This window comes from Prosopis cineraria, unplaced genomic scaffold (genome assembly GCF_029017545.1).
Source record: "Prosopis cineraria cultivar Desert tree isolate PC_DT_omini unplaced genomic scaffold, ASM2901754v1 PC8, whole genome shotgun sequence".
Taxonomy (NCBI): Eukaryota; Viridiplantae; Streptophyta; class Magnoliopsida; order Fabales; family Fabaceae; genus Prosopis; species Prosopis cineraria.
The window spans coordinates 1288695-1344234 of NW_026555339.1; the positions used below are offsets into that span (position 1 = coordinate 1288695).

At 36.4% G+C, this 55540-nt stretch overlaps 7 protein-coding genes, 1 long non-coding RNA gene and 1 other non-coding gene across 10 annotated transcripts in view; 5 read left to right on the plus strand and 4 right to left on the minus strand.

Moving 5' to 3' along the window:
- LOC129317030 (uncharacterized) overlaps positions 1 to 1207 on the plus strand; it is a 1385-nt gene extending 178 nt beyond the window's left edge. The window contains exons 2-3 of the long non-coding RNA XR_008594902.1: positions 181 to 240; positions 758 to 1207. This is a non-coding gene — a long non-coding RNA (uncharacterized LOC129317030). The remainder of the gene's footprint in view (positions 1 to 180; positions 241 to 757) is intronic.
- A 1884-nt stretch (positions 1208 to 3091) lies between these two features.
- Positions 3092 to 7453, minus strand: LOC129317028 (uncharacterized). The gene is made up of 13 exons (XM_054961338.1): positions 7083 to 7453; positions 6611 to 6782; positions 6333 to 6413; positions 5746 to 5840; positions 5512 to 5624; positions 5287 to 5397; positions 4931 to 5040; positions 4409 to 4718; positions 4233 to 4310; positions 4100 to 4150; positions 3895 to 3984; positions 3703 to 3780; positions 3092 to 3294 (listed from the first exon to the last, which is right to left on the minus strand). Exons 1-13 carry the CDS (start codon positions 7090 to 7092, stop codon positions 3244 to 3246), a joined length of 1350 nt encoding a protein of 449 aa, XP_054817313.1. The 5' UTR covers positions 7093 to 7453; the 3' UTR covers positions 3092 to 3243.
- An 11454-nt stretch (positions 7454 to 18907) lies between these two features.
- On the plus strand, positions 18908 to 20516 carry LOC129317847 (strigolactone esterase RMS3-like). Its single transcript, XM_054962245.1, has 2 exons — positions 18908 to 19453; positions 19559 to 20516. Exons 1-2 carry the CDS (start codon positions 19083 to 19085, stop codon positions 19986 to 19988), a joined length of 801 nt encoding a protein of 266 aa, XP_054818220.1. The 5' UTR covers positions 18908 to 19082; the 3' UTR covers positions 19989 to 20516.
- Positions 20517 to 24018: 3502 nt separating this feature from the next.
- Positions 24019 to 26068, minus strand: LOC129317633 (U-box domain-containing protein 4). Its single transcript, XM_054961970.1, has 2 exons — positions 24864 to 26068; positions 24019 to 24410 (listed from the first exon to the last, which is right to left on the minus strand). The coding sequence occupies exons 1-2, from the start codon at positions 25845 to 25847 to the stop codon at positions 24333 to 24335; spliced, it is 1062 nt and encodes a 353-aa protein (XP_054817945.1). The 5' UTR covers positions 25848 to 26068; the 3' UTR covers positions 24019 to 24332.
- Positions 26069 to 28179: 2111 nt separating this feature from the next.
- On the plus strand, positions 28180 to 28253 carry TRNAT-AGU (transfer RNA threonine (anticodon AGU)). Its single transcript has one exon. It is a non-coding gene; the product is annotated as a tRNA-Thr (tRNA).
- Positions 28254 to 28666: 413 nt separating this feature from the next.
- Positions 28667 to 35535, minus strand: LOC129318325 (uncharacterized). Its single transcript, XM_054963051.1, has 8 exons — positions 35134 to 35535; positions 33759 to 34498; positions 31631 to 33033; positions 30751 to 30947; positions 29975 to 30554; positions 29808 to 29889; positions 29266 to 29313; positions 28667 to 29168 (listed from the first exon to the last, which is right to left on the minus strand). Exons 1-8 carry the CDS (start codon positions 35456 to 35458, stop codon positions 28965 to 28967), a joined length of 3579 nt encoding a protein of 1192 aa, XP_054819026.1. The 5' UTR covers positions 35459 to 35535; the 3' UTR covers positions 28667 to 28964.
- A 5964-nt stretch (positions 35536 to 41499) lies between these two features.
- On the plus strand, positions 41500 to 42482 carry LOC129318496 (zinc finger protein ZAT10-like). The gene has a single exon (XM_054963302.1). It carries the CDS (start codon positions 41628 to 41630, stop codon positions 42309 to 42311), a length of 684 nt encoding a protein of 227 aa, XP_054819277.1. The 5' UTR covers positions 41500 to 41627; the 3' UTR covers positions 42312 to 42482.
- Positions 42483 to 48367: 5885 nt separating this feature from the next.
- LOC129318984 (LOB domain-containing protein 38-like) lies at positions 48368 to 49781 on the plus strand. 2 transcript variants are annotated; one of them, XM_054964012.1, is made up of 3 exons: positions 48368 to 48644; positions 48737 to 48965; positions 49063 to 49781. In XM_054964012.1, exons 2-3 carry the CDS (start codon positions 48782 to 48784, stop codon positions 49518 to 49520), a joined length of 642 nt encoding a protein of 213 aa, XP_054819987.1. In that variant the 5' UTR covers positions 48368 to 48644; positions 48737 to 48781; the 3' UTR covers positions 49521 to 49781. The 2 variants fall into 2 exon arrangements, with proteins under 2 accessions (XP_054819987.1, XP_054819986.1); XM_054964011.1 differs by lacking the exon at positions 48368 to 48644 and having other exon boundaries at positions 48730 to 48965.
- A 2741-nt stretch (positions 49782 to 52522) lies between these two features.
- LOC129318983 (QWRF motif-containing protein 2-like) overlaps positions 52523 to 55540 on the minus strand; it is a 4928-nt gene continuing 1910 nt past the window's right edge. The window contains exons 1-6 of the mRNA XM_054964010.1: positions 55537 to 55540; positions 55145 to 55264; positions 54524 to 54640; positions 54323 to 54412; positions 53021 to 53128; positions 52523 to 52932 (exon numbers count right to left, since the gene is read on the minus strand). The exon at positions 55537 to 55540 is cut by the window's right edge and continues 1910 nt beyond it. Coding sequence (XP_054819985.1) covers positions 52861 to 52932; positions 53021 to 53128; positions 54323 to 54412; positions 54524 to 54640; positions 55145 to 55264; positions 55537 to 55540 — 511 coding nt within the window. The 3' untranslated portion in view covers positions 52523 to 52860. The remainder of the gene's footprint in view (positions 52933 to 53020; positions 53129 to 54322; positions 54413 to 54523; positions 54641 to 55144; positions 55265 to 55536) is intronic.

Below are 55540 nucleotides of genomic sequence, written 5' to 3' on the forward strand. Positions count from 1 at the left end.
TTCTCTTTTGCTTTCTGTCTTTCTTTTTTGGTGTCCAGAGAGGAATTCAACCCTTCCCAGTTAAGAGTTGATACTTTAACAGCATTTTTGAAATTTTACCTTTTTACACAGTTAACTGCTGCTTCGTTACCCACGTATTTTCTTGTTAACACATTTCGAACCCTTCGTTTGTGGATTCAGTGCAGATGGGTTGAGGTTGGACAACTTGTCTGTTGGAGTCAACTGTTAATTGCGTGTAAGGTGAATGTCCTATCATAAATCAGGCGGTCAATTATTTTGGTCATGCATTTTCTAATCAGTTTTCTAGACTATTGTCAGATTTTATCATTGGCATCCTTCATTCCAAGACAATTACGTCGACTAATACATTAGAAGATTAAAAAAAAAAAGCTGCACTCATCTATTGGAGATTAGATTAGATTATTTAAAGGCATTCGACATTTATAGCTTGGATTGTTTTTGATCTTGTAAAAGGCTTGTGCAAAAAATTTTCGGGCCAAATTGAGGAGAAGGATGAAGGAACCTAGCAAACCTGCCTGTTGAAGCCAGGGCTTATCTGGCGTTTCTTCCTCCTTGAAATGGGCCCTTTTCATGAGAGCCAAGAAATTATAGTAGCAGCAATGAACAAGGAAATCATGAGATTACATCTTATTAACGTAGAAATAAGACCAAGTTATGATTTCAGCCGTTTTCTGCACATTGAACAGAATGAGAACATTTCACTTACAGTTTCTTCTCTCTTTTTTTGGTGTTGCAGTATAAATATAGGTCGAGTTATAGTCCCTGAGCTGCCATCTTCCCTTGTTCCAAGGATGAGCAAATGGTCTTCATCGCTCTTGCCTCATCAGTCAAATTTCTTCTTGTCCAGACCAAGATTGTTTTTGTTTGTTTGAAAAGAATTGGTGGTGGAAAGGAAACAACGATCATTTCAGGATTTAGTCTGGTGTTCTTCTGTTTCTTTTTTCTCTCCTGTTACTTCAGCTTCATCTTTGTTTTCTTTGATTGGAATTAACATATATGAAAATTCCATTATTGCGAAGAAAGGCTCCAATCAAATGGCATATCTTCAATTGTTTAACACTATGGATGCCAAACTTCTATATCCTCGTTAATTGAACTTGTAAATGTGATGGAAATGTCATAGGAACAGAATGAAGTAGTAATTCTATAGATATTACTTCCAGCTATACAGTTAATGACCAAGCAACCAATGGCAATAGCGGGAGGAGCATGTGGCTGAATACGTTTAGTTTTTGCTCGTAAAATTTCTATCACGCTCTAGTTTCAGCTCACATTCCCTCGACTGAAAAAAATACTTCTTTGCCTGTCTCAATTGCTCAAGATTCCTCACTGGAGCTAAAGGCTTAAACTCAGAAGCAGCTTGAAATAAATCAGCTACTCGACGTGATAAGCCATCCCTTTTTTAAACCAATCCAAGGTTGAACCATGAAAAATTGTTTGTGGATTCTAACTGCCATTCATTGGAAAGTTTCTTGAAACGGGATGTGTCGCATACGATGTTTCCGCAGTGAAGGGCTTCATTCAGTTCTGCTGCATTACGACAAAGGGCAAGAACGAACTGCCAATAATTCAACGCCGCACCAATTGGGAGCGTACCACCAATTGGGAGTGCAAATGTAAGATGATCCATTATTTCAGCATCCTAGTTCCCACTCTTATCTCCTCGACTGCTAACTTTCTCAAGAGGATCGGTACCAAAGTTTCTTCAGTGTTATTAGGCAAGGGTGTTGTTTACAACCTAGGAGGACGGCTAACTTGAACACCACCGTAGAGTAGAGTGGCAGTTAAATTTTTTTGTGGGACAGCTAACCTTCGTGGCTCCAAGTTCCACGGCTTGACCAGCGCATGCCAGGCTAGTATCTGATAACAGCCTCGTCAAGAAAGCAATTCATAGAATGGAAAGCGATTTTTTACTTTTTGGCCAGAAGAACACCTGCCGAGAATTGATCGTAAAATTTTGTAAATCTACTCACTAACATGCTGGATACCAAATTAAAAACTCCAGAATAGTATAATATGAATACCAAATAATTGAGGAAAAATTATATCTAAATCCTACAAAAGAGAATTTATTACTAAGAGATCTCATAAAATTCACAAAATATTCTCAAGATTCAAATCTTACACCTTTACAATTTAGATAAAAGCATTTACAACTTATAAAGAAAAATGACAATTTGTAATCAAATTGTAAATACTCATTACGTAATTGTAAATTATATAAATACACAGGATTTAGAACTTTAAAATATTTTGTAAATTTTATAAAATCTTTTAGTAATAAATTCTTTTCTGTGAAACCTTAATGTAATTTTTCCAATAATTAATCATACTCTATTTAAAGACCGTTGTCCGTAAAAGTTCTGCTTCATTGACTCACAATTCACACAAGTGATATTAGAACCTCTAGCAACCCACCGATAGGTGTAGAAATGAATGGAACTTCTCTTTTGTTTCTCTCTACAATTTTGAACTTGGCCTTGTAATTCAAAAGAAAAAAAATCTACACGTTGAGAATTCTCAACTTTGGCTCAAATTTCCTACCCGTTGTCATTGCTTGTTTGGAACAAGTTTGCTTATCAAGTTAACAACGATATATCAATAAATCCCAGCTATAATTAACATATGGCTATTTAGACACTTTCCGGTTGAATGCAACGCCTAAGATTCATAAAGCTCGCAGGCCATTAAAATGGAAAATATTGATAAACCTCACAGCAACTTAAAACCAATCATTTCGGCATGGCACTTTGATTATCAAAAAGCTAACCTTTTTCGTTTCAAGATTTTTTCCCTTGGGAAAAATTCAGCTTCAAGTTTTAAAAATATTCTGATTACAGCAGCTATATTAGTTCGCACAAAACAGATATTTCCCATTCTATCGTTCAGAAAATAGCAGGGTCCACGCTCGAGCCCCGGAGCTTATATCTCCAGAGCTACAGAGGTTATACTTGCAATCACAAGATAATCTTGTGGAAATGGCAAAATAGACTCAAAATAATTCTCTTGGGCGCTACGACCTTGTTTATAAAGCCGCGCAATAACAAGCAAACGAATATCATTGCAAAACTAAAAGCAAATTCAATCAGATTCGTTGTGTCTTGATTTTAAGAAGGGGGAAAAACCCAAGGTAAATATGTAGTAATTTTTGGGGCAATCTACAAGTAACGTCATCAAATCTGATCCAATCCCAGTAAATTATTGACATTACAATCAAAAAGTTCACGCCTCCTCTTCAACTGCATTGGCTGCGTAGTGACCAAAGTTCCTGCCCTGTCATACCAGAATGCCCAAAAGAATTAGAAAAAGAAAACCCTACTAAAGATCAAGACAATGTATATGAAAGTAGCCCCCATTATCGAAGAAGATTGCGTGGATAGCACACGAGGCAATTAAAACCAGTATGTGTCAACAAAACCATGTCCGGAAACAAAAAGTAAACCATGATAACTACTGTCTTGGATCGTCTGATAAATCCCCATAGAGAATTTGAAAAATTGCCTGTGAATTCGAGTAATTAAGTGCAGCATTTATAAGCGGAATGAAGCACAGGAACGATCAAAGACTTTTCCCACTTTATTAGCGGAACAATTTCGAATTCGAGTAATTAAGTGCAGCATTTATCACCAAGTATCACAATAAGGTAAATAGTGGAAGTTCTTTATAGGGAAGGATATTAACCTCAGATAACAACCGCTGCTTGTTAAGTAATTGGGTCCTTGCCTTGTTCAGAACTGAATTCGGAGACTTGAACATTCTCTGCAAGAAAGAAAGATGCATACCAGAGGGTGACAACAAGCAATTTTCAAAGAGTAAGGAAAACTAAAAACATAATAGTTGTGGCTAAGTACAGCCAAATTGCCGAGAACTTGCCTTTTCACCAACAGACATCCGATGTTCATTGTCAACCAGATTTCTTCTCTTTGGTGTGAAGTCAAAAACATCATGAAGGAACTTGTTTTCCTATGTTGCAAGGGGAGAAGAGGAAAAGTATAAGAAAATAATAACTACTTCGTTTAAATATTAAACTTTCCAGAAACCAAAAAAGCTTTCTAAAGAATAGTCATAGAATGACAACCTGCAAGTGCTTAATGAACCCTCCCCCTAAGAAGTGCTTGAAAAAGTTTAACTGCAAAGTTCCAATTATTAGAACACTAATACAGAAGGAAAAACAGAGCGACTTAGGAAATACTGAAGAACACAAGAAAAACCTGTATCATTTGAGACCATGATGATGTCTGCAGTGAATCACTGCCAATCTTTGTTGTAATTTCACGAGAGTAACCATACTAATATAGTATCAAAAAGTAAATCAGCACAAAACCTTAAGTACACAATAACAAATAATATTTTCAGATCATAACAGTAAAAGGCAAAACTAAAGTACCTCAAAAAAATCTGAGATATCTCGAAACAAGTCCCTCTGAGTGTTAAGATCTTTTTTAGCAGAACCTTTTCCACCAGCCTCCACAGCAAGGTTTTTAACTTGATTGATGACCTTCCCCTTTAAGCCATGGATATGCACATAACTTTCTTGCCGTTTGCTCTCTTCTTGAGTAGTCTCACTTGCACTGTTAGGACCAGCAGAAGATTTCTCTATAACTCCAACCTCAAAGATTAAAGCTAAAGCTTCCCCAGCTACAATGCGCACGGACCTGTCTTCCTTGTCTAGAAGACTAGATAAATAAGTTATTGAACTGCATGAATAATAATATAAAAAACCAATTGGTCAGATTCATTAGCAATATGCAACATAAAGAAGCATAGGCTGGCTATCCATGTTCTTTGTCTAGCTAAAATAAAAAATGCAAATAATAAATTAAAAAACAAAACAAAAAAACACACACACACACACACACATGAAGAATGATAACAGAAGCAGGGCGCACAACAGCTAGACTCCGCTTACTTTTGCCAGCTTTTGGAGTTTAGTTTCAGGTTGCCCATAGTGGAGAGTAGAAAGGACCAAGCAGATACGACAGCTGTTATAAACGAAGGTAAGGGTTTGACAGAAACAACCTAAACAAAATGATAGGAGTCAACTTTAAGAAGAAAAGGACAACAACGACTAAAATAAAAAAAGTCTTCTTGTATTCATGTTTCAACACTGTGAAGCATTAAATACAACTGAGAATTAACTAAATTATTATCAGAAACAAATCATACTATTGATCTAATCCTACTCGCAAGGTTTGATAAGAAAAAAATACGAACAAAGCTACAAAACTTAAAATGGTCATAAATATCTTCGAAATTAACACCTACATTGGAACCCAATTTAGGATTAATTAATCGCCACATTATGTCCATTGATTTCTCTGTTTCCTCTTGATCAGTCCCGCCAACAAAAGTGATAATAGCCAAGCATCGCACCAACTGCAAAAATAGATGGAACAAAGAAGATTAAGATTCAAAATGAAAAACTCTGAAGAATCAGTAAGGAAAATTCAAATACATACAGTAGATCCAGCATGATTTTCAAAATCTTACAGAAATCTTTGAGGCATCTGGCCAAGATGTCAGAGATTCATCAAGAGGACGAACAGATTCTTCATATATTTCACGTGCATTATCACCACATCCAACTGTCAACGCCAATAAACCTAAAAAAGAAAAAATAAAAATAGAAGTGAAAAAATTCGCCAAAAAAAGAGGTAAAATAGCTCCACAGAAAAAGGTAAAATATAAAAATATGGAACACATTTAATTTAATAAAAAACTTACCAATGGCCTGAGATGCCAAGGCTATTTCGTTTGCCGATGCCTTTTTGGATCCTTTTTTAATGGCACCGAGACACTGATGCAACAAGGTAGCAAATCTGAAAAACAGAAGCAACTCAAAGCTATAAATCATATATGCCATAAATAAATCGGTAGATATATAATAATATAGCTTAGCGAAGTATGACATTTAACTTATACTTGATTTTAGTACACAGAATGGATATAACTTCTCCAGTTAACACTATCTTGTAAAAAACCAGTCATATTATTACAACCTAAAAGAAGAGGCAGTGAATAGGAAGACACATTGATCGCAAATATGTTTGATTTAAAATTTTGGTTATTTGAGTTAACCTTATCTTTTCTATTTAGCAAAATTAACTATAGCCTAACTCAAACTCAACCAATGGAGGCCAGCTAAAGCTAGCCAGCAACTAGGGGCATCTCCTACAAAATATATCGTTGCATTTCATAAAGCAAGCTTATATCAATCTATCTTCTTTGATGCGACTGTATGTGAATAATAAGATGTCGTAAGAAAGCAGTTGTATAACAGAAACTAAAAATCAAACGACAGAAACGCTTACTTCTTTTCGACAAACTGATGCTGCATATTGCTGTTGAATGCCTCAACGATCAATGACAATGCTTTCTCCCTCGTGGAACCCCTATATCCAATTTTTTTAAAAAAAAAATCACCATCTCGGCCCAAAACAAAAGGGGGAAATGGAATGCTGGCATTAGCCAAGCACCATAAGCATGTCTCAAAAACCAACCATCGGATTCTACAAGTCAATCTAATCTCATCATTTAAAGGTCATACAATTTCCACAGGTAAACATCATAAATGCCAACGGAAAAGCACCTCTTTTCATCTAAAGCATCGAGAGCTTTGTCAAGCAAAGTATCTTGATCAACGTGCACTTCTTCAGTACCCGATACAGACATGCGATCAGACCGAACAGTAGACGACGAACTGACACTACTACTTTCATCATCGCTATCCATCACTGCAGCATTCTTACGTTGAGAATTACCTGAGGAATGACCAGAGCATCATCATTCAATTCACACGTTTAATCAAAGTCCTCAGATCTCAAAATGCATCCAAGAAACTGAACAATTGTAGTGCTAAGACATTAAGAATGCAGCTGAAGAACTTTAAGCAGTACATAATGCTGAAACTAACCCAAGAGCAAATTGTACTCGCAAAAGCTATAATTAACACCATAGATTACTTCAAGAAACAAATAATACGAGAAAGAAGATAATTCTAAGCCCCCAACGACCAGATAAGCAGAAACCCTAGGAAAGGAAAGAAAATTTAGGGGTCCTACGCTTTCCCATGGCGACGGCTCCTTAAGTTGCAAGTTTCTGTCAGACGATATTACAAAACTGAATCCCTATCTGAGAACCAGAAAGCTGCAGAAGTATGAGATCGATGGAGTAAAATCGAATCGAGGAGGGAGAGAGGACAACAACTCTGGGGTCAACTTGAATGGTGAGCAATCCATTAAAATTCTAGGGTGGATTGAAAGAGTTCTCTCTGCGAGAGGAATCGGGATTATATACAAAAGAATCGAAGGCAGAAAAGAGAGGCTTTTAATGAGGCCAAGATTCAGAAGCACATCCGTGACCGTGAGGCGAGAGATTGGGTTTGCAATTACAAGGGTTCTTCGTTATGGGAGGGAAAAGGAATAATTCATTTTGCGTGGTGCGGAATATTCGGAGGGCGTATAAGCTGGCGCGGTATGGTTGCGTGGCACAAAATCAAGCGTTGAGGGGGTGAGGTTTAGCACCGTTGGATTTTGTCGGCGCGTGAATCAAAAATTGGGGGTTCTGACTCGTACACGTGGCTTGGATCCACGGCCGCTTTGGGGTTGGGCAAGGAACACGTGAGCGGCAGGGTGCCTTTGCCGTTTCGATATTCCAGCCTTCCACAGCCTTCTGGGAAGCGTGGCTTTGATTGCAACTTGCAACTTGCAGTTAAACGAGATTACTAGAAGCCTCAAACGGAAGACCTTACGGAATTGAACGTGCCAAAAGAATTACCACGTGTTGATAGAAAACTCGGGGTCCCCGTCCAAGGGTTGCTTCAAATCATTATCTTTGTTTTTTATTAAAAAATAATAATTTTTTAATATTTTAACTTTTAATTTATTTATAATTTAATCTTTTAAATATAGTTTGCTGCAATTCAATCTTTCAATTATGATTCATTTATAACTCAATTTTTAATTTTTAATTCACTTTTAATTTAATCACTCAACTTTCATTAACTCTATTTTTTATATTAGTTTAAATCTCATCAAAGAGTAAGAGGAAGATTATTTTAGAGCAAAATATGAATATTTTTTATTCCTTTCATTTGATGAGGATAATTTTCTAAAAAATTAAAAATTAAGATTAAATTATAAATAAGTCAAAAATTGTGAAGCTGAATCATAGTAAATTATAATTAAGAAATTGAGTACAATAAGTCATAGTTGAGAGATTGAGTTGTAAATGAATTAAAAGTTAAATAGTTAAAAAATTATTTTTTTCTCTTTATTATCTTTATTATTTGTTATTTTATTTTATTGTTATCTTTTGCAATCCTGTCCACAGGTTATAGCAGGGCCACATTAACGCAAAGGTGATTAGAATTTTTGTGATTTCATTCATGTATATGCTGGATGCTGTCATTTGGTGGACTCCAACATCTAAATGATTTTTAAAAGTCCATTTATACAGTCAAGGACGATGCGGGTGAGACTTAGAGTGAAAATGCATGTGCTAAAAAAAATAGTGTCAGACCTATAGTAAAATAACAAAATTTAAAAAATTTAAAAAAATATACTTCCTTCATTTAAAAATATAAAATATTTTTTAAAAAGTTGGTTGTTTAAAAATGTAAAGTATTTTTCATCTTTTGAGGTGTAATTATTGCCTTTTTTAAAGTGCTCATATTGATAATGACTTTATATATATTATAAAATATTTAATAAAGATAAATATAAAAATATAGGATTAGTTGAAAAGTATGTAACTTTATTGGGGTGAGATTCAATTTAAAATACGTTATATTTTAAATGAAGGGAGTATTTTAATTATAAAAAATAAAACAAATCAGTGTATAGAATTAATTTACATTTCTTGAAATATTTTAGAATAAAATAAATTATTATTTATATTTTAAATAGGTGTATAAATAAGCAATTTTAAAATAAAGAATTAAGGTATAAATTTATCATTAAAGTTTTCAAACAAGTACACCCTATGTCATCGAGTGTTTTTAGGCTCAAATTCACCTCAATCTTTTTCAATTTGGTATTTTTTTGCCCTGCCAGTGGCTTTTGATTGCATTAATTGTTAATTTGACTTTGACTTGTTTTGTTGACAGTCGCGTCATGTGTTAAAAAAAAAAAAAAACATGAACATGCCTGCATCAGTTTCCCCTCCCCTTACACATTATATATCCTCATCTCCTTCATCTTATCCTCCCCCGTTTCTTGCACATCTCCTTCATTGCTCTCCTGGGTCCTACGAAATCCAAATCTCAATCTTATCCATTCTTCTTTCACATCTTGAAAAGTCCAAATCTTAAAAGGAACTAAAATTTAAACCCAAGTCTCAAGTTGAGGATGCCTCAAACCTTCTATAAGAGAATGCAAATATGAGACTTCTTCCTTCCTCAATTATGATCTTCTCTTAAGAGTTTTTTATTCTTCTTGTTTCATCATCTAATTAAAAGACCATGCTTCAGGTAGTAATGAGTTAATTCCAAACTAACGTTTGGGGCAAGGTATCACGAGGTAGCGAAGGGATGATGTAACATCCTTAATTTTTTAAACATGATTGTTTGAACTTAATTAAGGTAATTAAGTTGTAAGTGAGACATGTGATCAAAGAGGTTTAACGGGCATGTTTGATTGTATTTCCATCCTTAAAAGCGGATCTAAATGACAATCGGGTCATCCGAATGAGAAAAAAGAAAGAAAATTGAAGGGTAAGATTATGCGCCATACATCGCATCTTTTAGATCACATCGCCACGGCATATGTATGCTGACACGTTTGGGGAGATGCTCTCGGTGCCACACGCTGTAGTGGACAGACACTTTTTTATTACAATATATAACATCTCGAATTTTAATCCCTAACTAACCAAGCTTAATTATGATAATTTAGTAAGTTGATGTAGTGTATGGCTGTGGAGGTTTAATAATTATATTTGTTTATATTTCAGCCCTAATTATGGGTTTGATGTGAAGTCGGGCTATTTGGGTATCAAAAGGAGGAGAAAATAAAGATTGAGTGCTATTATGCCACACGCCACGGTGTACAAACATAACTGGTGTGAGAAGGGAACTTCTCTATGCCACGTACCACGACTCATGTAGCATTTTTCGCGACGCACAATCAATTTATGCAACTTATTGGTCATGAACTAAAGCAAAAATTAGGGAGAAAGAATGAGAAATCAAGAAACAGCGACCTGAGCACTGTTAAGGTTTATCCTTAGGCGACATTGGGAGTATTTTGAGAGTTACAAATACCAAAAGTAAGTATTATACTTCTCAATCTCTCACTCTCTTCCATACTTATAAGGTTTATTGTTAGGATTTGATAGTGAAAGATGATTTTCAGTTCGTGTAAAGTATGGGTTCAAATCTATTAACTCAAGTGGAGTTCATGAAAGTAGATTATAGTATCTAAACCTAAGTATATTAAGTATTGACACTTTTGGTGGGTTGGGTCCTACTATTATATGAGAAATGACATTAATGTGGGTTGTTAAAAAAGTTGTAATGTCATTAATGAGAGTTTAATGGCTCATTAGTGTTACTAAAAACTAAAGAGAGTTAATAAACCCAATAGATAGGCCCAAACTTATACATAACGGGCATCGGGCAATCTAAAAGTGGAAAATAAAAGTTGAATGTGTGTGTCTGGTAATGTTAATGAAGATTAAATTAGTCAATTGTAGATTAAGCTCTTGGATGCCCATTTGACTTGGGAAAACAAGTTTGGAAGCTATAATATTGAGTGGTAAACCTTTGACTTCTTAAAAGTTTGAAGTAATCAAGAGAACCCTATTTTGGGTAGTCGTATATTAATTGAGATATGATGTGAAATATGTATCTAACATGTGAATTGTGACTTGTGAATTTGCATAACATGCTATGAGATCATGTGTTGCATAAATTCTTAATACAAAGAAAAGATATAAAAATGATTGTAAGATTGATTAGTTGATGATAAGTTTTGACAGGATATATGTGTTGAGTTTGAAAGCAGCAACTGTATGTGAAAATTGGTAATATAATGTTGTGTCAAGATGTAGCATCAATAGACCCACGAGACAGTGATGAGCCTGAGTGGGGTAAAAGACCCAGAAGGGTATGGCGAGATTTTACGCTTGAAAGTGAAAATAATGTTAAGAAAGCAATATGGATGCTCACTTGGGTAGCGAATTTATGTGAGCATAATGTGTTAATAATGAATAAATGAGATTTGTAAAAATAAGTAGGTATCGCATATGGCATGATTAGTTAGCGAGAGTTCGCTTAAGGATTAGGAGTGAAGAAAATTCATATGGTATTTCGACTGCCTTTCGGTGCACGGGGGTATGACTTTATTTCACAGTTTGTTGAGGGACCAGAAGCTAACTATCTCTGTCAATTTATCGGGGAGATTAGCTTAGGACATACAACACCTCAGAGATTTGAGATTGGGGGAGCCATAGTCCGAGAGTGAGTACTATGATCTTTAACTGGGTCACACCTCATGATTAGTAAACTTGGGCAGTTTAGTCACACAAATGAAGCCCTGTTCGGTGTAATAGCCCATGGTTTTAATTGGAGGAAATAAGGAGGGCGTAAGATTAGCTAATCATTACCTGTGTAAATTTATGATATGTCACATAATTGTGATGTGGCAAGTCGCGTGGGTGTTAAGTCATGGTCACATTTCTTAGTGTCTTGTGACAATATACTTAGTGTACATGAGATGAAAATGAGTTAAATGTGAAATGATAAGTTATTATTTGTATGCAAGCAAGTTTTAAGAACTTGATTTCATATGCGTGTGCTTAATTACAATTGATATATAACTGTATAAGGTAAGTTTTGCTTAGGTTACTAAATGACTAGACTTACCCCCCTTTCTTAACATTTTACACGCTCTAACTCTAGTGCAGAGAGAGAGAGAAGGCTCAAGAGATTAGGAATTAGTTCATTCTTACTGTATGCCTTTAAATTATATTTATTTTGTATAATAGAATATTGTTACCAATTCTAGGTTACATTTCATTTCTACTTACACTAATTAGTTGTTTTAAGTATTTATATTATATTTCAGGTCTTGAGTGGTTGTGTGTGATAAGTTATATATATAGATAGGGTTAAAATACTGGGGTAAGTGTATGAATGACGTTTTAAATATGTCATGATTGGTTTGATACAATGCAAACCAAATTATCCCCTTTTGTTTTTGGTGAAAAAAGGGTTGAGGAGTGATTTCGAGTTATATTGATATTTAGATGCGTATAACGTATTGTACCAATAGTTTTAGGCCTAACGGATTATATAATTTTGGTAATGATGGAAAAGTCTCCAGAGATTTTAGAAAAATTATGACATTTTAAGGGACTAAATTATCATTTATATATTTTGAAGGGATTTTATTATAATTTTTTCTTATTTGTATGTCTACCTATTTAATAATTTTTATTTATATCGTATTCATTGTTTTATTTTTTAAAAATTCAATAGTTTCAAATATATCAACTAGAATGATAATTTAATGTTATGCTTGACTTGTTTATTGCAGTCGTTCTTATAGCTTGAAAGTCACCTGTAATTATCATCGTAATGTGTTGTCTCACAAATAATTAACTTTAAATTATACACTTATAATTGTAATTAATATAATTTAATAATTAATTGTTGTAATTTATATATTTACGTTGGATATAAAAGTTGGCTGATTTTTTTTTCGATTGCTCAAAGTATCGACCGTCGGTAGCAGTGACTAATTCCTTCACCGTGGGATCTCTCACAAAGGGGCAAACGGTTGGCCATAGAGTGCTCTCCATTCACATGAGTGAGGAATCGAATCCCTCACCACATGCTTAAGGGATAAAATGAAATAGTTATTACGCCACACTCAGATTAAAGTTGACTGATTTGATTGATAGCAGGCTGATTGATTATTTTAGGCCAGGGGGCAAAAGTAGATCCTGGGTTTGACGTGTTCGTACTGGACCGAACCATATCAGAAATGAGAGAACAATTTGTCCAAATAAAAAAAAAAAAGAGGAAGAGTAGCTGAACCCAAAAAACGATGGCCCTGTTACGCTGGGCAGGGTAACAATGGACACGGGGAAGAGCGACCATCCAGTATCATGGCAAAAAAAAAAAACAAAAAAGCGATCGTCCAGTGTCATGGCATAAAAAGGCCCAATTCCTGATTGAGGAAGTCCCAACCCTGGGCTGAGATAATAAAACATTTTATTTGAAAAAAAAACAAATCATGCTCTTAGTTTGGAACAAGATAAATAACATGCACGAATTGTGAAGTCAAGTACAGAGCATGATATAAAAACAAATAGGGTTCATTCAGAACAAAAGAGAAGAAAACAGGGATATGGTGAGAAGAAGCAGAGAGAGCGAAAAAAGAGTGGGGATGTAGTGGAAGGCAGGAACGCGAGGCTTTGGTGATGTTTCATCGCAGGGGAGGTGAAGCCTGGTGACGTGCGTGGTAGATGCAATTACATTGAAGAAAAAACCAAAAAAGTGAAGCGAAGGCGTGGCCAACCACACCTACCCGCCCACGACACCCAACTCCATCCAAAGCCTGTTGCTCTTTCCAACGTGCCCGAGGCGCGCAGCCACCTACCTGCCTACAATCGAGTGGGAGCTCTGTGGGGCATACAATAGGCGTGCCCTCACAAAAGTAATCCTAAGGGAACAGGACCACGGAGTAAAATTTTTTGAAAAAAATGACCAAGGTCCTTCAAGTGCATTAAATCGGTCCTTTTTCCAAATATCTCTCTCCTCTGGCGCGTGCGAGGGGGTTGAATCTGCATACCACTTTCTACACGTTAAAACTCAAAACTGAAAAAGCCAAATGCACTTGCAAGGTTTTCTATAGAGTGGACTTCATCATTATGTCCAATTTCTCTTCCGTTATTTCTCCTCCGTGATATTAATGCCCGACTCAACATCTCTATTGACATACCATTGCCCTCCTTTATTCTCTTTTCTCTTTTCCCTCCAGGATTTCATCTTCTCACTGAACAAATTGCTAGCTATTTCCTGACCCTTCCATCAGTTTCAAGTGAATATTCATGACATGTTACCCCAACCCTAATTATAAAGTAGAAATATAAAATTTTTATCTTATTTATAAGTCATATTATTAAATTTTTATGATATATTTTTTAATACTCTATCAAATGATAAAAAAGAAAATAAGTTATTCATATATATATATATAATAAGAATAAAATTAAAAGCTTATTAATTTTTAAGATAAAAGTTAATAAGATTTAATTTAAAAAAATTAATCTTTTAATCCTCCAACTTTTAAGTCACTTATAACTTAATCCCTCAACTATGACTTACCTATGACTCAATCCCTCAACTTTTGAATCATTCATAAATTAGTCTATTAACTTTTGTTATTTTTTTTTCATGTGAGCTTATATCTCACATCAATGAGCAAGAGGAAGGTATTTTAAAATAATATATGAGTATTTTTTATCTCTCTTATTTGATAAAAAATTTTTTAAAAAAATTTAAAAATAAAGACTGAATTATAAGTGAATTAAAAGTTAAGGATTGAGTCGTTGCGAGTTATAATTGAGGGATTAAGTTATAAGCGAGTTAAAAATTAAAGGATTAAAAAATTATTTTTTTAATTTTTTTATACTGACAACATATGTCATGACTGACATATAAATAGAACGGGAAGAGTATCATTTAACAAGACAGATCCCTTCCAATTCATCTTAAATTTAATACCCGTGCACCGGAAAACTCTGACCCTGCGGATAATGTTTTTTTGTCGTATTGACTTTATGTGCAGAAGATTTAAATTAGAGTTTAACTCCATGAGAATGGGCTGAGATTCAACAGTCAGCGTCGCAGTCAATCGCCTGTTCTCCCCACTTATTGTGGCCATCGGGAACCGCGGCTGGGCCAAGCAGGAAACAGAGGATAATATAAATAATCGAACATGTAGCATTCGAATATCGTGTCAGTCAATTCTGGGGACCAGTTTGGCACGTCATCTATCCTTTCATACGGAGAAAAAATGTTTTCATGCAGTGTCAAGATATATATTAATTTGTTATGCGGCCGTACCAGTAACTTGTCACAATTTCCTGTCAGCATGACAGTAAAAATTGTTAAATAAGCTTCTTGTAGGAGAAATAGGTGTAGCGTACAAAAATTGATTTCATTAGAATGATTGGGTGTAGTTTAATAATTTTAAAAATAAAATATAATTTTACTTCGTCCTATCATGCATGTACTCCTTCTATTTTTATTTATAAAAGATATCACACGATTAAAAAAATTAATTAATTATATTAATTATATTTAAAAATAAATAATTCAGATAAATATATTTTTATTAATTGTGTTAATTAAATTTTTATTAAGTATTTTTTATGATTATGAATAATATAAATTATGAGAGATATTTTTAAAAAATTTATAATAGATTTTTATTAAAAAACGTAATTTTATTTATATACAAAAATTAAAAATAATAGCTTCTCTTGAAAATAAAAATGGAGGGTGTGCCTGTGATTGGAACTCGGACGCTCTGGCTCACTTTCGTAAGCTGAACTTGCTAGAGCCGCGCACTAATAACAACTATATTTTAAGGACATGGGTGATGGTAATTCCCTGATCGTCCTTCAAATTAATTATATTGGTTATGTTTAAAAATAAAGAATGTAGACTAAAATATATTTTAAGAACTTGCTCGAGTCGCGCATTAATAACTCTGCCTCTTCAATTGTTAGCTTTATTTGGAGGGGGAAAAAAATTGAAAGCAAGCAGCCTTCCCCTAACCGTCCGCTCTCAAAAAACTGGTGTATTTCTTTTGAAGTCAGGAAAAGGTTGCAAAGAATTCAAATGCTAAAAACAAGTCAGCACATGCGTGCATTCGAATTTTCGGTCAAATGGATAGATACTAACATTTGATCTAGGCTAAGAATCTCTCCCGTGGGCTTGCTCGGGTATCGACCATTTTTAGAGTCATGAGCAGCCAGTTTTAAATTACTATAATTTGGATGCACTGTCTCGTGAAGTGATACTTTAAAATTTACATAATGTATTGGTGGGCTATCAATAGGCTTGGTGTGGTGCAACCTAATCTTATAGGGATCACCATCAAAGTTATAGAATGGAATTCCCCCTCACCTCTTTCCTTTTAAAGAATAACATATCTTCCTTTAAGATATAAACGTTATCCCTTTTCTCTTGTTTTCTTTTCGCTTGAGTTTATACAAGAATAAAAATAGCTCCTCATTTATTACATTCATACTGGTATATGTGATATATCAATACATCTGCCCAGGCTTAATCATGAGTTTATTTTTCATAAGCATGAAGCACGCGGTTAGGATTTGTCACGCCTAAAAAACATGCAACGGAGATAACAAGGATGGTAAAAATATGTTGCCTAGTGAAGCATTGCGTGGGTGTATAAAATAGAATAGTCCCATGTTACCTACTTGAAAGGAGCACTAATACTTTGTTTGGTATGATGAAAGAGTTTTTAATAAAAATAAAAGTGAAGTTAAAAGTGAAAGTGAGCTTAAAAGTATATATGATAGGTTGATGAAAGTTAGATATAATTTTTAATTAATATAACCATTTATAATGTGAAAGAACTTAAATGTCCTTGCTAGGAAAAACCCTACCCACCATCCTAAATAGCCACAACCATTGATGTTGCTGCCTCAACACAAACAACCACCAGCCATGAACAAGATAATGATAGATGAGAGGAAGAAATTGAACCAAGTGCAAAGACAAAAATTGAAAAGGAAGAAATCAAACCAAAGACAAAAATTGAAGACCCATAGTTAAATGCATCATTCAAAAACAAAATCAAAATCCACCATTCAAAATCAAAATTAGCAAACTAGTCATCATTGTCCAATACCGTCCTCACCGTTTACCGAATTAGTAATTGAAGGGAGATTGTTGAGATCAAAGAATATAGAGGAGGAAGAGATGTCATAAATCAAACCATATGCTCATTGCTAGTGGTTATCAAATGGGAGAATCTAAGATCGAAGAATTTTAAGAGAACTGAAAGACCGTCAAGGAAGAAACGATGCACCGCCACTTATGGTTGGGAGTTTCCATCACCTTTCACTCCTGTTATTGATTTTAGAAAGGTACTCTCCAGTAGTGGTTGGGAGTTGCCACCACCAATCAAGCACCTTCACATCCTCCTTTGCGTTGCCTTCGATGAACATTGTTAACGAGGTTGGGTCCATTGTAAGGGAAAGGAGAGTATGAGGGCAAAGAAGGTAAATGAGAGGGGAAGTAAAGGGGGAAGTTAGTTCCCAAGGTTGTGTGTTCCATCACATTTGATGGAATTAGGTTCCTCAAGGAACACGAATCTTGCATACCAAATAGTCACAAATATGAATTTCACTTTCATCTCTCCAATTCCATCTCACCAAATGAGTCATAAAAGTATAAATGACGAGGAGTAAAAAAATAGGCTAATAAATGAGCTTGAAAGAGAAATAAGCTTGCATGTACGAAACAAGTCAATGTTAGGTAATCTTTATTTAATAGCTGATTCGCCCTTTTATTCGTGAGTTGCAATGACATTGGACACTTTTTATTAGATTTATTTTTGCAAAATTACAAAATTAATCTTGTATCGATGTTCTTACTAGGAAAATCCATATTTTACTATGTTTCAAATCTAAATCCACAGAGTAAGAAAAATAAGGGGATTTTTTACCTTCACTTAACTCAGTTTGGGATTTTATTCGTGGATGCAAACAAAGTCAATAAAAAAAAACCCATTTAAATCGGTGTAATGATAACTTTTTCAAATGTGTCTTTTTCTCGAACAAGAATTTTAAAGCAGGCCATTGCCAAGGGAATTTTGGTAGGAAGGACTGTGAGGCAAAGATATTTGAGGAAAAGGCCCAAGGTCCTTCAAGTGAATCAATATCATAACCTTAATTCACTTAAAAGATCTTATGCCTTTTTTTCTCAAAAGAATGGAGACAGCATGGCAGATTAGTGCAATGCATCTTTATTTTTATTTTTTCAAATATCTAGTTTGTTTGAATGTAGTTCAAGTAGTTGTCATTTTAAAAGGAAGTGATAAATGGTAGATGTAAATTGATTTGTATTTGCACCTTTTCTTATTTTTCATCTTATTATTTTTTTAAAACATGAAATCTTATTTATCTTCTTTAAAAAAATCAAATTTTATTAAATTCACACATTCTTAATTTTAAAGACATACTCTCCACTTATCGCATGCTCAGGTTGATATTGAAAACCATCAAAATCAACACTCTATTGATCATGTGTTTACTTCCCATTTATATTGCTCTGCCCTGCCATCCCTTTTGCTAAGGGGGAAAAAGGCAAGATTACCAGAAAACGAGGGAAATGGATATAGGGAAAGTGAAAAGTAGTTATATATAGAATGGAATATTTGTGTGGCTCTTTTGAAGTGCTTTGATAGGCTTGAAAGGAGAGTTGAGGATGGACACGGGGCCATGGGCCATAACTATCAGGATTGTAAACCCAATAGCACTATTAGAACTAGTTTTCTCGCAGATCAGCGCATGGTGAGCACTTGTCACATGGAATTTAATCCATCTTATAGACATAGGCACGCATTGCCTTTGCCAGTGTCGAAAGTGGAGCCACTCTAAAATCAGAAAACTACAATTCTTGGACCAGTCCCCTCTTTTGACCCCACGATGTTCCCCCTCACATCACCCGTCTACGTTCTCTCTCGGGACCTCAACGGCTCTACCAAATCCAGCCCGATTCTGGGGCAGCTCACACCTTCTATAAAGTAGTTTCTCATTATCAGCTTTTGTTATTTTAATCAAATTTAAAAATATATTAAAAAATAAAATTGTGCTGCGATCTGATAATCTACGACCAAGATGGCAGCTATAAATACCAGCCCGCCACAACGAAGATAACAGAAAGGGAAAAGGGAAATCCAGTAAGCTACGGCAGAGAGCTCAACCCCCTACGCCAGTCTCATCCGAACAACCCAATACCAAGAGAAGTCACCCTCTCAATTTCTCACATATCAACCGAAAGTCCCCGGAAGAAGCACATGGGCCCCTTCATCCTCGACGCGCTCAATGTCCGCGTGGAAGGCTCCGGCGACCAAGTCCTCGTCCTAGCTCACGGCTTCGGCACCGACCAATCCGCCTGGCAGCGTATTCTCCCTTACTTCACTCGCCGTTACACCGTCATTCTTTACGACCTCGTCTGTGCCGGCAGTGTTAATCCCGATTACTTTGATTTCCGCCGATATACTACTCTCGACGCCTACGTCGACGACTTGCTTGACATTCTCGACGCCCTTCGCGTTCAACACTGTGCTTATGTCGGTCACTCTATCTCAGCCATGATCGGAATCTTAGCCGCCATCCGCCGACCTGACCTCTTCACTAAGCTCGTCCTCATCGGCGCTTCTCCCAGGTAAAGTCAATTCTATTCCGGATCAGCGTCCTACCCGCTCGACTATGTTCAATTCTATCACAGAACCTTCTCGAATACGCTTTCGACTTCACGTTTTTCTTTCAGATTTTTGAACGACACAGATTATCACGGAGGATTCGAGCACGGTGAAATTGAACAAGTGTTCTCTGCTATGAAGGCCAACTATGAAGCATGGGTCAACGGATTCGCTCCCCTATCCGTCGGAGCGGACGTTCCGGAGGCGGTCCGAGAATTTACCAGGACTCTGTTCAACATGAGGCCCGATATATCGCTATTCGTGTCTCAAACCGTGTTTAACAGCGATTTGAGAGGAATTCTAGGGTTGGTGAAGGTGCCGTGTTGTATTATGCAGACGACTAAAGACCTTTCGGTGCCGTCATCAGTGGCAACTTATATGAAGGAACAACTGGGTGATCGGAGCACGGTGCGGTGGTTGGAGACGGAGGGACACCTTCCTCATTTGAGCGCTCCCACCTACTTCGCTCGGCAGCTGGAGATAGCCCTTTCGCAGTAGCGCGTGGGCACAGAGGCGCGTGCTTTTAGTCGTTGCTTTTTCATAGCATAGGTACTGGTATGGAAGCTAGAGGTCCAGGAAGAAGTGGTGGCTAAAGGCTCCAAGGCTGGACACCTGGCGAATAATATGTGGGCTTTGCGACGAAGATGTGGAACTTTATCACCCTCGAAGGGATAAGGATTGACACGTGATCATCACATGATAAGTAGCTTCAGTAATTTATCTCCTGCGTTTTCTCGCGGGCTTTCTTCCTTCGCTTTTTCAAAATTAAGATTAGCTTTTAGTGTGTCCTGGCGGTTTGTAGTTGGTAGCATCTCTGATGGAGTTTATCTTAAATGGGGGCAGACAGCTGAAAAGCGGAGGAAATGATTTTATCTGTGTGATGCGACTTTTGTACGGCTATCTCAGTTTATATTTGTCCTGTCTTTTCCCCTGTAATGGATTGTGTTTCCGTTATCTATCACTTGTCAAACGACCCGGCAACATCACTGCACCAGCATTTATATTAAATATTCACTGTTTTTCTGACTTCCCTAGATTTTTTTACCTCGTTAATTTTCTTATCAGACTGTGAATTTATCTTATTTCCCAACGTTCCAATCGTATGTCTCGGTGGCCCCCATCCCAACCTAATGATGGGCCCTGGCCTTATGCAGCTTGTTAGTCCCTAGCTCGGGTCAATCGTATGCTGCGTTCCTCTCTCGGCTTTGGCAAGGAGAGGATATTTGTGTTTGCGCCTCTGGAAATATTTGAGTTTGATATTTAATGGGAAAAAGAGTGTCTTGAATCTGCAGTACCTATGATGAGTTGACCATATATCTTGAGATTCCGAATTAGTTGTTATAGAGATGGTGCGAAGGAGATAATCCGATTGCAGCGTCTACATCGAAATTTGATTTGTGTCTAAGCGATTAGATTCAATTTATGATCGATGTTGATATCATTTTCTTCCTCCAAATCTAGTGTCTACTCATGAAAAAATTCTAGCTGTTGTAACTTTCAAGGGAAAATTTTTTAAATAAATCGGATGCATCTTATTATTTATAATTTATTTAATTAAAATATTTTAAATTATCTAAATAAAAATTTACATGATATTATTGTGATTAATTTTATTTTTATAATAAAATGTATAGTTAATTATTATTTTTTTTCTATCTATTATCATTGATATCAAAATCAATTTACATTTAATATTATCTGAATGCCATATTTATATTAGATAGATTACACATCATGTGGTGTACTCAATCTACCAAAAAATTATTTAGCGTTGATGGATTTTAATTTTTTTTATTTTAGTGAAACATATTAAAAGTGACTTACAAATAAAATTTAGAAAGTATTTTGGCAAAGTTTTCTTTGGCAAATAGTGAAGGATTCACTTGCTAATGCTAATGTTGACAAGTGCAAAGCCACGGAGTAAATTTATTTATTAAGAAGTACTTAGATAGATTAGGTGCACCGTGTTATTTGTGGTCTATCTAATTAAAATACTCTAAATAATCTAAATAAAATATTGTGTGATTTTTTTTGAATTGATTTTATTTTTATAATAGAATACATATTTGATTTATTACCTTTCTTTTTTTACTATCATTACTATCATTGTCAATTGATATTTAATACCATATAAATGTTATATTTTTATTGGATATATTATAAATGATATGGTGCACTCAATTTATCTAATTATTTCTCTTAATCCTATCTAAAAATTTTAATAACTTTCCTACTTTGCCCTTGTTAAATTTATATATGTCAATAACATTTGTATTTCAAATCACAATATAAAGCACTTTTTAAAAACCCAAAACATAAAGTATTGTGGAGTTTTTATATATTTTATCAATTATATTCTTATTTTATTATATTCTACAAAAGTAATTAATGAGAATGTCTTAAATAAATCAAATATTATATTTATTTCACTAAATGATATGGTTGAAAACGTACGAAAATTCTTTAAAAATTAGGATTTTAACAGACCTTTTTTTTAAAAAATGTAAATTAGTTTAAAATGACTTATGTTATGGTTCAAAAATAATATTTTCATTCACCAACATTCAATGAAGAGTATGAGAAAAAACTTGCGCTAAAAATTTAATAATGTAACTTGTAAATATGATAAAAAAATTATTTGTTTTATAAATAAGGTTCAAAGAATATTTCATAATTCTTCACATAAAAAATATTTTTTGATACCGTCACGACACAGTACCATGGGGAGGAGAAGCAGGCCAATGCTATGCCATGTCTTCAAAACTAGTTTTTCCACTCAGATAACCATTCTTAAATCTTAAATCACTCTTTCGTCCTGCCTTTCACAAATAAAATGTGAAATAAGATGCTTAGCTGGACGAAAACGAATCGACCCTACTGGAATAAGCCAGGTTAACTTTAATCCCACCAATTAATGTGATCCGTCTCCTCAACATGCATGAACTAATCGGGGATTAATGAAATGACCAAAAGTAAAGCCTTTTTTGGGTGGGTATTGGATGCCTGTCCGACTTGTGATTTGGTCATAATATACGTAATCTTCCTCGATTAACCTGCACTTGCGCCTTAGTTTCGGCCAGCCCTCATATCACACTGGGCTTATCCACCGCTCGGCTTCAAACGCTGCCTCTAGTACATCATGAACTGGACCGATTAAACACTCCCTCTTGAGTTTCTTCTCTTCAGGCCTTTCCCTTTTTTACTTTTGTCACAAAAATAAAAAGAATTCCTTGCTTGGGTTTTCATTGGTCGCCACAGCCTACAGGCCCTACGCCTGCTTCTTCTGCTCATTTGATCCCTTATATTATATGAGCTGCAATTCACTAACTTCTGCTAGGCCGACAAAGAAAAGAAGGGGCCAATTGGCATATTCGAATGGGATAGGCCGCGGCCCAGGGGATATAATTAATTTATATTTATAACTATCTGATATGATATGTTTTTATTGAATAGAACATATATGACATAATGTGTTGAATCTAAGTAAGAATTTGTTTATCTCATACAAGAACTCAACCATTAAAAACCATGCTGGCAGGGGTGTATGTTTACTCATCCATACAGAAAAGTAACTCGCGCCAATCAATTTTATTTATCTATTAATTACTGCACTATTATTACCCAAAAAAAAAAAAAAAAAAACTACGGCCATTGGCTACTTTCTTGTTCAAAGCAATTGAATTGGAACCTTCAACTCAGCTTCCTAGAAAAAAGCTGTTATGCTTTCAATAAACATCTATAACAATGCTCTTAATACCTCGCTTTTCACGTCAGGCATAATCTAAGCATTTGAAATCAATGATGAGAAGTAGCAGTGAAGGTATTCGTGAATTCCGTTATGCAAAAGAATATTCACGCAGCACGAGTGGAGACCCATTTCCTTGTCCGGAAGCCATAGAGATATTCGATTAATTATCGAGAGTGATTGTAGTGCTACAGTTGCTATCTGATTAGGGAAACGGGAGTGGCTCCAGATAATGCCCAGTGACAAAGAAAGGCATTTAAGGCTCAAGAGAGTGAACGAAGAAAGCAGAGTTAAATAGTGCCAATTGGGAGCATAAAAAGATAGTCCACCAGACGCCAAGCAAGGGACCCAGAGCACCGGACAACCATCCTTGTCATGATGCGACCCAACGACTAACTGATAATCAATAACGGAATCTACTACACGTGTCAGATGAATACCCGCTTAACTGTTTCAGTCTCCTGCCAGAGGGGAAAAAAAATCAAAACTCCAATTCAAAGGAAACGCTTCATCACACTTTTCAAATGCAACACGTCCATTCCCGTCCAAATCCACATGCGCATTGTTGAACGTCACCACCTCAATTTCTTTGAAACCAAAACCACTAATCACTCTCCGCCGATCCTTCCGGCGCCTTCTTTTACTCATCCAGCATCTAACATTTTTTTTTTAAAATATGACTTCAATTCACTTTTCAAAATTTATAACGACGTTTTCTCACCACACGGGTCACCTTCAAGGTTAAAAATAAAAGAAATAGTACTGCTGGGCATATAACAAAGGTCAGGTGAAAAAACTAATAAAGAAGGGATTTCGATAGCAAGTTAGCAACGCTTTTAATTCTGTAAGATAAAAAAACCTAGACTAGTAATCTTAAAAAAAAAAAAACTTGCTATCTCGGAATACGATTTTTTGCCATGGCCCTTGGCCAACAATCTCATCTAATTAAGTTCTAGCACTAATTTACAAACATTTCTCCGTTGGAAAGATATTTACAATATTCCTCTGTTCGTGGTTTTTTTTTTTTTTTTTGGGTAGGGGGAATGTTGTCCAACAAAGTCACAGGGCTGGGCAGGACATGATGGAGGGTGGGAGATTTATGCCGACACTTCTGAGGTGCGGGCAGCGACGTTGCCGGATCTCGGTTGCCGTAGAAGTTCTATAAGTGTCTCCGCCTGTTCACATTTCCTCAAACAATTAGCGACAGGAAATGAATGCTATCATTTTTAAAAGCAGAAAGAGAAACAAATTTATATAAAGACTGCAAGGTCTATACTCTACGCCTTGACATGAGCCAAGTCCTAAACTATTGCTTCCCAAAATCAACCAGTGCTCCTGCAGATGGACTAGTTTTTAATGCAATGACAATAATGAAAAGGCCATTCTTATCAAGATGTTGTATTTCTCTGCTATTTATTAGGAGCTAGCAATCTAATGAAAGTTTAATTTTCAAGAGGAAATGTGGAGCCTGCAAGGAATTGAAGTGGCAGAAGATGATGCTCCAATTAACTGGATTTCATATTGTATAATTTTTTATGCGAAAAAAATTGGTCTGCCACGTCAGTGACAGGTCAAGCAGAGAATGAGGGCAGAGGGTGATGCTGATGGGTTCCGTTTGTGGTTCTCACCTTCTGTTTGGCCCGATTGGTGCCGGACTGGGACAATGCAACCAAGGGAGGAATGGCCCCTTCTCGAGCAACCATTGTACGATAAGCCACGCTGTCCTCGCAAATCTGCAACAATATCACCACTGCGGTTTCTTTCTGTCTCTGCGAACCAACCTCTATTATCTCCACCAGCACCGGAATCCCCCCTTCCTCCACTAATGCCGTCCTCGCCTCTGGCACAGATACCAATACGCTCAACACGTACGCTGACTTGTCTACCATGTTTGATCCGAAATCGGCCATCAATTCAACCAGCGCTCTCATGATTCCTGCCTGTACTGCTCTTATCTTGTTCTCCTTCACCGAACACAGCGAATACAGCGCCGTCGATGCGTCTTTCTTACCTCTGAACCCCCCGTTCTCCAGAAGATTCACTAGCGGTCGAATGGCCCCTGACCTTCCAATCACGATCTTATTCTCCTCTATTTGCGACAGACGAAGTAAAGCGCAAGCCGCGTTCTCTCTAGCCGTTGATGTTCCCGTCTTGAGAGCTCGAACCAGTGGCTTGATCGCTCCCGATGAAGCTATCAGGTCTTTGTTCTCGTCGCACAAGGAAAGATTCAGAATCGCCGTGACGCCGTACTCTTGGAGCTGAAGGTCAGGGGAAGATATAAGCGAGATTAAGGGCTTAATTGCGCCGGCTTCGGCGATTTTGAGGCGATTTTCTGATTTATTCTTGGCGAGTAATCTGATCTCCAGGGCGGCCTGCTTCTGCTCGTCAATAGAAGTGGAATGGAGGTCGGAGACAAGCTGGCGAATAAAATCATCGGAATTCTCAGAAGCGCAGGCAATAAGAAGACGGCGGCTCTGGGAAGAAGCAGTGGGGAATTCACCAGATCTATCGCTGTTACAGTCGCTGAAAGCAGAGGAAGAATTGTCGTTGATACTCAATTCGCTGAGAGAGCGTCCCATAAAGGTGTAATTAGGCGGATTCTCCGTTCCCATGGCGATGGTGGGGGATCAGAAAGTCAAATCGCGGTAAGCTGCGTTGCGTTGTGAGGTGCGGAGGTTAGGTTGTGGTTTAGGCAAGATTCGAGTGTCAGACAGAAAAAGAAAGGAAGAGAGGGAGAGAGAAGAGGCGTTGTGATGAGAATTGGAGGAACACAATGAACATAATTTGCTTGCTTCGAGGTGGGGTGGAGTGACACGTGCACGTATTGAATATTGACCGGAGCAAAAGCCAAGCACGTGCGACGGCTCTCTTTAAACGCGTGCATGGAAGGATCGTCATTCGATGAGGAGCCAGTTTTGGAGTCCCTCGCAGCCTCAGAATTTTGATTTTACCTGGTGTTGGTGGTTACCCAGGGACAGGGAAAATGATTCGATACTGTGGCGGGGAGCATCTGGGTCACACTTACGCCTCGTATTTCATGCCACGTGGAATTATTAGGTTTCACATTTGGCCACATGCTTCCATCAATCATGGGACTCGGTACAGGTCATGCCACGCCCTTTGGGGGATCATCATAAAAGCTTGCCCAATTTTTATTTCTTTGTTTTTTTTTTTTTTGGGTGGTGGCGCAAATAAATTATCAACGCAAGTCAAGAAATTTCCCAATTTTCTTTCAACGACTGGATCTCCCACCAAATGATCATAAACTTTTGTTTCCCTTTCATCATGGAATAATTGAGCCTACTAATATTAATTGGATCTTCAAAACATTCAGTAGATCCTAGATTCAATCCTGCTTATATATAATGTTTACTCTTAAACTGATTTTTTTCCCCACCAGAATCATTGATTTGCATGCGGCCAACGATATTGCATTCAGTAATGGACTGTTCCTGTGAAATACAAGCTCTCAATAATGAGAAACGGGACCGGAGAAACACGGGCAAGCGAAATCATTTTGAAGCCAATATATTACTTATAATTTATAATTATTTTCCAACTCTGGCCAACATTAAAAGAACTCTACCGATCGCTTATTACTTGTTACTATAACAAGGTGTCAATTTTTCCAGGTGCCGCTGTTCAAGAGGCACAGAGGCACACCATCTCTTAGTCTACTGTGCTGTACGAAGAATGATCACCAAAAAATAATAATAGAATGATCGACCGTCTGGCCAAGTATGCCCATTCCAAGCTCGGTGTATATATTGCAAAATTGTCGGCATTAACACTGGCTGGAAAAAACGATCGAAACTCTGTTGTTCATCATATTGCGACAAGTGAAACGATCATTAATTTCAGTTGAGTGTCAATCAAGGATTCAAATTTACAAGTTTAAATAAATTCATAACCGGAATGTAAAATTAAACTGCAAATTTAAATAATAAATTTATAAAAGTTTACTTTTATTAATAAATAGCCATTAAAAATTATTATTAAATAATTTAAATATAAAATATGACTGTAATTTGATTTAAATATATTTAAAATATAAATCATTAAAATTAAATACATTTATATTAATAAATTATCATATAAAATATATAAATTTTTAAATAGAAAGCTTATTTTTAGTATCTTTTGTTTTTTTCTTAATATTAGCTTTTATTTTTTAAACTTTTTTCTTTAAATTAGGTTTTATAACTTGTATGAATCAAATTCTTTGTTGTATATACTTAACTCACTCAACTTGAAAAAAAAAATCAACTAGCTTATATTTAATTTGAATTTATAAATTAATTGACATGATTTTATAAACTAAAAATATAAAAGTGACAAACTCAAAAGTAAACTTGTCAGTTTAACTACATTTATATTTAATTTAAATTTATAAATGAATTGAAATCATTTTATAAGTTAAAAATGTGAATATATTAAATTTGAAAAATCAATTCAAAAAATTGACAACTATGGTGTCAATAATGTTGTTGAATATATGCAACACTGCAATTACTTGAGAGAATCCCACGCCATAATAGCATGTGTTTCCCCATCATACGCTCCAATTCAACCTTTCCAGCATATATTTTAAATTTATGAGTAGTAGTTGTTCAATTCGATTCTGGCATGCATGCTGCCAGGACTGTTTAATTTTGTGATACAAAAAGATTGAAAGAGCAAGTACGGAAAAAAATTGCTCCCACCGATTGCGGGGGAGGTTTATGATAAAATTATTAGAGCGGGCGTGAAAATACGGGATCACTAAATGTGTTTTGCTTAGTTTCCTCTCCTTTGTTTTGGCCACGTGTTTTACTAAGTTTCTAAAGAACTTTCATTATTCAGATACTAGGAGAGAAAACAACACGGGCAAACACAAATTATATATGGAGATTAGTTATATTAAAAAATTATTTTTATAGAAGATTATTTAACACATAACAGCAAGCTCTCGTAGCTCAGTTGGTTAGAGCACCCGTTTAGTAAGCGGGAGGCATTGAGTTCAACTCTCAACGAGAGCAATCCCGACAACTGTCTTTCTCTCTCTGCTTCGTTTTTCGAGTGAATAACTACTCCCCTTGCCCGGCACCTAACGACATGAGGCCTAACTATCCTTCCCGTTTTCCTCTTCGGTTTTTTTTTTTTTTTGTTTGTTTGTTGGGAGCCCAGACGTTACCGACCACACTTCCCGTTTCTCTACTCCGTTATTCCTATTTAACCAACTGGCTTCAAGTTTTCTCCAAGATATTTTCATTCAATTTAAAATACTTAATTTATTTTTTCCATATTATTTTTTATCTTACAAGTTTCAACTTTCAAGGTGCAATCCATCTTATTTCCCTTTTTTTTTTTTTTGCCTGTTCCTGGTCAGCAGAAATGGGATGGCGTTGCAACTCAAAATGGTTCCTCGATGAAGCAAATGGGATGTGTGAACTTGTACTGAACATGCTGCCTCAAGCTCAACTACCACAAACAAAATCCTGTACACAGCAGACCAAGGAAACGAAAAAATGGGCATAAAGTGCATTGTATCTACATAAATACAAAACACCCCCCCCCCAAAAAAATAAAAAAAACACCCTTTCCCTCCACCTGCTTTCTCTCAACTATAATATGAATCAGGAACGACGCAATTAATCAACGCGTATTTGCGTTCTTCAGAGGGAGATGTGCCTTCAGCGAGGACTCTGCTTAATGATAAATCTTTAATATGAACAATAAAAGGACACCGATCATATCCACTCGAAGTTTGTTTCTTTCGGCAAAACCAAACCAATGAGGCAATCAGATGGATCTGATGCAACAGACAGCATACAGCATGTTTCAGGCGTGTGAGGGAGTATAAAAAGAAGCCTCGCCCATATGGATTTCGAAGCTGGTATTTTAATGACTCCCGCACAATCCCTCTGCTTTAGGTAAGATACAAAATCCTGAAACTGATCAGCAGATATAAAGTCAAGAGATTGCAACTCTAATCCAGAATTGAAGTAATTCCAACTATCAATTAGGTGCATAGAACATGAGAAAACATACCCCTTTGTAGTCACTTGCAGATGATGGGATTAAACGACAAACTTCCCTCTGAAACAAACATCAAGATCATAAAGTCAAAAAGCTTAAGGTAGTGAGAGAGCAAATACAGGTGTGGTGGGTCAGGGAAATGGCAAAATGGGAACACCAGAGCAAATACAATTGTTTTTGCTTGTCATTTACCCGTCTTTGTACTCCGATTACACATCACATAAGCTTTCAACAAACAGATAGCAAGACATATGGCCGAAGGAAGCAGATAAAAAATAATAGATATGATTTATGGGGCCAAGGCGTGCACAGTGTGATGGTTTTATGAATATATGAAAGAGCAATACATAAACCTGAGAATGAAGTTTTAAATGCATATGTACTTCAATAGCCAGGAATTAAACATAAAACAACATTACAAAGATAAGCATGAGCTAACTGCTAGCAGTTAACCTCTTTCCTTTCCGTTATCAAGGCTTTGCCTTCCTTTGTATTCAACCAAAATTAAAAAAAAAAAAAGAGGGGTCACAGCCAAAGGATACTTAACAACTCACCCTGTGTTGTGGAGTACCAGCAAATGTTGATTTTACATGTCGAAAATCTGTGCGTTTAGTCATGTCTAATTTTGCAGGCCATCTACACCACAGAAGCATCAATTTCAGCTCATATTCTGAACCAAAGATTAGCCAGATCAATAAGGAAGTCAAAGATGTAATCTTACTCAGATGGCTCAGGATTGGCATTTGAATATCTGCAGATATTTGAATCTGCTCTGCATGCATATATCGTACAGTAGTTAACCCCACTTTTACAAAGCACTCCCTGCCATTGATATTGCAGAGACTGTCCTGAACTTTCAGCATTGGGAAATTCCTGAACAGGCAGTGGCGGAGGTGGGGGTGGAGGAGGAGAACCAGGTGGTGGAGGAACCAAGGGAGGTTGAGTTTGGGGCAGAGGCGGAGGAGATGGAGGTGGGGGTGGGGGTGGCAGTGATGATGAAGGCAGTGGTACAATTGGTGGGGGGATCAGCTGGTTATAAGGAGCAACTGAAGTTCCCTGTATCTGAGCAAGTGGAGTGACTGAAGCAGGTATGAAAGGAGTTACGACAGCATTACCATGAAAATTATTTGGCAACGATCCTGTCTTGTATCGGTCAGCAGGTAAATGATTATTGAATCCCCGGGCATCCCATGGACCATTTGGAGGGACATAAACAGGGCGAATGAAAGGAGACGACTGAATTTGCTGTGGTGGTGGAATAGAGGGCCCATGTTTTGCAGAGAGCATGTGTGGAACATTGCCTGGTGCAGGACAAACTCAGTTCCAGATTTCACAATAGAAAAACATTATTCAGTGCATAAAAACAATACATACCTCAGTTAAGTATTCCAATAATATGTAGTTCCTTCAGAATTGTGGTACTCAATGGCATTCAAATGATAATAAGTAAACAAACAAACAAATAAATACATAGGAAGAAGTTTCATAATATGTTACCTCCTTGATGAGGATCAGGAGGTAAGTTGTCATAACCATCAGGCTTCCTTGTCATTTCTCTCGAAGAAGAGAAGTTCCAGTTTGACTGAAACACAGGTGCAGCACATACACCACTACCCTGATTCTCTGACTTTAGCTCCAAAGAGTTGTTTTCAGGTTTAGTCGAAAATGGTGCAGCATTCTGAATCCCATGTTGACTGTACAAGAATGGGAGAACAGTAACTATACAAAGCAGGGAGTAGGAAGTTGTTGATGATTGAAAAGCTATGATTAGTGTAAATATATGCAAAGGGAGATGTGGCTCTTCAATGGCCACTAACACATCTACGTTATAAGTATAATGTATACATACATATCTAACTCTATCTCAGTGTAAATATATAAAAGATAATTTTCGTTGTTTCCAGAAGCTACAGTGAGGATATACCATCCTTTAATTCAAACGTGATAGAAATTTTTATTTCCCAATATATATTCTGTGAAATTATCCTGAAGACTCGATAAAAACCTTAGAACTACAGGAAGTAAGAACCATCGGCCACATCACAAAATGCAAGGTCAATTGACAGTTGCATGAAACAAATTATTTTACAACATTTGGCAACTTTTACTGAATGTGTGCATCAAAAGCTATTGCTGGATAAATTATAATTGTATAGATCATGTCCACCGAGTTCCCACATTGAATGAAATTAACTTTACTTATTTAAGGGATGATTCTTAAAATTATCATCTGATAAATCCTTTTTTACATCATATATGGTTGTAACTTGAGAAAGTAAGACTACTCCCTATTGCACAACTATCAAGGCATCCATTAATTTCATTAATATTGTATTTTGCTTGCCATGATACTAGTAAGGAAGACAAGTAAAACAACCTCATTTGACTACTATCAGCAGGGCTCCCAGCCAACGTTCGAGAATGAGGAGATCCAGCAATACCATTTGACATGTTTATTGGGATGCTGGCTTTAAGGTCAAGATGGGGAGGGTTGGCCACATGTCTTGCACCATCCATATTTGTAGTTCCAATTGCAGCAAAACCTGGCCTTGGGCCAAAAGGTTGGTAGTGATTGCTTCTTTCCCTTCGGAATTGTCTCAGATGCAACATCACTGAGGCAGCCTCTTCAGGAGCTTCAAATTCCATGAGCAATGCCCTCTCTTGGCTAAGATCAGTAACCATAAGGGGACCTTTATGGATGACTTTCCTTGTTTCATGTAGGATTTCATCCTTGACCCACTGACTGGAAACACTTCCAATATAGGTTAGTGAACTAGCACCAACTGCAACACCATTCATAGAACCTCTAGTTCCGAATCCTATATCCATGAATTTAACTCGGCAAGGAAAACTTCCAGGCAAATAGTCACGAGCTTTTATGGCATCAATGATGTTTTGGTATTCAACCAAGGCAAACCCTTTTATAGGAAAGAAAAAGAATTGTTCAATTGGACCAAACCTCTCAAGTTGAAACCTAATATGATTTTCAGACATGTCAAGACCTGCATAACCTACCCAGAGCTGTTTTGAAGCAGAGATAATATCCATAGATGCAGGATCCCCATCACAACACCATACAGTTTGACTTTTTGTGGAAGCAACAGGACACAGGAAATGCTTAGGAGATGGCTGAATATTACAAACACCTCCGCTAGAAGATCTCAATGGAGGTAAATTGAAATCCATATTCGAAACCTGACTTTTCTCAAAATTTGGGGCATCAATTCTTCCTTCAAAAGCATTGCTCCTAAATTCTGCTGATGGTCTTATTGCAGGTGAGGGTATCTGATTGCTTACTGAGTCCCAAAGCACAGAACATCTAACTTGGGCCATATCTCCTTGCGTCCCTGTCTCAAGGCACATGAGCCTTGGGACTCCATTATCAGAATGAGGGCCCACTTTTGTCATGGATTCAGAGCCAATATTTTCCGCAGAGCTATTAACTTTTGCATATTTATCTGAAACCTTATCTGTAAATCCATCATCAGATGAACTAACATGAACTCTTAAATTGCTACCTTTTCTAGATGATTCACCAATGCTTTCATGTTCCTCAGAGATCTTAGGCACTGCATGATCCATACTGGTGCAAATCACAGAATCGGATTTATCTTCATCACTGTCTGGTAAACAATCACCCATACATGTTTCTTGCCCAAGAATAGCAAAGATTCCCTCTAGTGCTGATGTAATCTCCAATGAAGCATTACTGAGTGAGTTAGACAACTTCTTACACCTAGACAATACCCACCTCCTCAATGAGGGATCCTTGTCTAAAACCTGCGTAGAGCAGACCCAGCGAAAAGGGCTGAGTGGTGAGGGAAAATGATGACTAAAGAAAAATCAAACAAAAGCACCAAGTAAGAATGAACTCCGTGCTTAAACAGAAATCAAAAGGGACTGATACAGGCTCATTCATGTCTCGTACAATATAAATAGAAAAATCAAAAAAAGCACTGCTCTATGTGATTTTAATGGTGAAAATATAAAAAAAAAAATGAAGTTATTTTGAAGAAAAGAAAAAAGTAGAGGAACAGTGCCCAGTCGCATGTTACAGCAGCTTCAAGACCAGGACCAGAGAGTTGACACATATCACTAACTTGTCTGCGATGTGCGACTCCTGTCTTTCCAAAGGCAGGGACACCACAAAGCAGTGTAATCAAGCCAACTCCAAGCTTTAAGTGTTGACTTTGCTCAACTCGATTATACTACTACAAGCTAAACTCTATTAAATCTGAGCTCAGAACATAGCAATATCTAATTGTCTAAATGCAATTCCTCAGCAGGAAATTGGGAAATGTGCATTAAGCCAAGCATAACCTATCTAGCAGCCAAATTAATGTCAAGGAAGATCAATAACCTAAAGGCACGCAAGTGATTGCAGCACAAATCTTGTTGAGAAGTATCAAAACTATAAAATATATTCCACCACTAAAACACTACAGTTCATTGAAAAATAAATTGCATGATATCTATGCAGAAAGACAACAATGGGGAGGAACTACCAGTGTGAGCAAGCAGCTATTTTGAGCAGATGCGCTGCCCTCTGAAACATGACAGTTATCAGCTGAAAGTTCTTCTGCCACATCATTGCCTCCAATGCTTGTTCCAGTAGAACCTGTACACGATTCAGGTACACCATTTGCTCTATCCAAAAGGTTAGCCACATCATCTTTAAGCCTACTAGTCACCTGGCTTAGAAAATACTTCCCTCCTTTAGAAGCTCCCTCAATTGCATCAGAGCCTAAAGGCTCCAAACAAGCTGCAAGAAAATATTTTGGACAGGAGAAGAATATCTGAACCACAGATAATGCACAGAGCTTGGACAGTTTAGCCAACAATGGCTCATCTTGATCAAAAATCTTTTGCTTCAACTCAGAAAAGACCTCTGGAGAATCTTGCATCCTCAGGAAATTCTTATCAACCATACTAAAGATATACTTTTCACCAGCTAAGGCAGCAAAAAAGGCTAGCACATTTTGAAAAACTGCAGAGCATATTCCCCTAATTACAGATGATGTTGGAGTCACTGAAGAAGCAGCACAACAAATATCAACCAGACCCAAAATACAGGCTTTAGCAATTTCAAATGCAATACCATCATAATCTTCCCCTCCCTTGATCAATGCCAAACTCCAATTATGCATATTAATAACACCTTTAGCAGCAGCTTCCAAGGCAGTTGGACAGTGGCATGCATATCGAGGAATAAAATCAGCCACAATTCTTTGTACACTCATACAACCTGTCACAATAACAAAGTTCTACTTCCATTAAAAAGACACTTCATAGTGGAAGTTTGTGAATCATTCTTTTCAATTACTGGAAATCAAACACTAGATTTAATAATAAAACAGTACTGCAATAGAATATGGCTGTGGAGCAAGAATGTGGAAACCTAAAGCCTCCTGAGCATTCGGCTACCAACTTAACTTTGCATAAGAAAAAAAAGGACACCCGAAAATGAGAGATATCATACAAGCATAAAAGAAGCATACTATTGTTGTATACGGGGCAGCTGAATAATGAACATAGATGTGATTTGTCATCATCGTTTCTCCGTTTAATGGCTTGAAGTGATATGACACTGACCAAAGTAATAAAGCTCTGGACTCTATACAATTACTAGCAATCTATATAGAACTTTTAGAGCAGTCAATTTAATGTGGATAACAGCAACCCGACCAAATTCTAACACTTCCAAAGGATGAGCAGAGGGATAATATTTCAGTAGAAATCTCGGCATCAATCCTCTTCTGGAGAATCATATTTTAATGACCAGCAGATGCGTTATTATATCCTGATTGTCACGTGAATGAAATGAAAAAAAAAAATATTGAGCTCAATGCATAGAAATATCACAAAAGTAAAGGTGCTGACCTCTTGAAGCAGAAATGAGAGAGAGATAACTCTGTTCAAGGTCAGACGTGAAGGCGCCATCTTTTTTAGACAAGCAGAATCTAATCCGCTTGTAGCATTCGTAAACATTCCGAATTTCATCTTTGTTCCTACGCTTGATATCAATCTGCTCCTGAGACAATGGAGGAGTTGCCGGCGGAGGTACAGAGGAGTGGGGCGGCGTTAGGGTTTTGGGAGAGGGTGAGTCTAGAGTTATTGGTTCCGTACTTGGCGGTGGCGAAGGTGGAGATTCTGGTAGAGGCTCGTATAGCTTACGCTTCTTCGGAGGCTGCTCAGCCGTGGCCATGGCCAGCGGCGATTCTCAGACAGTTCGCGCTCCGTGCCGTGTTTTGTTTAAGGAGAAGGGGGGGACACTTTAAGGCCGGTGCGGACGTGTTGGACAAAGAGAGTTGGAAGAACGATGATGTTTGAAATTATTTTTATTTTATTATTTTATAAATTAATATTTTATAAAATATATTTTAAAAATAAATAAATTAAGGGTTAATTTATTATTAAGAGTTAATTTATTTATTTATTTTTAAAATAATAATTTTAGAATACTTAAAAGTTATTGGTATTTTTTTATTTTTTAAAATAATATTTTATTTTTTATTTTTTAAAATACTTTTTAAAAAACATTATTAAATAAATTTTTTTATTTTTTTATTTTGAAGAATAGAAAATTATTTTCAGAATAAATTTTCAAACAAGTCTGATGAATTTATTGTTTTTCAAATAATAAGAAGAATGTATTATTTTATTGAGAAATTAAATAAAGTTTAACTTAATTTTTTATTTTAGCAGTAATATATTTATTTTTATGTTATTAACAAAACTCTAAACAAGTGTAATTTTAAAATTAAGATTGGAGGGTTGGTTAAAGATTGGAGGACAACAAATTAAAGCTTCTTTTACTTGTCATTAAATACTAATTAATTAATACATATTCTGAACATGATGAACAGGAATCAAATTTAAAATTTGGAGATTGGAGAGTTGCAAGTTTTTCATGCACGTACATAAATGAATGGCACAGAATATGGGGGAAAAAAGGCCAGAAGAAAATAATCACCCTCGATAAAAAGGAGATACCTTTTGGTTGAGTTTACTCTTGTACAAAATTGGAAATTAAATCCCTTATTATCACTTGCTTAAAAACAATAATTCTATTATTTATTTATACTTATAACTACAATGTATGAAACTGATGGCTCGGTTTCTAATTCTGGCGTTGGCGCTGGAGGAAGTATCACTGGATCTGCATAGGAAAATTGGGAGTTGGAAGCTATCGTGCATTGTGAACCCCTTCCTCCAACCATCACAGGACTGAAAAGCTCAATTCATGGACTTCATTATCGTTGGCGTAGAGGATGTAAAAAATATGGTTGTCAAATCTGGTTGTGCCATTGCTGTTGGTTTAATCATAAGGGATAATTCATAGGCTCATGGATGGGATATCATTCAGGAAGCTAAAATGCTTAGGGGCAGAAATTGGAATGTTACTTTAGTTTTTGTTCACAGAGATCATTATTATTAGGGGCTGATTGTCTCACTAAATTTGGTCATAGCCTTGTATCCAGGTGCTGCACCTTTAACCATCCTCCTTCTTGGCTAAACGAGGAGGAGCGAGGTGAAAGAAGTAGCTGTCTTGCTCCATCTATCTTGTAATCTCCCATGATTATATCAGTTTTTAATCCAAAAAAAACGGTCTCTTTATTTTGCCACCAATAATTCTTCAACATCAAAATTATGCGAGCCTCCAATAAATCCACTAGCTTGACAATTTAGAGCTCACATGATCCGCTGATAAAAAATTTAAAAAGCATTAAATGTTTTCAAAGTCCACCACCAAATCTGAATATTAAGTAGAAAGCTCATCCCCCCACACCCATTCACTTTTTTTTTTTTTAATCCAAACAAGATCCGAATGGACTTTTAACATCTTGTACGATTATCCTTATTAATCCGACACTACCATAATCATCAAAGTAATCATTGGATATACTCCAAATGGGTTACCTAATCATGGTTAAGCACCTTCAAGCTATTTACCAAATTCGAACATATTTATTTTTAAAATTAGAATCCTAAATTTTCATAATTTTAAGATGCTTAAATATGGTTTCAACAAGTTCAAATGATAATATAAATAAATACGGAAGCATGAATATTATCTACAACTTTAAATTACTGAAAATAATCGGAAAACCAGCAAGGTTTAAAATTTGGACTATCCATAATAGTTCTAATTAATTAATTTATAAAAATTCTAAAGACTTTTAATATTAAATTGGATCATTGGTATTAAATTTATATTATTCATGTTGATGATAAAATAAATTTAGTAAAAATTTTATAATTTTGATTTTAGTAAATATAAAATTAAATCAGTGAATGTGGATGCCCCGAATTGCTCATTATTACATGTGATAAGCATCGAGGCCAGACCCTCTAGTTGTCCCCGATACTATAGCTACTTTATTGTCAATAAAATGTTTTCCCGGCGGAATATTATTGGTGCTTCTTGATAAGAGAAAGATTAGTCTCCATGCACGCGTCTTGAAAAGCCAATAGCACGCATAACACAAAACTAATAACTTAGCTTCCAGCACCTCGCAGACGCTGGGACACTCTTTTCTTTTCACCCTCCTTTGGCATCACGAGGAATGAATCATAACTCGTGAAGCTCCTCCCTCCCAGAAGAAAAAAAATCGAGAGCTTTAATAAAAATGCTGTGCTCATTAATAAATTAAAACGGAATAATTTTTACATGAGCTGAGATATGAAGAAAATGGAAATGGGAGCAGAGGAAGGAACCAGAACTTGTTTAAGGTTACGGCAAAATATTCCACTAGATGATACTTGGCATGGCAAAATACCAGGAAAAGAATTTTTTAAAAAAATATCTATCGATATATATATATATATATATATACATACATATATACAAAGACGTCACCCTCGTGACCTGAAACTTATAAATTAGAAAGACTTAGGCAATTTTGGAATCCACAGCCTATTCTCAGCACAGCAACTCCGCCAGGGATGTGACACGTGGACTGGAGCATGCGGTGTTGCTGAAGAAATCAAACGAGAAAAGTGGTATACTACTCCTATCCTCCGAACCAACCTTGCGATGAATTCCATCCTGCCCGTTAATTTCTCTATTTGTGGATTCCATGAAACGAAGAATAGGATGATAAGAGTCTGGTGTCTGCTGGCCTAGCTTGATGGTAAATGGGCATTAGTTGCCCTCATTTCTTTAAATGCCTTTGAAATGGTCAACTCCTCTCTCTCGATGAAATAAAATGGCAAACCCCACCCACCACGTCCCCATATTCTCATTCCATTCGCCAGAATCTTGAAACACCCCCTCCCCCTTCAAATAGTTGTGAAAACAACACATTACATTGACACAGTCCGATTACATCCATTACTCGCCATAAGTTTATATACAGGGTAAAACTTGTCTATCTAACTTTATATATTTAAAATGCTTATTTTTAATTAAATTAATACATATATATCATTTATAAGTTATTTATTCTATTAGAAATTTGTTATTGATATTGTTGATATATAATAAAATACACTTATTTTTATTTAATTAGATATAACTACATTAAACATATAAAGTTAAGTACATGAATCTTATTCTTATATATATATATATATATATATATAATAGAAAGTTTACATGAGTTACATTCCAAAAACTCATCAAGGTTATGACATAATTTGAAAATCAAAGACCACTTATAGATACATTTATAAATTATATATTAATAAAGTCCTGATTAAAAATGAAATTTGATCTTATGATTTTGTAGGGTGTAATCAAATCTACACCAATTAGGGCAATTTTTATTGATTACTTGGTACAAGTTACGACCACTGCCAGCCCTCCTCTCACACACGTTCAAGGCACAACCGCTACATTCAACTTACTCGGGGAGAAGAGAAGGTTATTCGGGATAAAAGGTGGTGAGGAGGCTATAATCATTTTTTGGGTTTTTATTCGAGTCCTTTTATCCGCCCAACCAAATGCACACCATATATTTCTTGATGTTCACCAAAATTCCGTATTACAAAAAAACTGGAGCCTCAATAAAAAACGCCAAGTTTCAACTACAGATCACAAACAAACCAGTCAATCTAAACGAATTAACACAAGTAATCGATTTCCCCTCGTATTAAAAAAAATAAAATAAAAATTAACACATTGAAGCTTCTTATACCGATCAAACAATTATGGAATAACACTGTAGTAAATTTTAACGTCGTCTTATCAAATCACTCTTTAATTTAAATGCTCTCCGTGATATTACATTGGAGAAGGATAAAATAGCACGAAAGATACTGAACACTTCATTGAGTTTTCAAAATGACAAATATTTTGTAAAAATTACAAAAAACGTCCCGAAGGACAAATTTTATCCATTGGAAGTAGCAATTAATGAAGCACGAAAAAAATTCTGGTAAGAAAAACAGCTGCAAAATTTCCTGTTACACGGAATTATCTACAATTATTTAAATAATAAACCGCGGATATTGACTCTAGGGAATATCAGGTAAAAAAAAAAAGGAATATATACGATGTTCGCGTCTCGTTAAAGGAGACGCAGAATCGGATGTTGGGCACTCAATAACAAGAAAAGCGGCAATCAATCCGAGTTCCCGATTAAGCGATGACTTCATTTCACGCACTGAATAACTCTCTCATGTCCTGCGCGCGTGTCTTCACGCCTCACCTCTCTGTGAATTGAGTTTATTTGATTAGATCTCCATGCTCGACGTCTGATTGGGCACTACACACGCTAGCCGTGCTTTGATATTGTTTTTTAAAATGGCGGGTTCGATCAATTTGATGACATGGCTGGTGATAGTTGGATAATTAAAATCACGTGATTAAGCTCGCTATCCTCGACTTAGTATTCCTATCATCATCATCATCATCATTTTTCAACATGGCAGCTTCATCAAACACCTATAAAACATGTATACACACGTGCTCTATCATAAGGTAACAAATAAAGCAATGCCTGACCCCGTCAAGCTCATACTGTCATACAGCATGCATGCCAAATGTGTGCGTCCCTGCGTGTGCTATGGCAAAAGGACACTATCAAGCACGGTAAGCACAGCGTTTTTAAAGGAACAAAATAGAAAGCGTAATCAGAACATCACCTATGGACACCCGATCCATCCATCATTAAACTCGTGCGCCTTACATATAAATTAAATTTGCACAGTGCCAATGCTTAATTAAATCAAAATGGATCCCATCGATCAGGGCTATTGAAAGGAACGCGAAGCAGATTGGGCTTTCTTTTATTAAATCCACTGAGGATAAGATTTCCCCTACGCCTTCAGGTATCCGTCATGGTGGAGTTCCTCATAGGAAAACATGAGGTTTGGTGCTCATCATGTTAGCAGCCAAGATAGCAACAGGCAAAATAAAAAATAAAAAATAGTAGCGAGACTTTTGTTTTGGTTGGGGGGAGTCGTACATATGCAATTGGTTTAATCTGTTAGAAAAGGACGTGGAAAGAGATATAATAAAGGATGATGATACGGGCTCATATGCTGATAAATGAAAGCATTAGCAGGGAAGATGAATTTGGTCCACTTGGGATGCCCAAATATTAAAATGAAATGCCCCCCACCACGACCCATCCACTACACACCACTGGATGGATGACACACTTGAAACTAATCAAAAATTAAATTTGCCACAGCTAGACGAAAACTCTGTCCACTCCCATGTGATTCCGCACCCTGGTTTTACTCCCCCTTTTCCTACCTCCTTCCTAACTTTGCCGCTCCTCTCCACTTTCCGCCTTCATCATCACTTCACTCCTTGGCTATTCATTTCCCTGCTTGCTGCACCTGTCCTCGTGATCAACATGCTTATTCAAATTTATAATGCCCCCAATTAAAACCACAACTCTCAACCAATTATAGACAACGCGATCAGCAGGCTTTTATTTCGATATTGACTTGGAAGTGTGGAAACGTAGTGTCTGGAGTCTGGAGTCAGAGCTCAATTGGTCGTCGCGCTCTCACTTTCCCCACCAAACAAAAAAGAAGGGCAAGCCAAGTCCCACGAATAGAGTGACACTTTGTTTGACCCACTCAAAGTCGCTCCTGCCAACCCAGAATAACTCTCCTTCCCCGCACACGCTAACATCCTATTCTCCGTCATCTCTATAATCCTCACAATTAAATAATGATATTTACAATTATGTGCCTTGCACCCCTCGCTCACTTTCCCACCACTTGTCACGCAACTTCCCTTCCAGTTCTTGATTCTCACTTCCTTATAAGCCCACCATTCCGCCCTCACTCTCACTCCAACTCTCCTATATACATCCTTCGCCACTGTCTTCAACACCATCCACCCCTGTCCCCAATTCTCTCCTCCTCTCTCTCTCTTTCACCAGTTCCATCTTCAATTACCACTTCAGAAACACATGGCCCTGGAAGCTATGAAGTCGCCCGCTGCCGCCACCCCGACCTTCCCCTTCCAAGCCTCCGACCTCCACCGATTGGAGCCCTGTCCCTTGGCCAAGCGAAAGCGTTCCAGGCGTAACCGCCTCGACCACCCGCCCTGCACCGAGGAGGAGTACCTCGCTCTCTGCCTCATCATGCTCGCTCGCGACTCCGCCGGTTCTGCCGCCTCGTACGACCGCCACGCCTCGCCGACTCCCAAGCTCACTTACAAGTGTTCCGTCTGCAACAAAGCCTTCCCCTCTTACCAGGCTCTCGGCGGACACAAGGCCAGTCATCGAAAACTCGCCGGTGAAGATCACAACCCTTCTTCCAATGTCACCGGCACTGCTTCTGCCACCACCTCTGCATCCAGCGCTGGAGGCAGGCTCCACGAGTGCTCCATCTGCCACAAGTCCTTCCCCACCGGACAGGCCCTGGGCGGGCACAAGCGCTGCCACTACGAGGGCGGCGCTAGCAGTGCTGCCACCGCCTCCGAAGATGCGGGGTCCGCCCACCGCGATTTCGATCTCAACATACCCGTCTTCTCCTCGACGACGGACGAGGAGGTGGAGAGCCCTCACCCGCTGAAAAGGCCCCGCCTTTCCGCGACAACCACGAGTGAAGCAGTTAGATCAGTCGGTTCATTAGGAACTCAGACCCATTGATCCTCGGATCGGTTCTGAGTGTTCTCTTTTTGTCTTTGTTTCATTTTTTGTTTGTTTGACTATTTGAAAATTCGGGAATTCATCTGTTGTTGTACATAATGATAGGACGGGAACCGATTCCAAATTATCGTAGCCTGGCGAATCAATTTATTAATTATTTTTCTTTCGTGACTGGATTTCTATTTCTATTGGTGTTTTATTCTGAAGCCGTGGGATGTGGCGGTACTCCGTAAAAGCGGAGGGAATAATGCGCCGCGTTGAATAGCGAGTTGGTGATGAAGAAACGTAGGGGCGTGAGGAATGAGTGATGATGGGTCGGCATATCTGCGTGAGCAGCGCGGCAAAGACTGTTGGCAAGTGCCTGTTGAGTCCACTCGCACATGTTGCTGTCATTGTTTGTTGGTGACGGTTTTTACTGTTAGCAAAGAGCACGCTCGAGCCTTTGAAAGTGCGTGCTGCCTCCTCTCTCCCCCATTTTCTTCTTCTTTTATTTTCTTTTCTTTTTTTCTAGTGTAAAGTTTTATACTCGGCCCTGTCCACATGAACGAGGGCTCCAATCCAACTCCGCCCTTAAGTAATTAAAACAACTATTTATCTGAAATGTTAAAATATCGGACAAGTTATCCTATGAATATATCATAATTATATTTTGTTTTTTAGAATAGAAATAAATTTGAATGGAGTCAGGGGTCAGGAGTGACGAGAGAATGGTGCCAATGGCAGAGCAGTGTAAAGAATAAAGAAAGAGGTTTGGATAGTCAGGGGGAAAGCGACGGCCGTTTCAGGCGTACTTGCGTGTCGTTTTATTTGGAATGCTTAATTAATTGAACATGCCATGCCATCACGCTAACAAATTGAAGGCAGGAGTTGCGGTGGAAATGTTTGTGCATATCCACCAAGTCCAGGCTAATTTTCAAAATAGACTAAATAGAATTCAATTGTTTGCAAGGCCAAAGCGCCCCACATTTGCGTTTCAACTTTCAAGTCATAACCACACAACCCAGCAAGTCCAGGCTAATCTAATTTAACCATATCCACCCTTTCCTCTCTTCATATTTTCTGCCATGTCCTCTTTGCGTGTTTTGGTGCAAAACCCCTTAGGACTTTTCTTCCCATGTGTAAAGGTGTTCACACCTTCATCCAGTCGCTAGCCTCAGCAGAACGCGTATGCTCTGAAAAGTCATATCTATATGTATATGTACCTGTCTACGTAGGTGTATCCTGATCTTATTTCTCTCTCTCCTGCTCTCTAGTAAAAAATGACAAAACACGACAGTCAAATGTTGCAAGGGGGAAATCTGGTGGTCTTATGTTCGCCAATCCTCACCCCTGCTTTGCAAAAATACCCAGCACCTACGAGGGATCTGAATTTTGGCACGGATTTAGGTAACTACTCGCAACTCCCAGACACCATCTCCAACCAGACAACACTATAGAAACCAAACTTCTCAACTACTGTTAAACAGCTGAAGAAGTTCAATTATCCAGTGAGCATGAGAATATACATGTATAGCATGTAGATCTTAATATCTCAATTCATATGTATAATAAAATATGATAGAATAAAGTAATTCATGCGTATCTGAAGAATCCATGAGTGCTAGATAAATCTTGATTACCTCGAGTATGAGCATGTACACAACCCACAGGTCCCCAGAGCTTTCAGAGAGTTCAGAGACAATGGAAGTAGAAGAAATGAGTCGTGTGTTTGCAGTTACCGACTAATCTTCTTATATAGATCAGATTGGGAACCGCCTTAATTAAATAATTATATTATCTATTATCTCTGACTCAGTCAATTAAGAGATAGGAAATAACTGACGGCTACTGGGTTGTGAGTTGGGCCTCTGCCCATTGGGCTCACTTGTGTGATCCACCTATCACGATCCACACAAGATCATAAGGACTAATTTATTGGGCTTATTAATTAATGCTAATTCATAAATAATATTTCAACATAGTAGCAATTGAAAAACAAAATAAAGTATTGAATATTGTTAAATTACGTCATAAGTGATTAAACAAGTTATAAGCATGGATAAAACATTTTTAATATTCGATAAATACATCTTCTGTTTCTCCCCTCTTACAGAAAAGCACGTTGCTGGACCAGAAGATCAACCAACAGGAAAAAAAATGTCATACTACTAACTATAAAACATCTATATAATTCTCTCTATTTTCTTTTTTTTTGAAAAAAAAACATCCATACAATTCTTGTTTTCTGGCACATCAAAAACGTGCAAGGGTCGTGTATTATAATCAAAGTTTAAAAAGGAATCCAGCTCAGTGCAAATTGTAGACTTGTAAATAAGATAAAGATATAAATTTAATTATAAATTATTTTTTAAGGACTACTAAATATCTTGTAAAATAAAATGTTACAAAAAAATCATTAACTATGAAAAACATAACATCTGGCACCTTTCCATTTATGTGAGTAAACGTCTGTTAGTTGACCAACTATTTGACTATAAAAAAGCTATCATGCCATGTGTAGCTATTCTTTTGGACCTTTCTTCTTCTCTCTCTCCCCATTCTTCATCGTCGTCTTTATCTACTTCATCATCCTCATCCAACATTTTCATCCTCACCGGCCTCCCTCCTTCCCTCTCTATGCACATGTGTGTCTTCTTCACCAACTCCTCCACCATCATCCTCATTTGCTTTTTCATCTTGACCCTCCGTGGCTTTCATGGACTGGAAAAACTAGCTTCCCTCATAACTTCGCTAGCACTCGGTTCATCGAGTATTGGAAACGATAAGATATGTGAGCTTAACTTTTGCAGCCAAGGGAGGTTGCTCCTACTGCTGATGTGATAATCTTGAGCATACTTGAGGGCAGCCATTAAAGCATTGGAAATGGGAGGTTCTATCTCAGCCATTATATTGTTAGTTAGATTTAAACTCCTTCACATTCCACGTTCTCCTTCTTCCTGCCCCCATTTTTAAGCTCTTAAATTAGAGCTCAAGGATTCTTCTTGCCAAGTTCCATACACAAGTGAATTGAAAATTGATGGCAGGGTGTTTCAATGAACCTCCATCATATGCATGGGAGCTGACAGCGTTAAACTTGTGGAGATTGTCACTTGCTAGCTATTTGGCTCTCTCACCATTGCTTCCATTGACGATGGCAACACTGTCCAGCACCCTGTGTTGAACTCCCAGTATTCACAGACAGTAAGTAGAGGAAGCGAGAGAGTGAAAGAGAAGACATACTAGAGGTAAGTGAGAGGGAGGAGAGAGATGCTTGATTGGTGTAAGCAATGCCCGATGGACGTTAACTCATAGTGGCGAGGAGAGAGAGAAAAATATATGATGGTGAGGGGAGAGAGTGAAGGAGTGGGATTGTTTTATCAGCAAAGGAGGAGGAGGAAGAGGAAAAAGATACAATGGCGAGGAGAGAGCGAGAGAGAATAAATGTCCATCAGTGGCAAATTAACAGCAGGTGGTGGATGTGATGATTTTGATCATTAATGATTTATTTTATATCATTTCATAATACAGTCTATCCAGCGGTCTTTAAAAAATAATTAGTGGCTAAATTTTTACATTTAACTCTTGCAAATATGACAATTGAATCGAATCATATATCATATTCCATAAAGCAAGCATAGAATCCAGAAATGGGCCTACTTCTGAACAGGCCATTAACTCGGACAACCGGACCCAATCTCATCTTCAATGGTCCAGAAGCCATAATTTGTAGAACAGCGAGGACACGGAAAGGCCCAGGAGCGACGTGAGCGATAGTTCATATTCGACTATAGTCAACAGAAGGGTCAAACGATATGAGAATAGTCACGGAATAAATATAAAGCGAGAATATGAATAAGAAGTATTAATGGTTAAAATTATTCCACGTGCTCATGGAAAATATGGATGTCTCACAGGACCAGTTTTCGTCCTCAGATAAATAATTCACATGTCTAATATGAATACAAATCATCTTTCCTTGTCAAAATCCAAAAAATTGAACATTAACTTTCAAAATATTTATGCTGTCCCGATACATTCCGGGTTTCAACATATATCTAGACCGTAATATTAGAATGCAGCATCAGAATATTTTCAGGACAAAACTTAAATTCATAGCCTTATATACGTAATATATTTTTTTCAATCAAATTAAAATAAATGAATTTAAAAAGCTAAAATAACAAGAATTTAATATAAAATAAATAATTCATACATGATATACATGTCTCTCGATTTAATTAAAAAATAAATACCTTATAAATATATAATCTTAAGTATGTAACTTTTCTCCTTATTTTTTAATGGATGTGCATCCTTTTTATCAAAACTTATATCTTTATTTTTTGATGTTCTAATTCATGTGCATTTTTAAATGAATAATGATACATATGCAGTCCAATTAAAAACATCATATTTACTCTTCTAGTCTTACTTACAAGTCACTTGCAACAGGTTTCATTAGTATTAAAAAAATCTTAAAACTTATTAATTTTGTCTTTAAATTTAATAAGTTTTTAACTTTATCCCTATTAAATATACATACTTCAATAACATGTTTTTTTTTTGCTAACATTCACTAAAGGATAAAAGAAAAATTTTGTTATTAAAATTTAATGACATAATTTATAAATAGGATAAATTTTTTTTCTTTCTCTACCCTATAAATAGGATAAGAGAGAGTATCCCTTTCAGCTTACATTTTCCATGCCCGTCAGTTTCAAAATGTTCAATTTTTATTTTTTAATCAGGGAATTTAAAACTGGAAAAAAAATTACATTTAAGTTTTATAAATAGGCAATAATTTTAAGAAAAGTTGACAATAAAAAATTACAATAATATGTTAAGCGAGGAAGCTCTCTATTCTTTTTTTTTTTTTTTTGGGGTTGGTTTTTCATCCATAAGAAGATGAAGCCCTCATCAAGAAATAGACAATGATGAAGACAGGATGGAAATGGAGGATAAAAAGGCCCAATCCAAGGAGTAATTTCGCCGCTAAGCGGTGGGTCATGCTCATCCCAAAAATGAACACCGTGTGCTCGCTCTTGGAATAAAATATAGATGGTTAAGATTAAATTTAAATAAAATATTATTATATATTTTATTTATTAAAATAAAAATATATAAAATTTATAAGGTAATTTTAATAAATTTTTTATTTTTAATATAATTTAGATTTAATTTAAAAAATTTAATTTATTATTAAAATTTTTATAATTAATGTATATTAATTATTCAAATATATTCTATACAACCTTGAATTGTGCAAAGTATTTAGATAATCAATATATATTAATTATAAAAATTTTAATATTAAATTAAACCCTTTAAATAAATTTAGGTTAAATTTAAAATAAAAAATATTAAAATTATTTTATAAATTTTATTTAAATAAATATAATATATCATAATATAATAATACTTTTCAACTGGCCTCCTCCTTTGTTTACACTGAGGCCATATTTTGTATTGTTGAATTGACAATGTGAAAATAAAATTAGAGATAAAATCTTAATTTAAATATAATTGGCATGTAGGAGTTATAATTTTTAAGAATTTAATTCCACCAAAAATGTTAGAATTTAATTTCATTATATTGATTATAGAATTGCCTCAATTCTCTTGAATTCATTGTGTGAACCTCACTGCCCTCATCCTTTTTATCCATTTGTGACAAGGTAGGTTTTTTAATTTTGAGTAAAAAAAATAATTTAGTCTTTTCTTATTTTAAATACATATACTAATTAATATTATATTAAAATTTTATCTTTATATCAAACACTTTTTTAAGCTTAATTTTATTTCAATTTTAATTCTATTAAAAATTATTTTATCACACTAAATGGGCTGAAAGTTGTTGCTAAAGACCAGATTTCAACCTCCTTCTTAACAGAGAAAGTCGGTGCCTTTTCTCCTTTTGAAACACCAATTGCTTAACAGAGAAAGTCGGTGCCTTTCCTCCTTTTGAAACACCAATTGCTCAAAGCTTTCGTTCCAAGCTTCTCAGTCGAATTCTCTCACGTTGCGGACTTGATGATATAAATTATTTATTTTTGAAAGGAGCCCTCCAGACGACACCGTTTAGCAAGCTGATAACCGAATCTTTATTAAGTTTTTCGTTAAACGGTGCATTTGAAAGATGAGCTGCTGCTGCTCATATCAATGCTTAGCACGGAAACCGAACCCCCAAACCAAATAGAAGGGTAGAACAAAAAGCGGTAAGAAAAGAAATTACTGTGAGCAGCGGAAAAGAGAGGCGCGGAAACACGGAGCCGCTCTTGCCCTGAGCTTGGAACCTGGAAGAACTAAGAAGGGGAAGATATTCCCGCCAGTGGACCCCACCCAGAAAAAGCCACCGTCTCTCTCTCTCTCTCTCTCTCTCTCTCTCTCTCATAAACTCAACCACTGATCCACAGTTCACGTTCTCAACTCTCATCTTCGTTTTCCAGGACCTCCCCTTGTTTTCTGGACTCGATTCTCTTGTCACTCCCCAAATGAGCTGCAACGGTTGTCGAGTCCTCCGGAAGGGATGCAGCCAAGACTGCGCCCTCAGAGCTTGCCTCCAGTGGATCCATTCCCCTCATTCCCAGGCTCATGCCACTCTCTTCCTCGCCAAATTCTTCGGCCGTAGCGACCTCATGTCCTTCATTTCATCTGTTCCCATCCCTACCAGACCAGGTCCCTTCTTCTTCTTTCTTCTATTATCATCTTATCCCTCCCTATAATTTCTTTCCTTAACTTTTCTTTCTTTCTTTCCTTCTTTGGGAAATTTCAGTCTTGTTTCGGTCGCTGCTGTACGAAGCGTGCGGGCGAACGGTAAATCCCGTGAACGGCGCCGTCGGTCTCCTGTGGAGTGGTAACTGGCACGTGTGCGAAGCGGCCGTTCAGACGATACTCGCCGGCGGCGTTCTTGGGCCGTTGCCGGAGACTTTTGATGGAGTTCTGCGGCCGATCTTAGGCGAGTCTTCTTCCGACATTGGGAGAACCGTGCGCTTTCAATCCCGGCCATTCATGCAAGACCTCGGAGAAATGGAGCAGAAGTCAGCCTGGGATCTCTCGCTGCTTTCGGAGTCTTACAGCAAGAAAAGACCTGTTACCGGGAGCGTTGCCACGGCGCTGAGGAGGCAGAGCAATCCGACCATGTTGCCAGTTGTTTCTGTTGAATCGGGAATGAGAAGTAGTAGCAGTTGCGGAGACGAGAAGAGTACGAAGCTTTTGGATTTGTTCGTGTAAGAATGCTCAAAGTGGGATAGAGTTATATATGAAGAATCGAGAGGGAGATTAGCATATCCGGGAATGATAAACGTACAAGGCAAGGCGAATAAAAATGCAAGGAGAAGAAAGGGAGGTCTCGCCGCCGGGATTTTTGGTTCTGTTAATGAAAACCGGAATCAATTCCGGTGAAGTTTTTTGTAACTATTATTATTACTTATTATTAATGTTGTTGGAACAAAATATTATTAATGTCTCTGCTGATGTGTTGCTTTTGTTTAATTTGCTTGTTCGAATTGACAAAAGACCTTATTTCCAAAAATAAATAAATACTATTTTAGTTTTATTTATAAAAAATAAAAAAAATAAATTTAATTTTATTTATAGAGTGTTTGTTAATTTTTAATATTATTTTTTACATTTTTATTTTTATTGAATACTTTAAATAAAAATATTAATAATAAAATTTAAAAATATTTATTAAAAATAAAAAATTATTAAATTTTAAAATAAAAATAAAATTTATTTTTTTAAATTTAACGAAACATGTTAGATATTATTTATAAATAAGATCTGAGCAAGAGGGAGGAAGAACGAGGAGGGAGGGAATCGAAGGGCAGAACAGCTGAATTCTCCTGTGCGAAGGACGGGGGAGGATAGAATATTTAGATAATGTGGGGAGGCATGTTTATACAACTTAATTATAAGTCTGAAAATTAATGGCACTTTCGGTATGACTTTCAGTTCTCAAGCGTGGTTAAAATGAGAAGCAATAAATCGAGGGGAGAATGACAACAAAATTTTAAAAGAATGAATTAATAATAATTAAGTTCACAAAAAAATTATAAAATAAATTATATAAATATTAATTTAAAAAGTCAAAAATATGAATCTAAATTGTAAATTAATTATTATATTTAAAATTTAAATATTATATTTTTAATTAAAACTTTTAAATTTATAATTGTTTGAATTATTATTTATAATTTATTTTTTTAAAAAAATTTGTTGGTGCCTAATGTGATTAATTTATTTTTTTTGAAAGCGTCCAAATCACAAGTTGTCTGGATAGCACACATGGAGCACCTCGAAGTTGTAGAACACGTTGGGCATATTTTATTATTAGGAGCGCCATATCAAGTAGACTTTAAGATTAGCTTTGAAGAATCAAGACCTAAACAAATTAGTTTTAAAGAGCTCGAAATTACCTTAAGACTCCTAATTTTGAAGCTTAATCCTAACTCTTAAGGCAGGGCCTTGGCTTTAATATTTTTTTATTTTTTATTTTAAAATTATAATAAAATACATTTATAATTTCAAAAAAAATACTACGCATAAAATCAAGTGTAAAAAATAAATTTAAATAAATTCATAATAAATCTATAAAGTTTAAACATTCAAATTCAATATCATGTTATCAAAATTGTGCAACCAATTGTGAGTATAAACAATGGGCTTAATATTATTTGGAAGAAGAGAATTTCAATATTTTGTCAAAACATGTGAACCATTGCTAAAAATTGATTCATTGACTATAGTAATAATTGAAATACTAAAAATGTCATCAATTATCCTTAAAAAAATTGAAAGTTGATGTTAATCATTCTTTTACTAGTTTAATATCTTGTTCTTTCAAAGTATGAAACTCAATATTATTTACCTAAATAATTCTCCAGTTCATACTTGTCTATAAAAAAAATCATACACATTCATATAATTATTTTGATAATCCTATATTATAATTTGTAAAGGATTAAAAAAATCACTTAAATACTAATAAAATAAAATAAGATAAAAAAGAATAAATTTAACTGACAAAGTATTTAAAATATACATAAAATGTATCATAAAAGTGACTGTTGCTGTTGATAAGAGATTTAAAATATAACAAGCACTTGACTTTTTTATTTTTTTAATCTAAAGAGCTCTCTTTAAAATTCAAAATTCATTTATGCCTTTTAGTTTAGTGGTCTAACCCTAATTATTTTAGGGTTTAAATAAATTGGCCTAATAAGCTTGACCTGTTTTGCCGGTTATAGCGGTGAGCGGACTCTCATGATTCTATTCGGATGGTCTAAAAAGGGTGGGGGAGATGGAATCCACGTCAGGGTGAGGCGGAAGGGAAGAGGTCCGCCAATGGAAGTGGGTTCCACGACAATGCCCAACCCACCATCAGTGATGATTCATAAACACGGTCTCTCTCTCTCTCTTTTTTCACTTTTCATCGCCCACATCACAGTCGCGTTGCCGCGTCTCTCACCACTCACCACTCCCACTTCTGGGATTCGCTTTCATTAATCAACCAATTCAGTTTTACCAGCCTCCTCCTTTAATTGCCTTTTTCTTTTAGTCTTGTCTCGCTTCCAACCAGTAACATGCGTCACATTATTATCCATTTATTCCTTCATCCTTTCCTATCACACGGTCACCTCATATTTTTAACTATTCTTCCTTCCTCTTTCATCCTCGGGCCTAAGTAAAGCATCACTCTGGTTAAATCTAAAGCCCATTCCAAAAATCACATCATGTTTCTTTTGGGCCTAAGAAAAGCATCAGTTGAATCTGAGGGTATAGTCATTAGTCTATTTTCAAACCAGTTGAATCTCAGGGAAGTGACTAGACTCTTATGATATGTCTAATCAAGGTTTTAATTTTTATTGGAAGGGATGTTAAAATTTAAACAAAGTATTAATTCGATCAACATGATCTGAGGCCCAAAAAATATTATTATCTCAAAGATTTATATACTCATCTATCATTGAAAATTTAGATACTTGTGTATTAATTAAAAAGTTTAATGAAAAATATATTTAAAAGACATCTGTTTCATCAAAATGAAAATAAAAACTTTCTAATCAGTCGGTTCTCATTCGTCTCTGGTCTCTATCTTCAAAAATTCTCAGCCATTCTTTTTCCTTTTTTTGGGACAACCGTTAAGCTGATTAATACTTCAAAATTTTCGTAAAAATTTCAAGAAAAGTAATTGTTTAAATTATATATACATTTTAAGTGTTTATTATCAGATCTCGAAGTCATTTTCATAAGATACAAGGGATCATCATAGCAAACCAATAACAATGTTTCAGGCCAAAAAAAAAAAAAAACTGTGATAAAAAAAAAAATAACTAAAACGTTACACACACACATCCACTCCTCAATCTTCAGAACTTGAATTTTGAGAACGACAGCATCCACTCCTCAATCTTCAGATCGACTGTACATATGAAATACATCACGAAATGGATCACGCGTTAGATTTAACTAAATATACACTATACTTTTAGATGCAACCAGCCACTCTTCTGTTTCGACGACAGCGGAAGGATGGTGAAGCAAATACAGATACTATTTGCTTGTTACTTCACTGTTTGGCTTCTGGGTTAGGCAAGCATTTCAACTGTAAAATATGTGTTTTCAAGCTCCGCTCTGAAACCTGCCCACCAAAAAGTTTCCTTGGTTAGTGTAACAGTCAACAGATGCATAGTAAGTTTCTATAAATGAGATCCAAACACAAAATTTACCTGCAGAGCTGCAACAACTGACAAGAGATTTTTACACTCCTCCAGCAAAGCAAGCTCTTTTGCACTCAAATTAGCTGCTTCAAACAATAGCGAGTTTACATGGCCAACCTGTACATTGCACAATGCAGATACTTTTAGCATATTCGCAAGCGCCTGTCTGGTAATCACATCACGATAAATAATTGTAGCATTTGCTAACTATCCTGATTCCTGAATTCATCGATGTGTAAACTTCAGACTGCAGAGAACAAAACAAAGAATGGAGTAAATTATTCTTTATCCACCTCTGTTTCTCTGCCTTCCTGACAAGATCAGTGGGATTTAGTTAACAGATATGACAGGCGATTCCTGTAAGTGGCGGGTACATTACATGAGTTGCGTAGAACGACAAACTTCATACTTTTATTCCCCTTCCCTTGTTATGCAAATTACGCATGTCAGGAAGAACAATCTATAATATTAAGTGCAGGCGTGAGTCAAAATTCTGCCTTTCACTCTGCATTCATAAGGCGCGTCAGAAAGGACAGAGATGGAAAGAGGTGATGAGAATAAGTTTTCACTCCATGTGAACTTTGAAGTAACCGAATGGTTAACCACAACTAAGAATGTATTTTTCAATTGGCCATTGCTCATTTGTCAGTGTCTGTGACGGGGATGATAAATAATACTATATTTAAACAATTCACGGGGATCAAACCATGCAATGGAATAAACAGTAAAGTACCGTCTGATTTGTGAACATATTCCTGCACGCACCTCGTTTACTTTGTACTTTTTATTCTAAATGTAGAGGCTAACGAAGAGTTTCATTTTGGTCAGTTGTAAGATTTTAATCTTCCGTTTCATTTTGGTCAGTTGTAAGATTTTAATTTTCCTTGTCTCTCTCATTTATTATTTTTGTCAGAACTATTCCTATTGATTACACTAGTATTTTAGGAAAACCAATAAATATTTTTTACAAATTACTTACCTAATTATTTTAATATATGTGAATTAGTCAACTAACTCCTACACTTTTAGGACTAAAAGGAGCATTAGTTCATTTGGGAAAAAAATTTCACGATAATTTAAGTTAATAAACCAGTAACCAGTAGGATGAAGTCATTCTACGCCCTAATTGCAGCCCATTTACCTTAGCAGCGCAAGAGTTTATAAACTTTCTATGTACAACAAACTCGGACGTGTTCCCGTCATGATCAGAATTCAGGAGGGGAGATGCATTGACACAACTAACAAAAACGAACATCCTAATCCATCCAACATCTAGAAAATCAAACAGGACCAACGTACACATACGCTTACCTTTGGTGACAACAAACATATAGACGACGCCATTGCCTGCATCACATCCATTGCGGAACAAATGGCTTCCTTCACATTCATCACATCTGCCTGATACAGAACTTTCTCAGACCGAGATGTGACAATAACAACAACGGTGTGCCTAATATCCTATCATTTCCCAAGGAATAGAGGAATGAACAGGAAGCTAAAGTAAAATACCTTGGCCCCACCAACAACGGGAAGGCGGAGAGTGCTAGCCTTTAAGGCCTCAATAGCCCCTGAGAGTGAACTAGAGTATCCCCGATCCAAAAGAGCCCAATCTTCCAAATATATCATCTACACGAAATAGGTTTCACTGAGAACTCATGGTGCAAGTTGAACGTAAAGCAAATATCACCAAACCCATTCAATGCACAAGCCGCATGCATGTAAAATAGGAGACGACTTTTTACCCGCATTTAATATGGCACAAGTTCAATTTTCTTGCTTGTGGCATTCCTATCATTTTCTATTAACAAACAACACACAAAAGAGACTAGTGACGTGCAATTTACTCAGAAACGATTGCGATTTCATTGTTATGAATTCTGATAGAGTTTGTAAATGCGTACGATAATAATAAAACCAGCAACATGAAATCAGATGCCTTGGAATGCCAGCAACAACACAAAGAATAGAATGACACGTGAGGTCCCACAAAAAGGAAATGACAAGAGCCTCAGTAGTTGAAGACAAAATAAAATCAAAGAAACGCGTTTTCTTGAAGAAGGAAGAACCTCCAAGTCAAATCAAGGCAGAAATACAAAAGTGTCGATAGTCATCATGGTTCATGGATCTTACCTGCTCCTTGAGGATGGAAATTAGCTTGATATGTTGCTTCAGCAATATTAACTCTGTTCTCTTGGCTCTAACAGATTCTCGTAGCTTAGAGGTAGCTACCCATGCATTACAGAGGCTTTTCTGTTACAAAATGGTATTAAGGAAAATCATTATTCATTAGTGCATACAAGTAATGCAATTGGGGGGGGGTGTCAGTATATGAGAGTTAAATCCTCTCTTTCCCTTAACTATTATTTAATACACCATCACATCACAAGAAGCAAATGCTATTGAGGACCAGGATGAAACCAAAATTGGAACAATTGTCTATGCATGACTCTTCTGCTATTTTATACTTAGAAACAGTGAAAATGGTATTTTGAAACAAAGCAAAATTAATTTAGAAAGCATACCTCT

What these genes read in the sequence shown, in the direction of transcription:
- LOC129318325 (XM_054963051.1), bottom strand. Translation starts at nt 35,458, where the DNA reads ATGGCCACGGCTGAGCAGCCTCCGAAGAAGCGTAAGCTATACGAGCCT. An exon ending in TCCTGATCCTCATCAAGGAG is followed by an intron (nt 30,555 to 30,750) that starts GTAACATATTAT and finishes GTCCTGCACCAG; the next exon opens with GCAATGTTCCACACATGCTC. An exon ending in CTGCAAGTGACTACAAAGGG is followed by an intron (nt 29,169 to 29,265) that starts GTATGTTTTCTC and finishes TCTGCTGATCAG; the next exon opens with TTTCAGGATTTTGTATCTTA.
- LOC129317847 (XM_054962245.1), top strand. Translation starts at nt 19,083, where the DNA reads ATGGGCCCCTTCATCCTCGACGCGCTCAATGTCCGCGTGGAAGGCTCC. An exon ending in CTCATCGGCGCTTCTCCCAG is followed by an intron (nt 19,454 to 19,558) that starts GTAAAGTCAATT and finishes TTTTTCTTTCAG; the next exon opens with ATTTTTGAACGACACAGATT.
- LOC129318984 (XM_054964012.1), top strand. Translation starts at nt 48,782, where the DNA reads ATGAGCTGCAACGGTTGTCGAGTCCTCCGGAAGGGATGCAGCCAAGAC. An exon ending in TCCCATCCCTACCAGACCAG is followed by an intron (nt 48,966 to 49,062) that starts GTCCCTTCTTCT and finishes GGGAAATTTCAG; the next exon opens with TCTTGTTTCGGTCGCTGCTG.
- LOC129318496 (XM_054963302.1), top strand. Translation starts at nt 41,628, where the DNA reads ATGGCCCTGGAAGCTATGAAGTCGCCCGCTGCCGCCACCCCGACCTTC.
- LOC129317028 (XM_054961338.1), bottom strand. An exon ending in GATGCTTTAGATGAAAAGAG is followed by an intron (nt 6,414 to 6,610) that starts GTGCTTTTCCGT and finishes AATTGGATATAG; the next exon opens with GGGTTCCACGAGGGAGAAAG. An exon ending in CTTGGCATCTCAGGCCATTG is followed by an intron (nt 5,625 to 5,745) that starts GTAAGTTTTTTA and finishes TTTCTTTTTTAG; the next exon opens with GTTTATTGGCGTTGACAGTT.
- LOC129317633 (XM_054961970.1), bottom strand. Translation starts at nt 25,847, where the DNA reads ATGGGAACGGAGAATCCGCCTAATTACACCTTTATGGGACGCTCTCTC. An exon ending in CCAATCGGGCCAAACAGAAG is followed by an intron (nt 24,411 to 24,863) that starts GTGAGAACCACA and finishes AAATGTGAACAG; the next exon opens with GCGGAGACACTTATAGAACT.